Here is a 70,788-nt window from a genome sequence, read left to right on the forward strand (position 1 = left end):
GGAGAAACATATGAGAAAAGAAAAATAAGGCCACCTAGTGGCGGTCGACGGGCGAAGCTAGGATGACGAAATCGGACGTGTTGAATCCACGAGCGCATCCAGCATGGTGTCTAGACTCTCGCGGTCGTGCTGCCTAGCAAGTGGGTGCCATTACTGCAGAAAAGTAAGGAATTCAAACAAAGAGTCAGATGCCTGCCTCGGGAACACCTTCTTAATCACCATTTTATTTCTTGTCGTCCAAAGAGTCCATGACATGGCCGCAAAGATCAGCCACAATGTGCGGCGGTGTCGTCCTAGCAAGGTAGCCCTGGCCTGGAGGAAGTCCACGAGATCCAGGGCCTCCCAGTCGGGCCCTAGTGCCTCATGAACGAACTGCCAAAGGACCCGAGCCATCATGCACAAGAATATAATATGGGCCATAGTCTTCGCGACCCTGCATAAAGGGCAAAGTTCATCACCCGGCCCCTGTCGTTTGAGAACCTCGATTCCCGAAGGGAGGCAATCTCTAAGAAGCTGCCAAATGAAAATCTTTATCTTCAAGGGCATGGGGGCCTTCCACAAGTTAGATAGCCAAGGGATGACGGGGAGGCGGCCTAGAGCCTTGTATGCGGATTTGACGGGAAACTCACCCGAAGGTGAGAGCCGCCATGATATACTGTCCGGATAGTCTGACAACACTGGTGGCAGGGCTGCCAACACAAGAAGCTAATCCAGCCAGGCCATCAATGACATCTCGAACAACTGCCCAATATTACGGCATAATTGTTTAATTGGACTTTTGAACCAAAAAAACCTTTCCAACAATTGCCCTTATTAAAAAAATACAAGATGTTTTTGGGCAGCCCAAAAAGGGCAGGGCCGACTGCACACCCGGGCTGCTCCCGCAAGCCCAAAAATGAGTCGTCCGCAGGCCCAACCGTCACACCCAAAAACTTCCCGCAGCCACAAACCCTCCCATGTCGCCGCCGCTTCACCGGATCCGGCTGCCATTGCCTTCACTGCACCACCCCGCCGCTCGTATCCGTTGTTCCTCTACTCCAGTCGGCTGCACCGCCACCGCCCAGCCGCCACATCTCCCCATTTTACTGTCGTCACACCGTGCCACACCGTTGAGTCCATCTTCCACTGTCGATGATGCCACCGCAACACGCGAAGAGCCAATCCGGCTATCGCGGCGTTCGGGCAGGGAAATCTGGCCGGTTTAGCATCGAGTTTCAATGCGACGGCTGATGGTATTGGCTTGGCACCCTCGCGACGGCAGAGATCGCCGCGCGCGCCTATGGCATCTCCGTGTGGAGGCTCGATCGGCCTTGACATGAGCTCAACTTCCCGAAGATTGAGACACATGTGGATGCATATTTCATCGGCTCGATGGCAACCATTGCGTCCCGCTCGACGATGAGGGAGACCTGCAACGTCCTCGAGCATAGGGACACTCAGGAGAACGATGAGGTGGCTATGGCGAGTTCGTGAGGGAAAACCCACACCTCATGCAGGCGGATTTCTTCTAGAAGATGGACAATGAGCGCAAGAAGATGGAACGCATGACAGAGGATGACGCAGGGCCTTCATGGGTGATGAATATGCTGTCCGGCGACGAGGGTTTCGACATTGACTGAGAGGGCCTTGCGCATGAGAGTGATGAGTAGTTGTCTACTGTTTGTAGTGTCGGTAGTGTACTATGTTTAAAAGTTCGAATGTTTGCATCTTTGCATATTTCAAACTATTTGGAAGTTTGCAAGTCTGAATGTTTTGATGTTTGAATGTGTGAACATTTGAAGTTTTATTCACAACAATGTGAACATTTGAAGATTGCCATGATGTGCATGCAATATGCTCAAGTAGTTTGGATGTTTTAGCATGTTTTGAGTGCCCTAAAATAGGGCAACATGTTTCTGCAAAGAAAGAATGAATAAGAACAATTTTGAGTGCTATAAAATTACTTTTTAGTATCCTAAATTAGACTCCAATAGTTTTTTCCTCCTTAAATATGACAGTTCTTGAAGATTAGACATGGTTCTGTGTAACAAGAGCGAAATAGAAAATTGAGAATGGGCTGACAGTGAGAGGTAAGAGCATCTCTACTCTAGCCGATCCCCTAAATCCGGTTAGAGGAGTAAAACAAATTTCGGTTTTACTTCTCTGACCGGCACCTAGCTGATCCCCTGAAGTCTATAGTGGAGTAAAAAATTACTCCTCGGCTCCGCCGACGCCTAATTATACTCGGCCTCAACCCGGCCGGGTAAAATTTGTGGCCTATTTTCCGTGCCCCTCCCCCCTCTGCATCGTCGCGGCGCACCTGTCGGCGACTAACCACCACCTCTGCCGCTACCTCGCTGCCTCCCTTGGCCCTCGCCGTCATTCTGTTGTTGTCCGAGCCATTCGATGGCCATCGCCAATGCTGGAGTCGAGCGAAAACGCCGCAGCCGCGTCCACCATTTCGCTAGGAACCACCTCGGATCCTCTTTCTCGTTGGTTGGACGACATCTCACCGGCATTGCGAACCTTTGCCGATCTTTCCCACTCCTCAGCGCATGCTCATTTGAGCTCCATGTTGCAGGTCGGCCGATACTTCTCCACCGCCTTGCAAAAGTTCGACGATTTGCCTAGGTGTTTTTTTTGTTATTTTGTCTCATTTTTTTTGGCCGAGTTGAACTTACTGAGTCGTTTGAATTGAAGATGAAGAGGCTCGGAGATATGATCTTCGAGGACTCATCGTCATCGGAGGAGGAAGAAGATGGCGATGGCTATGAAATTGTCCTCCACATGATTTTCAATGATGATATTCGGCGGTCGAAAAGAGAATCGCAGTTTGGCCGGATACAACTCAACCGTGATCGAGCGGAGGTCCGGGCCAACATTATGAGAGTTTATTTTGACCCTAATCCGACCTATCCGAGGAAGTATTTTGCCGCCACTTTCAGATGCAAACAAGTCTTTTTCTCACCATTTCACAAGCCGTGGAGAAGTATGACGGTTGGTTCAAGCTTTGAAGGAATGCATGCGGAGAGATAAGCGAGAGCCCTTTGATAAAGTGCATTGCGGTTGTTCGAGTTCTTTGCATATGGGTGTTCGGCCGATGCAATTGACGACTATGCCTGCATTGGGAAACACACAATCTTGAAGGCCATTCGAAGGTACACGAAAGCAGTGATTGATGTCTTTGTGCTGGAGTACTTGAGGGCACCCAACGAGGAAGAAACCCAGAGGCTTATGATAGAGAGTGGAGCAAGAGGATTGCCTGGGATGCGTGGATTAGTAGACTGTATGCGCTGGACCTGGAAAAATTGTCCTATAGGATGAAAAGGTCAGTATAAATGCCACTGCAACAATCCCACGATCATTCTTGAGGCTATTGCATCAGAGGATCTATGGATTTGTTATTCATTCTTTGGATTGCCTAGCTCACACAATGAACTGAATGTGCTTTTAAGATCACCACTGTTTGCTAGGCTTGTTGCGGGACATGCTCCTCCTTGCAACTCTACGTCAATGGTCATGAGTACACGATAGACTACTACCTTGCGGATGTCATCTATCCTTCATGGGCCACATTTGTCAAAACAATTCCGCACCAAAAGGTAACAAAAGTTCTTACTTTGCAACACATCAAAAATCTACTACTCCCCCCGTTTCTAAATATAAACCTTTTTAAATATTTCAATGTGGACAACATATGGATGTATATAGACATATTTTATAGTGTAGGTTCACTCATTTTGCTTCGTATGTAGTCCGTATTGGAATCTCTAAAAAAGCTTATATTTAGGAACGGAGGGAGTAGAAAGGATGTGGAGAGAGCTTTTGTGTGCTTCAGGAAGCGCTTTCCAATCGTTCGTGTCCCTACCAAGTATTAGAACTCCAAGGTTCTATGGCAAATCTGACTTGTTGTACCATTTTACATAACATGATCATTGAAGATGAGAGAGGAATGCCCATCACTATTGAGAATCCTGTTAAGCAGAACACGATCGAAAAAAAAAAGGCGTTACTTGAAGCGCAACGGAGGATTGAGAACCTAGAAGTTAATAACCAGCTCGACCATGATCTTGTTGAGCATCGGTGTCATCTCCATAGCACTTCGTAGTCGTGCTATCATGCTATGTACTTTATTTGGACCATTCGGTGTGTTTGAATTTGAATAATTTGATTTCTAAACTATGAATGTGTAATATTTATGAATTGTGTGAAACTTATTTATTATCTTTAGTTTTTATATGTGTGCTAATATGTAGTCAAGTTTATTTCGATGGCTGAAAATGAAAAGAATTTGACAAACATAGAAATTTACTCCACTAATTTTAGAATTTCGGTTAGGTCTGACAAAAAATTAGTGGATCAAATTTGCTCCACTGTAGCTAACTCGACGTTTATTCCTCTATTATTTTTTAGGGATCTGACCGGAGATAGTATAAGAGCACGGAATGAGAGGAGAAGCTTCTCCAAATTTATAGCCACCAATCGACGATAGAAACCGGTGGCCGGCGTGGTATTGCAGTGTCAGTACGGGTTGACATCCTCTGCAGTATTGTACGGTAATGTAGTGCGGATGACACGTAGGACCGGGCCCACATGTTAGTGAATGTACTGTACCGTACAGTACTGCAGAGGATCCCAACCATGTCGGTACACCGTCCAAAAACCATCCTGGCACCTGTTAATCAATTGGTAAGGCACCTGTTGAACACGCGTACCATCCAAACCCAGCTGCTGCTCCTGCTCGTCTCAAACAACGGGAGGTGTTCATGCTCTATGGGCGCCCAGTGCGCGTGGGACGAGCACGACGTCGACACTCTCGCTTGCTTTGGCAGTCAACGCAACACGGCCTTTTGCTTCGAGGTCTTTCCAGAGCGCGCGCACCGCCGTCCACGCCGTCCCCGCGTATTAAAAACTCGCCGCCGCCGTTGCTGTCAAAACCGTGGTGCGACGCGGCGAGACCAGCCAACACCACAGTTAGCATGAACCCAACATATTCCCGTGGGCAAAACAAATACGGTAGTAGAAGCTGCGCCAGATATAAATAGGTGCCAACACATCTTTACATTTCCTCAAACCAACCGAGATCACATCACACAACACACAACAGACGACACAAAAACTCCTGAAACTAGCGTCGGTACGCACCGAGAGCTTCTTCTGAAGATGAGCGTGGAGATCCTGGACGGGAAGACGGTGCAGAGCTTCGTGGAGGACGAGTGCGCCTTCAACGCCTCCGTCGACGGCCGCTTCGCGGCGCTCGATGCCAACCACGACGGTCTCCTCTCCTACACCGAGATGGCCGGGGAGATCATGAGCCTCCGGGTTCTCGAGAAGCACTTCGGTGTGGACGAGGCCGGCGCCGTTGGTCCCGACGAGCTCGCGAAGCTCTACCGCGGTCTGTTCGCGCGCTTTGACCGCGACGGAGACGGCGCGGTGGACCGCGACGAGTTCCGGGCAGAGATGAAGGAGGTCATGCTCGCCGTGGCCAACGGGCTCGGCTTCATGCCGGTGCAGATGGTGGTCGAGGAGGGGAGCTTTCTCAAGGTGGCCGTGGACCGGGAGCTGGCCAGAGCTGCCTGACCGATTTTGTTTGTACTACTACGTGTGTATGCGAGTAAGGATAATGTTTTTGTTTTATCTTCAAAACGAGAAGTGAGTACTAATGCTGAAGCCTCTATGGCATTCAGCTATATCTACGTGATTGTGTATTTCATAGACGAATTTGTCCCATTAATAAGTTAATTTGTCGATTAATCCCTACTAATAGGGCCACCGATAGCCAATAAAATAGATAAATCATCCGATTAATTGATAAATTAAAGATTAATTTATCGATTAGCTTATTAATCTTCTGCTCGCCCGCCAGCCCAGAAGCTAGCAATTAATGATTTCCTCACCAATGGGTTTATGTACTATTTTCATACGAGTTAAAGGTCGGGCATATGATAAAATAACGACTGCTCAATAATTAGTTAGAACCATGACATTTGTTCCAAAGGGCATCTCCAATGTTCATTCTCAAATCGTCTGCATTTTATTGGGACCTATTTTACCATTTAATGCGGTATTTCATCTATCTGCCAACCGGTATGTCCGCTTTTCTACAAAACGAGGATCATGAGGCTTAGTGAACATTCGGACCGTTCCCACGTCCGCGACAGACAACTCGAACCCACCCAAAACTCTCTCCCTTGCCCGCGCCCCTTCTAAAGCGAAGCAGTTGCCATGTAGCGCCGCATACATGCCGACACAGAGCGGACGCGACTTCTCACTGGTGTCGGCACTGAAGCGGTGTGTCCACCGAGAGTGCCGCCCATGCCGCATCCCGGTGCCCGCACCTATTCAATACCGAATAGATGTGACTAGACGGGATGGATATTTGCCGCATTTAAATGGGTTGCCCGCCATTCGCCGTCCGTCATTAAACATACACGCCAGCGGAGAAACCAACTTCGGCATGCGCATTGACACACCGCGCCGCTTGGCATGGTTGGCGTCCGCTATTTAAATGAGGCCTCGCCCAGCACAAAGCATACTACACCTAGTCTTGATTCACATCCTCCACTGTGCACCACTTCTGCCATGACCACATGGTCTAGCGCGTTATGGGAGAGCCTTTCCACGAAGTAGAAGCACAAGCTGGCTACCCTTGCGGGCAACTGGCAGAGCCATTGTTTGAGGCGGACAGAGGCTGGCATGTGGGCCGGCTCCCCGAAGTTCTTCGACGACGACCCGGCGATGGAAATGGCCTCCGACGATGACTCGGCGCCCCTGCGTGCGCCGTTCCACACCGACTTGACCATGGAGCAAGCGCATGCACATTTCATCGCCGCCATGGCGAAGGAGCAGCTGGAATCATAACTAGTGTCGGTGTTCCGGCCGGCGTAACCGGATCCGCTGCCTCGACAGAGAGCTCACCAAGATTGGCAAGGAATGGCGCTAAGCCACATCTCCACCAATGTTGGCTGGGCCAAGGCCGTTGCCGGCAGGGCACCACGGCCGGGGTCGGCAACGGCTCCTCCGCGAGCGCCAGGCCGCGACCGGGCAAGGCTTTCACGGCCCGCGTCCTTCCATAGCTAGAAGAACGACGATGGTAACACGAACGACGACGACGGAACGACTGCCAGGGCAGCCAAGTGTACGATGTTGTTCGCCCGCTACAAGTTAGACACCTAGGGTGTTTTTCTTTATTTTTTGTTATACGAGTTTTTATGTAAATTATTATGTCTGAACTTTGCTGAAATCCGTCATGTTTGATAAAAAAATTCAAGTTCGTGTCACCATCGTACGGAGCTGTTCAAGAGGATTCGCCCATCACGTGTTTGACGAAATGTCGGGGCGAACATGTCAAAACATGCGCCCGTTCTTGTTGGACGCATCGGTCGACCCAAATCAAAAGAAAAACACGCACAGGCGGACGAGTGATCCAAACAGATAAAAAACAAACAAAATGGGTGTCCGTTTGGTTAGAGTTGCTCTAACACTCGCAGGATCCAGATCCCACAGCTGCAGCAAGCTTGTAAACCGTGTGAGGACAAGAAACAGGGGCCTTGAGCTAGGGGACGACTCGTAGTCGGCCGTCGTTACTCTTTTGACCGATGACCGATCAGTGTCAATGTCATGGCCTTTGCTTGGAGGGCTTTTCCATGTCGTCGCACCTACGCATATTCCGCGCGTATTAAAATTCTTGGGCACGAGACGCCGGCGTTGCTGTCAAACACCCTTCTGCGACGCGGCCGACACCAGCCAACACCACACGATTCTGTGGGGAAGACAAAATAGTATACTACTTTGGAGAGACTTTGCTTACATCTGAAGCGAGTCTCGTCAACCTCGGCGCATCCCACAGCGATATTGCCGACCACCGTAAACCAAATGAAGCATCGCCAGCTATAAATACCGGCCAAGGGCCAACACCTCTTCCCCACGTCCACAAACCGGCCGAGATCACAACACACAACACGAGAAACTCCCGAAACTCCAACATCAGTTGCAGCAGAGAGATTTCTTTTCAAGATGAGCGTGGAGATCCTGGACGGGAAGACGGTGCAGAGCTTCGTGGAGGACGAGGGCGCCTTCAACGCCTCCGTCGACGGCCGCTTCGCGGCGCTCGACGCCAACCACGACGGCCTGCTCTCCTACGCCGAGATGGCCGGGGAGCTCATGAGCCTCCGGGTCCTGGAGAAGCACTTCGGCGTCGACGAGGCCGGCGCCCTGGGGCCCGACGAGCTCGCGGGGCTCTACCGCGGCCTGTTCGCGCGCTTCGACCACGACGGCAACGGCACCGTGGACCGCGACGAGTTCAGGGCTGAGATGAAGGAGGTCATGCTCGCCGTGGCCAGCGGGCTCGGGTTCGTGCCGGTGCAGATGGTGGTCGAGGAGGGAAGCTTTCTCAAGGTGGCCGTGGACAGGGAGCTGGCCAGAGCTGACTGACCGATTTTTGCTTCTGCTTGTACGAGCACGTGTATGCTGCAGAGTAGTAGTATGAACCAGGCATCGTTAAGTCAGTAATAATCGTTAAGTGAGCTAATGTTTTAAATTTTTCTTTCGAGACGAGGACTACAAATGCGGAATGCCATTAGGCTATGTATAAGTGTGCTTTCGCAAAAAAAAGAGGCTATGTATAAATGTGATTGCATATTTACAGTGGCAGTTATGATTATTACTTCTTTTTTTTTGCGAGGGTAAAAGAGATTTTATTCCATAATCACAGGGTTACAGTCAAGAGGCAAAAGTTCCTCCACGCAAGGTGGACCTCTGCCTAGCCATACAGCAGTGGTACTCTCCGTACGACTATATGAAGCCAATCGATCTGCTACCCTGTTTTGTTCACGCTTAATTTTCGACGGAATAAACTCTCTTACACCCATGTGCCTCTGAATCTCAGCTATCAAATGTCCATAAGCGGAGTATCGAAGGTTGTCCCCTTTCAACGCCATGAAAGCTTCTGACGAATCGGTTTGGACAATAATAGGCCCCTCCCCGTGCTCAATAGCAAGTGCCATCCCTTGCATTAAAGCATGTAGTTCCGCTTCTAGGGCGTCATTGTAGTTAAAGATACATCGATATGCCGCAAAGATGATGCTACCGTCGCTTCGTCTCAGCACCATCCCCGCTGCTGCTGAACCATCTGCCTCCGAGAACGCACCGTCGACCGACAGTGCGGTTTGGCCAAGGGAGGGTTTTGGCCATGGCAGCACCGGTGCATGTATTCGCGCCTTAGCTGGCGCAGCGACGAACGTAGACATCTTGCCCTTGATTATATCTTCTGTAGTATACCTTCTGGCCAGTTGAAGTGAGGACATGTAGCTCTGTAGATAATCTGCCGTCGCCGCGGTCGTTGGAATAGACTTAGCGTGGGTGAGGTCATTGCGTAGCGACCAAATCCTCCACAAGAGCATGATTGTCCAGTCCCGCATAGCATCATCGCAGTTCATCAGTATGTTCAGGAGCCAATCCTTCCCGGTGTCCTTCAACATCTGATTGTCTGGCAAAGGCCAAACCTGGCGCATATGATTCCATAGCAATTGCGTGTGATCACATGTGATGAGAGCATGGAAACTTGATTCCTTCTCTAAGCCACACAACGGACAAGTGTCCCTAGTAGCTATGTGTCTGTGTTTCTTGTATGCGTTGGTGGCTAAAGCCCCAGCCACCACTTTCCAGGCTAGAATACGCATCTTGAGGGGCAACTTGGCATGCCAAATACGTCGCCAAATCACCTGATGTCCTCCCGGAGCCGAACTAGATGACCCCAGGCCTGCTTGCCCATCGGATGTAGCGAGCCGGTAAGCGCTTCTAACCGTAAAACTGCCACTTCTTTCTGGGAACCAAGCCAGAAAATCTTGCTCTCCTCTAGGTGATGTCCGGATCTTTAGAATTTCAGCGACGTCCATATCCCAAAAGTACTGCCTTAACCTGTTTACATTCCATGCTCCAGACTCCTCCAAGAAATCAGCCACCCAGTTGTATCTGCAATTTCTTTTTGGGGTTATTGGTTTGAAGTCGTTCCTCCTGGGAATCCACGGGTCCCTCCAAGTTCTGATCATAGTGCCATTTCCAACTCTCCAAATCAAGCCTTTCTTCAACAGTTCGAGGCCATGAGTGATTCCTTTCCAAACCGTAGAAGAGCTGGACGGGAACACCGTGTCCAAAAGATTACTGTTGGGGTAGTATTTCGTCCGAAGCAGGCGAGCACATAGGCTGTCTGGGGTATGTAGTAATCTCCAAGCTTGCTTTGCAAGAAACGCTTGGTTGAAGGCGCGCATGTCCCGGAACCCCATGCCCCCCATATCCTTAGGTAAGGTCATCTTCTCCCAGCTTAGCCAGGCCATTTTCCTCTTACCATTCTCCACTCCCCACCAATACTGCCTCATCAACCTTGTTAGGTCATCACACACGGATACCGGCAGGCGGAAGATACTCATCACGTAGGTTGGAATTGCTTGTGCCACCGCCTTAATCAGTATTTCCTTATTTCCAACTGACACATACTGTTCACTCCAATCCACTAATCTTTTCCGTAGCCTATCTTGCACGGTCTCAAATTGCCCTTTATGTACTCTACCTTCCGGTATAGGTAAGCCCAAGTACTTAGGTTCAAAAACTTGTTGTGTCACTTCCAGAATACCCTTCATCTCTTCCGCCACCGCCTTGGGACAGTTGTCCGAAAAAAGGATGGAACACTTTTCAGGGTTAATAAGTTGACCCGTCGCTCTGGCATAAGTGTTCAACAAACCTTTCACAATGGTAGCTTGGGGGCTTGAAGCTTCAAACAATAGCATAGTATCATCGGCGAACAATAAATGCGAGATAACAGGAGCACCACGGCAGATCGAAACCCCCTTCAACTCTCCCTCATGCACCGACTTGGATAACAAGGAGGACAGAGCGTCAGCTATAAACAGGAATAGAAAGGGAGACAGGGGGTCACCCTGCCTTAATCCCCGAGAAGGAGAAAATGACTCCAGTAGCTTTCCATTAAATTTAACCGAGTATTTCACAGACTTCACACAGGCCATAATCCATGTTATCCACTCCATCGAGAACCCCCATTTTATTAGGGCTTGCTCCAAGAATTCCCAATCTACACGGTCATATGCTTTCGAGAGATCCAATTTGTAAGCACAAGCAGCAGGACTGTTTGGTTTCATAGTTATGATTATTACTTCAAGGTTGGGCATTTCATTTGGTGGTTTGTCGTGCTCGAAGTTTTCCTGTTTCAGTTTTGTAAAACATCAGGTAACTGAAATTTTTCATCGTGTCGGTCACTTCTCTGCTTCGCCCCAAGCGAGAAACGGGAAGGTAGTGGATGGCCACAGACTAAACGGCGAGTGTGAGCCATGAACGAGCGGGAGCCGGTGACGCCACGGCTAGTCGCATAGTCGACGGTGGAGCGAGTCCAAAACTTGACTAGTGCAGGTTAGGGGTATGAGTGTAATCCTTGTGTAACACTTCTTTCCAACCTAACGATTGAGCGCTCACACATGTTGGCTCTGGAGGAGAAAGGATGACTGCCACCAGGGCCGGGCCGGCATAATCCGGGCCCTATGCGAAACTAAAAATTGGGGCCCTATTTCACAAAAAAATGAACTAACGAGCAATTATAATATATATATATATATATATATATATATATATATATATATATAGTGTTACTATTCATCATCCAGGGTGCATAATAAGTTATTCTTCACCTGACGTAATTTTACAATCATTTCATAATTAAATTACGTTTAGAATTCAAATAGTTATATTTCTATTGATTCACTACGTAAAATTTGACATAAGAAAATAAAAATATAGATCATAAGACAAGAAAATTTGTAGTTTATGTGTATTTTAGACTATGTTTTTACGTTTGTAATTTTACATAACATAAAATATTTTTTTACGGCGATTATATATTTTCTTACGATCTCTTTTTACGTCGTAAATAAGACAAAATTTACGAAATGTAAAATTACGGTGCATTGATGATAAAATAGAGGGAGGGTGAGGAATAACTATTCCTCAACCAGGGTGACGAATAGCGCGACCATATATATAAATACTATTCTGATCACGGGATCAGAATAATATTCTGATTACAACATGAACTTTCCGAGTAACGCGCCTGACCTTTCCCGAGTATTAGGTTGAACTTCAGCTAAAAGGTGTCCAAATGGGGATTGCGATATACCGTTGGATAGCTATGGACATCAGTATCATGACCCAAGTTAAATTTTTGGCAAAATGTAAGCGGTTTAAGAGCAGTTTTGAAAACCGTTTTTTCTTCATACAAAAAACGTGAATCGTATTTTCGATCGCATTTTTAAACCGTTTATCGAAATGAGGAAAATAATATGGCGTTGAAAAGCTGCTGCAAAATCGCTCCTTCCACATGTTAAAAGTTTTCTCTAATTCCCTACGGTTAAAGAGTAATTCGGAAAATCGTAAAATTTTGTAAACCGAACACCCGAGTTCGTATTTTTGACGCTATTTCTAAACGACTAATCCAATTGAGGCAAATAATATGGCGTTGGAAAGCTTATGAAAATGCGCTACTTTTGTATGTTAAAAGTTTTTTCTAATTTTGAATGGTTTAAAACTAATTTAGAAAATGGTACAAGTTCCACCGAGTTCGTATTTTCGAGCTAATTTTTTAACCGTACGTCCAAATGCAGCAAATGAATTGGAAAGTTTGAAGAAATGCAAAACTTTTTTGTATATATTGTTTCTTCTAATTCATTACGGTTTTATGTCAGTTTTGAAAATGGTTAAAAACGTATTTTTACCGTAATTTCTACAAACTTTATCGGAATGGGGCAAATAATATACCGCTGAAAAGCTACGGGAAATGCAAAACTTTTTCATGTTGATGATTTTCTCTGAATCCTGGCCGTTTTCAAGTAATTTCGAAAATGGCGAGATCATTCGTTCTGCCTTTATCGCGAAACAGATTCTTCGAAAATGCACCGCGTGAAGAATCTGAACTTCTCGGCATGTCTACTTGAACTTCACTTTGTTTTTCACGTGTTTTTTTTGCTTGTAGCTCTCCATCCACTCACCGGAATTGAGCAAGTGATATACCAGTGAAAAGCTGCTGTAAACACGTAACTTTTCCGTGTTAATCAATTTTTCATACTCGCGACGATTTTAAAAGTTTTTCATCTGATATTAATTCAGTGTAGTAGTTGAACTTCAATGATGTTTTCACGTTGAACTTCTGTGACATATTTTCGTTTATAATTTTCTCATTCATTCGTTAGTGTTACACAAATGATACTCCTTTTGTACAAACCCCTCTCACAATAATTTTTTTTAACTTTCTTTGACCAAGGAGTTGCACTTATAACAACAAAACTTTTAGTCTTTGCTTTTTTATTACTTTTTAATACAAAATGCACACCATGTAGTACGTGAACTTCTTGCAGTTATCAATCAAACTTCTCTTGGTTACGTGAAAATATCTGAGTCTTTTATAAATATTTATCTGAATTTCTTAATCTTTTTTTATAAAATTTTGAAACACTTTATTTTTAAAAGTTGAACTTCTTGTTTTTTATTTTTGAACTTCTTGTTTCCATTCTTTAATAACGAAAAAAATCCGAGTTTTCTATAATCATCAAACTTCTCCATCTTTTTAATATGGACTTCCTGATTTTATTTCTTAATCTTCTTTCATGAAATTTTGAGGCCCTCTATTATTAAAAGTTGAACTTCATGTTATTTAATTTTTGATCTTTTTGTTTTCCATTCTTTAATACTGAGGGAAATCAGAGTTTTTTATAATCATCGAACTTCTCCATCTTTTTAATATGGACTTCCTAGGTTTTTTCCATAATCTTTTTTTATGAAATTTTGAAGTGCTCTATTTTTAAAAGTTGAACTTCTTGTTATTTAATTTTTGAACTTTGTATTTCCATTCTTTAGTAACGAGGAAAATCTGAGTTTTCTATAATCATCGAACTTCTTCATCTTTTTAAATTGGACTTCCTGGTTTATTTTTTTAGTAACGGAAAAAATCCTACTTTTTGATAGACATCGAGCCGCTGCATTTTTAAATTTTAACTTCTAGGTTTGTTTTTAGAGAGAAAATCTTTGTTATAAAATTGTTTGAGATGCTTTTTTTAAATGACCTTCTTTGGATTTGTAACAAGCATTGAACCAGTTGCGCCGCACCAATGACATTAAAACTCAGATTTTACAGACGATTTCAAAAGTTTTTCATCTGAAATTCATTCAGTGTAGTAGTTGAACTTCCTGCTGTTTTCACGTTGAACTTCTGTAACGTATTGGCTTTTGCAATTTTCTCATCCATTCGTCAGTGTTATACAAATGATATTTTTTTGTACAAACCTCTCACACAATTATTTTTTTAACTTTCTCCGATCGAGGCCTTGAACTTATAACAACAAAAAATTTGGACCTTGACTTTTAATTCATTTTTCTCATATTAAACACATACCATTTTTATAATTTGAATTTTTTTCTTTTTAAAATTAAATTGCTCCCAAATAATAACTGATCTTCTTTGTGGATTGAGAGAATTAGTTTTAAATGCAAAAAACAATTTCTTTTTTGTGTTTTCAAACATGGAAATACAAGGTAAAAACTTTCTCGCAAGAATTTTTAAACTTCCCCGGACGGAGCATTTGAACTTCTTTCAACAAACCTTTTAAGATTTTATTTTTTCTATACTTTTATATTCACCTTAAATGCATTCCTTGCAGTAATTGAACTTCTCGTTGTTTTCAATATCAACTTCTGTCACATTTTTGTGTATATGTCGAATTACACGCAGTTGAAAGTCGGACGTCATTTTTCTGCCATTCCAAAACATGTAATTGGAGGTCGGACGTCCCGCAACATAAATTCTGAATCGTGCACGGAGGTGCACGTGAACTTTTTGCAACAAATCTGAGTTTTTTATATACTTTGAACTTCTCTGTTATTTTAATTTCAACTTCCTAGTCATATTCTTATAAAGGAAATATGTTTTTAAATAAGTATCAAACGTTTTTTTTTGTAAATTGAACTTCATAGTTTTATTTTTCTTAGAAACGGTAATAATTTGAGTTTTTTCCGTATACATCAAACTACTTCTCTATTTTAATTTGAACTTCGTCATTTTTATTTTTTAGAAACGGTAAATTTTTGTGTTTATATTTTCTAGCTTTGTACAAAAGTAATATTCTTCTTTGGGGCGTAAACACGAACACTTGTGGTGCACACGAGCCGGCTAAAAACTATGAGACTGTCTTGATTTTGTGTGTGCACATCACGCATGTGCACTGGTTTATGCATGCACAACGCACACACACACCACTAGTAGAATGCATGCACTCACCACCAGCACACAAACATAAAAGAACTATTGGCAGCCACACATTTTTAAATGAAAAAATAGTACGTAATAAAAGAACTACAAGTTTCATGTACTACATGGTGTGTGTTTTTTGCGCCTGCATATACAGTTGAACTTCAGGCATCAAAATCACTTAGACAATAGGAATCGACGATTCTATCTGGATACTATACAACTACATGGAACAACATTGACCAATTCCACCAGAACACGCATGTGTAGATTTGAACACTACAAACCACTAGACTAATCCCTCCTTGCGTTGGCTACAATTGACCCGGCTTCCAACAGGGTGTTGTGCCAGCGTTGACAGCTCACTATCCTTGGCTCCTTGCCGTCGAGGTTGGCAGTCGCAGACATGGTGGCCTATGCAGTCAACCACCGCCGGACCGTGCACACAGAATTTTCTGACCTAACAACACACAACGACTTGAACTTCTATTTGTTTGGATTTGGAAAATCGTTTTTCTGAATACAATGAGGTTTGGATGAAATAGCACATGAGTTCAGTTAGTTTCTGAACTTTTCTCAAGACAACAAGCTAAGAGCAGGCCAGGGGACCTAATGATCGCTTGCTGCTGCCACAGCGGGGTTTCAACTACAGACCTTCTAGAATGTTAAATAATCCCGTACTGTAATTTCAAGCATTATAAACTCAGAAGATGCCTACAATTCTCAGTTTGTGCCGAACCTAGGAGTCGAGGAGATAACCACACAGTCGAGGAGATAACCACACAGGACTATTTAGAGGAGTGCAAGTGAAGCAACCTATTTCTTCAGAAAATCAACAAACTAAACTTCAGAAAATAAAAAAATTGAACTTCACAGGGCCCTGCAAAAAATACACGGTCATGATCAACTTTAAAAACTTCAGAGAATAGACAAACTGAACTTCTAGAGGGCCAGATGCTGACCTTTCTCTTTGTAGCGTCGTTGGTGACCTGTAATTGAAGGTCGGGGATGAAAGGTATCACCTCAACGAGTTCAGGCAGCCGGTGCAGGCCATCCATGGAGGAGGGGCAAGCTGCAGCGAGGAGGGACCGCGCCGGCCACGGAGCTGGAGGTCCGTCGGCCGCAGGGAAGGAGCGCGCCGGTCGCAGGGAGGGAGGGCGCTGGCCGCGGAGGAGGATGGGTGTCGACCACGGGCTGGGAGAGCGCCGGCCGCGGAGGAGGGGCGCCGGCGACGCGGGTCGTGGGGGTGGTGATGGCACGCTTTTGTTATCGGGGCCAGGCGGCGTTGCGGTTGGAGGTTGGGGCTCAGGCGGCGGCGCCATTGGTGGTCTGGGCTCGGCGGTGGCGCGCTTGAAGGTCGGGACTCCAGTGGCAGCGCGGTTGGTGGTCCGGGCTCCGGCGGACGCGTGGTTGGTGACTCGGCTCCGCGGCGGCGCGGTTGGAGGTTGGCGCGAGGGCGGCGGCGATGGCGGCGCGGGGCGGTGGAGTGCGGTGGGTGGGTGGCCTGGTGCGGCGGCAGAGGTGGATCGGGGTTGAGGAGAAAGATGCGGGAGGTGGGGGCAGTTTCTTTTTTTTCCACGAGGTGGGGCCAGTTTCTTGGTTTCGAAGAATCTCCGGAACAACTCGATCGGCCCTATATATATATACACGCGGTGTGATCCAAATAACTATTCTGATCCCAGGATCAGAATAGTGTCACTCCGAATTCCGACCGATCTAAGGACCAGGGACGCAGGGACCGAGGCAGAGCCATGAGGGACAAGGCGTCGGCGTGGAGGACTCGAGGTCTCCAGCCTCCAGGCGACGAGCGGACAAGAAGTTCTTTTCCTGTAGCCGCCACGATCCCGATCCCTGACTCCCTGTAGAGATCTAGTTCTTTTTTTAGATAATGCAGCGATCGACTCTGATCAAGTAGGAGGAGTCGTGCTCGATGCCTCGTCGCTCTGGCTTGATGGCCGATGGGCCTAGTCGCTCGGCCCAGTAGGCAGCAGCGCTGAATTATTACTAGACCTATATGAAAAATATGGGGCCCTCCAGAATTTTGGGCCCTGTGCGGGCCGCACTTTCTGCACCACTGGGGGCCCGGCCCTGACTGCCACTTGGGGTATGAGTGTAATCCCGTTCAACCTAACAATCGAGCGCTCACACACGAGGTCCTCAACTGCGAATGAAGCACTAGAGACTAAAACATGTTGGCTCTGGAGGAGAAAGGATGACTGCCACTGACAGGGAATGCCATCACCAGAAAACTAAGGGCCCCATCACCACACATCCATCCAAACCAACCTCTGAAGAAGGCCACAACCTCCTCGCCTGGATCGAAAGGCGTTGCACCATAAAAAGGTGGATATGCTCCCCCAAGAACAGTAATGTTTGTCGCCAAAAGATGGACACACAAAGAGGGTTAGCGCACACCCGACGATCCGACGCTGGCTTTTCTCAAGCAGAACAACGCCGCTGCCCACAGTCATCCCATTGAGAAGGGGAAGCTTCAAACTAGGATGACGAAGGACAGAACTGCCAACCCCACCCGCACCCAACAACACCCATCGACCACAAAGCACAAAGCTCCCAGTTTGGCACCTTCAAGGAGGATACAACACCAAGACCATCACCGCTGCCCAACAAATTTAGGCTTCCACAGGGATAACTAGGGGGAACCCTGGGGTGAGGCCAGTTTGCGCCTTCGTCATGGTTTGGTGGTTTCCTTCGGTGTTCGTGGAACAGTAGTTGGTGTGGTGCATGGAGTGGGGGTCTTGGGTGCCGGGGCGGCATCCCTGGGTGGCTGTCTGATACGTCCCAAATGTATCTATACTTTTGATTGTCATTCTAATGAAAGTTTATTTTAAGCTTGTCAAACCTGAGTGTAAACCAAGATATTTCATAAAAACCGAGATATTCGCTCTGATATTGCCACCAATGACTAATGAATGCAAAGGATTCCAAATATCCTATATTTAGTTTGTTTCCACAAGAAATGGACTATTTATGAACGAAATCAAGGCAATACATGGAAATGAGTAAACATGAGATAGAGGAGATCAAGTGGGAGCCAGAGCAAAAGATGATGTTCCATACGCCCGCACACACTTGTATGCACTATTGTATGGCCTGCCAGGGGCACCCTCTGATCCACCACTACAAATACCGTGAAGAGGTCAATGCCAAAAACAACATCTTTCGCCGTCGAAAGCTCCATCTTCATTATCCACAACAACCCTAGACGCCGTCATTTCATACCTACATCTCCATAGCCGCCATCATCACCACCACCGTAGTACTCAGCCAGCTAGCCATACTTTGTAATGGATATCACATCTGGCATCCATTGTAAGACATATTATGAATCAATCAATCTTCATGATGTGTTCTTTAATGATTTGTTCATGTGATCTGATCTTCATGTGTGAATAGTTCCATAAGGTCATGGGTTGTAAGACATATTATTCTCAGTGTAGATTCTCTGATGTCCAAGTAAGTGAATTTCATACCTGTGAGTGTCTGCATTCCATAACCCGACTGAAAACCGATACCAAATAGTTACAAAACATATCTTTGTGTGGATAATTGTTTACAGTTTTGATATTTCAATTTCGTGCTAACCCTGATCAGTTGGACCTGAAATACCAACCGTACATAGTACGCCATTCCCAACGTGGAGCGCCTTTATTTTCATATTGAACTCCGCTAGGAAGAAAAAGTTAGACCGTAGCCTTGTCGAAAACCTACTTTTTGAAAATATCTTCCCCTACTAACTCGCCACCTCCTCATGTTAAGCTACTCACTCGAAGTTTTGTTGGTCATTTATTATTTTTTATCCTCTTTGATCAAGTTAATAAGAAGGAAAACCTTGATCTTCAATATACTTCACACCCACACAATCTCTGTTTGAAACTAACACTCCATTTCCAGATAGCTAGCGATCGCTCAATAATGATACCCCGCCAATAGGATAGTCCCCTTGGGGTAATAAAGAAATTGACAAAAAAGGATTTTGAAGTAACTCGGTCTAATTAAAAAAATTAATCATGATTTTCTCTCGATTATGATATTACATCCAAGGCCGGCCCTGGGGAGGGGCAGGGGGGCAGCCGCCCCGGGCCCCCAAAGTTCAAGGGCCCCTCCCCAGGTATGTAGCATAGCCTTTTTTTAGCCTATATGTCCAGCGAGGTAGATATCGGGCTGGCTGTCTGGGCCTCACGCAGCATGCAGCACGCACGCAGCAGGCCAGCGAGGCACAGCGGCAACAATCGTTTCTTTCCCTTTTTTCACGTAAAAATAGGAGTGATTGATGATTGATCCCTTCCTATTTCATCTCGCATTGACGCAGCGATTTCTAGCAGACGCCGAGGCTTCGGTTGTTCGCGATTGCGTGCTCAACGCTTTTTTCTCCTTTTCTCCTAATCCTAATTTAGATCATCAGTCCCTTGCCGCCGATTTCAATTCGCCGGGGGCCCGTTGTAATCCGGCTCTGGTTTCCATCCATCGCTGATTCGGCCATCCGAGGTATAACATGTATTCTTATTATGGTTCTGTAGATGCATAGCCGGCCCAGTTGCACTGTTCAACAATTAATGAATTTTTTCAGCGTTGTGTCATCATATCATCTAGAAGAAAATATGCATCTGCTAGCGACAAAGGAAAAGAAAGAAAATACAAGGTATAACGCAATATTTTAAGATGTATATATAGAGATGAGGGGTTTTCTGCTAGTTTGATAATTGCCAAAGTTATTACAAATGAAATGAGTGTAGGTCCATTGTTTCCGGTAGGACGTCGTGTTACAAGAAGAAACAATTTGACGAAAGTGATTGTCGAGAAGAAATTCTAGAATTTGAGAAGGCTGTCCAAGTTAAATATTTTTTGTTTTGGTTGATAGCGATCACTTCTTTGAAGGGTAGATTGAAAGAACCTATGGTGTTTAAAGATATATTTGGAATTTTTTTAGCTCGGAAACTATGAAGTCATTGATGATAATGAACTTGAAGAGTGGTGCACAAAATTTGCAGAAACTTTCTCTCTTCATAGTTCATGTGATGTTGAGGTATATGATCTTATTTCTGAATTGAAAATTGCGGATTCACTTTGCCAGATGACTGTAATATATGCTATGGAGATTTCGAGAATGTCAAGAGAAGTTGGTTGTTATCCTGATATCTTCATTGCTTATCACATCTTTATTTACTATACCTGTGACTATCGTATAGGCCGGAAGAAGTTTTTTGAAGTTGAAATTATTGAGGAACTATCCGAGGTCACCAATGAGGCAATGACCCAAGAGAGGTTATATGGTTTGGCAACATAATGGAATCGAGAAGAAAATATTGGATGATATTGGCAACGACCCCATCATAAGTGATTTTGCATCAAGGAATGTTAGAATTATTATTAAAGGTAATATTTATAAAGTACTTGATATGCATACTAGTATTGGATGCACTTAAGTGCTTGATAATACATGTACCTATATTCAATGTTATTGTTAAGATGTCTATATTAAGGGCCCCGACTTTTACTCTCGCCCCGGGCCCCCAAAATCTCAGGACCGGCCCTGATTACATCCCTCTGTCACAATAGAAGTCGAAAATGGAGGCGACTTCACTATACTTGCTTAGGTAAAGCAATTCTAGATCCTCGATCAAACTAGCTTTTCCCAGCAAAAAAAACGTATCCGCAGATAGGGATGGAAATGGAGCCGAAACTTTCCGCTTTTCCAGCAAAAAATAGAAATGGAGAGGAAAAATGGAAGTGGAAATGGAAATTTGCAAAACAAAAATGGAAACACAATTTTTTATGCGAAAACAAAAATGGAGACGGAACAATGTTTTACGATGGAACAGGCGTAGAAATGGAAGTTTCCGTTTCCATTAATATGGAACTTTGCGTTTTGAATGTGAGCACATGGCTATTTTTCCGTTTCCATTAATATGGAACTTTGCGTTTTGAATGTGAGCACATGGCTATTTTATGGCCCAGCATACACACAATTAGGCCCTACACACAGATGGCCCAACGTCTGCGTTAGATTTACTCCATCAAGCATGGCAACACACGACTAGAACCCCTAATCCCAAAGCAAGCACGCCCCCATCGATGACATATCCTATTATAGAGTATAGAACCATGATATGTCATAATATTTAGTAGTCATCTTATCAACTAGACAACTTTATCGGCTTCTTGTTTTTGTCTTTGGTTCAAGGGGTCACTACTTCCGATGAACACTTCGCTCCCGTCTCCTTGTCTGTGATGTATTCGCTCCATTTTCGTTTCCGGTAATATTCGTTTCCATATTTATTTCAGCGGCTTTTGTATTTGTTTCCACCTCCACAAAGAAATATGAAAATAAATGTGGTGGCATCCAGTTCCATCCGTTTCTGCTACGTTTTCATCCATACCCGCCGCAGCTGCAACAAACCGCTCATCCCTTGCTTGTTCTTGAGTGCGCAAGGCACTCAAGACGGTGATTCTTGCTTAAAAATGAAAGGCTAAACTGCAAGCAAGCATTCTGTACTTCAATATTGCCGAGGAGGTCCCCGGTCCCACCTCCTTAAAGAAGATAGGAAAGCGGCACATACCGGGGGTAGCGACTGTCTATTAAAAACACTGGACTCTGCTGTTAAAACAGAGCAATGAACAATGTGGCAAGAATGCCAATGGGTAACTAACTCATGTTCAAGCCGATGGGCAATTCTTAAATGGGAAGGTCTCGGAGGGATCACCCGCGTGAGATTGGGAAAGTGGGTACTAGCCATATGAACCGCGAGGCGACCCAAAGTGTCGACAACTAGCAATGGCCAATCAAATTCTCTGCTTGATGAGGAAAATGCCATTTTTGTGCCGAGAATTAAGAAACACACACTATAAAAAGCCAATGGCTCACAAGGACGCCACATGGCAAAAGACATCGCATGTGGCTACAAGGCGGCTTGCATAATCTTCACAGGTCGACACAAGACGTTTAAGCCGCCTCCACCAAGTAAGAGTAAAGTCACCAAAAGAAATACCATAAACATTTCTAAACTAACCAAATTGAAGTGAAACACATAGCGAATCAACCAATGGGAATAGCCTCTGTTAGCAATAAAAATGTCTCCCAAATGACAAGTGACACACGTGTGGCACGAAGTAACACCGCCCCTGGCGTTTTTTAGAACTAAATTTGCCATTAAAAACAACTTAGAAAAACTAAAATTTGCCATCCAAACATAAAGTTGCCATCCTTGGGTAACTGAATTTGCCATCAAAAAACGTCAGGGCGAAATTGCTCCGTGCCACACGTGTGACACTTATCAGAGTCCAAAGGTTTAACTCACAATTGAAGAAAGGCGCAACAAAGTGTTAATCTCAATCCCATAAAAAAATTAAGCTAACCCCAATCCAATCGCCAGTTAGAAAATTCCTTATTTTCCGTCGAATAATGCAATGCACAAATAATAACAACATGCGTTTCAAGCACCAGACTCCAAAATTGTTTGGCAAAAGGGCATCTGGTGCTCGAAACGCGCTCGAAGCTCGAGAGATGAAAATCAAATTGAAAGTGCAAATGCTGTGGTGGGAGGGTCTGGGCGCTTATTGATGAATGGGTGGCAATCCAAACAACCAAAGATAGATCGACCTCATCATCAAGTGCTATGTCCTGGAGTCCACCGGAGGTGAATTGGCTGAAAGTGAATGTTACGGAGCTATGAAGAAGGAAGGGGCATGGGCTGGCGGGGGAGTGGTCGTTCGTGACCATCATGGCATGTTCCGTGCAGGGGCTTTGTCATTTTTTCTCTAACGTCACCGTTCCCGAGCATTTTTTCTCTTCGCGTTGCAGGTGCTACGCGCGCCTTCCCGCCAGGGCCACCAACTGCCGCAAGAAAGGTTCGCTTGTTTTTCGGCTAGCTATTTCTTTAGATTTTGTGGTCGAAGTTTATTTGTTCATGGTTTGGTCTGATTAATTTGTGCTCATTTTCAGCTGAGGCCCAAGAAGAAGTTCATGTGAATGTTCTTCGTCGGATTGGGCTACGCGCGTCGTGGGTGGACCAGTGGAATAAATCGTCTTAGCATCGATCGCGTCCGTGTTAAGAGTTTTTAACTTATTAAAAAAAGTCAGTCTAAGAGTCTAGTCTCAAGTTAGTGTATGCATGGCAATATGATGTCAATGAAGGTCCACTTGGATATTGGATCCATGTGTCATCTTGAACCTCTTTTTTTCTCAGTTAACATGCTCATCGGGTTATGTTGTGATTTTTATCCGCAACGTAGTGTCACATCCTGAATCCATAAGGATAACAATGGGTCGGACTCGTCTTGAGTTGAAACATACTGTATCCATACCAATATCCATGAAAGCCTTCTTACCTGGAAAAAACCACCTCGGTAAACAATAAAAACACATATCAATTTTTGGTCTCCCAATCTTACAAACACGATAAAAAAACCTCTGGAATTCTCCTAAAATAACATAGCACAGCACCAAATAACCATGTCGGGGTTCTGCAATTCTCTGAGAAGTGTAACCCGATGGGTCAAGGGCGAATCCATTATGAGAATGGAAGTCGTGGGCGCTGAGTAAAATTTTGTGAAGTAATTTGCTTTGCCTACGGGTAGGCATCTGAAAATATTGTCCCATGAGTATACTTGGGTGTGCCAACTAGTACGAGTCAGGTTTGGACACTGCTCATTTGGGACGGGTATCCAGGGTATGTCCTTGCATAAAATTGCCATTCTAAGAAAGTTGCCGCATAAAGCATTGTAGGGCAGGATTGATGTAGAACTTGACGCATCTTAGCAAGTGGTTGTGCTGCCCAGAATCATAAAAAGACTAATATTTAGGAACACGGGTAGTAGCTAATATATTTTTTCATGGAATACATTAAGACCAACACAATTTTTTTGGAGGTGGAAAGGCGTGTTCAGACCCCCCCCATGCCGAACACTGCCCCTCCGCCGAGGGGAATGTATCTCACCCACCCTTGTGGTGCTACCGGTGCACCGGATAGCTTAGCACAATTTAGAACATTTTTTTAAAATAATCTAGCACATCGACATAACATCAATGTATGTGTGTCACAAAAAATCTTATTAAAATTCAAAATTTTGCTTGAGATATAGAAATGTCAGTTTTGACATCAATGTGATAATGCTCTAAATCTAAAACCTAACTTATGTTATGTACTATTCTGTGTCGAAAATTTGTTATTTTTGTTCCTGTGCTGAATTTTGAATCTAAATTAGAAATTTTATGACAGCATACATTGATGTTATATGAATATATGCGGTAATTTTCCTTAGAATTTTGAAATGTGCTACGGGAGTTTGATGAGTCGATGAAACTGCAAAGTGAAATTACACCATCTGCCACCGCGAAATGAAAAATGAACGGTTCGGCTGTTCGGCCCAGCCGTTCCCTCTCCTCGCGCACGAGTCGGCCCCTTCCTCCCGTTCTCCTCCACGGCTCCACACCGTGCGTCGGGCGCCGCCGCCGCCACCCAGCGTGAGCACGCAGCGACGCCGCCATTCGCATCGCTTACCCGTGAACACGCGGCGGTCCTCTGCCACCCCCTGCTCGAGGCCGCCCGTCTCGCGCCCCCACCAGCCGCCGCCGGCCTCGCCTCACCTCTCTCGGTCCGTCGTTGCTACGAAGGAAGAATCCGCCGGAGGCAGGAACGAGGACCTCCTCGAGCAGGTCCTCCATTCGGCAACTTCCGAACTGGACCTTAGTTTTTGGCCAGGGGCGTTAACCAATCTGGCAGCCGTTGCTCGCAGCGGTTGCAGGTGATTCGATCCGGGTCCATGGCGGCGGCGGCGGCGCTCGCGGTCACGGACGAGCTGGCCCTGCCGCTTCGCGCGGTGGGGTGCCTGGCGGCGGCCGCCGGGGTCTCGCGGGAGGAGGTCGTCGTCATCACACAGTGCGCCTCGCCCGGTAAAAGCTCCTCGCCCCTTTCCCCTGTTACCCGAACCCCAAGCCGCGATTTCGCTCGCGCGTATGCCTAAGCTAAGCTAGGGTTAGGACCTCTGCATGTTTACATAATTACATACAATCTGAGAGGATAATATTTCTCGACCGGTAGCTTGGAATCAAATTCGAGATCGGATCGCCCGGAGCTCATTAACATATTGCTTGCTTGCTGGTTCAGATTTAGACCTTGATGCGTTCAAGCGTATTCTACATATGTATGATAATTGCTATCTGCACAAGTGTTACTCTATACATGTAAAGAATACACGAAAGAAACACACACTAACCGGTTGAGAAAGTAAAAAGGAGATGTCTATATTCTTGCTTCGATCGTGAGAAAAATATACTATCTCATCGAACTATTGGCCTATCAGGCTACCACTCATAGACTGATATATGAATGAGCTGTTACAGAACCCATGTTATTTCAGCCAAGTCTTTCTTATGGTCAGACAAGTCTTTCTTAACAATCCAATTGTCGTGCATTTCACTAATCTGAGAGTAGACATTTCATTGTGTTAGCTTTCGATGACTCTTACATAGGCTTCAATTTTAATATGTCACATCCTTGTATTAAAACTTAAGTATGCCATGAACCTGTTATAAACCTTTGTTGTGAACATGGGTCAGGTGGGAAGTTTCCTTTTGATGATGCATCCGTTGGTGCTGTCCTGTCTGTCATTAAAAATGTGGAGAGCTTCGGGGAGCAGTTGGTTGCTGAAATTAGCCGAGTGCTGAAAGCTGGTGGAATTGTGCTGGTACAGAGCTTCACACCCTCCTCTGATCAGAAGGTAATCCATGGAACAGTTTTTGCTTACATCCATTGTCTTGTGATTTTAATTTGGCACAACCTGATTTTCTAATTTTCTCTGCATTAGCTAAACAATTATATCGAGCGCCAACTACTCATGGGCGGTTTTGTTGAAGTGAACGCTTCTGCTACAAGCTCACAGGATGGCGTGCAGTCTGTTACTGTGAGTAGGACATATTGTGTTAAGGCTGATGTACATGCTTTTCCTCTATTGATGAGTGCTAACTCAAATCACTTGCAGATCAAGGCAAAGAAGCCATCTTGGAGTATGGGTTCTTCCTTCCCCCTGAGAAAAGCAATAAAGGCTCTTCCAAAGATTGAAATCGATGACGACGATGAACTGATTGATGAAGACAGCCTCTTGACCGAGGAAGACTTGAAGAAACCACAGCTTCCAGTTGGTATAGCCAACAAACCCTCTGACCTTGTTTAATTCTTGTGAAGATGTTTAATTCAGGCAGGGCTGAGGCTGAGCAGAAGATGGAGAAGCTGGGGCTGACTGCAGAACAGATCGATAACCCCGTGTCAGCTTGTGGCAGTGTAAGTCAATTTAAAGCTTGTAGACATGCAACGCCACTGGTGATTCTCACTAGCCAACTGACTCTAAGTCACCGACTGATTATATCTTACATTCCTCTGCGAAACATCAATTTCAGTGTGGGTTGGGCGATGCGTTCCGTTGCAGCACTTGCCCATACAGAGGCCTGGCACCGTTTAAGTTGGGAGAGAAGGTAACCAATCTCTATTCCTCATTATAACTTGACTAGATTCATTCACGAAGACAGCTTTGGGGTATGACCTGAGCTTATTTTGATGAATTATATGCTGACTCCTCGTTTCTTCATCTCCAGGTCACCTTGTCTGACAACTTCCTTTTGGTCGACATATGATGGCGGAGAGCAGCCGCGGATGCGAAATGGCTTGTTCAGTTTGTTGGTTCGTTAGAAAGGAATCTACGTTTTTCATGGTAAAGCATGGACGATGGTGGTTACAGCAAAAGAAGATAACGCGCTTGGAATGGGGTAGCTTGTGTTAGCCTATCGTGCCCTGCAGTCAGTTCCCAGGTTGAGGTGAGAGCGGATCGTGAGTGCGTTTTCTATTTGGGACGAGTACTATACATGTCAAGTATGCTGCAATGACGATGTTTGCATATACTAGTAATCTTGCACACGCAATTCTATTAAAAGAGAAGTTACGTAACATCGACTTTTTTTTGTCAAGCTCATGCCTCAAATATGAGTCAGTGAGATCACCACAAGCCCACTACATCTTTGATCCCAAATAATTCACAAATAGCATTACATTGAAATGTTTGAATAAGTTAAGTTGTGAGTACTTTTCACAATTATCATAATTCTAGAATTCATAACATTGTGGGTTGTGAGGAAAAGGAAACAAAGCAGAGCTTAGTCACTTGAAATGGACCAGCACCAGGATCAAAGTGCAAGTGTTATTGAGAGGCACTAAAAGGTGTTGTCCAGTTCGAAGGAAACGAAACAAAACAGAGTTCAGTTAACTGAGTTGTACATGAACATTGCGGGGCAAGAGGTGTTAAACCAGCGCCATGATACCAAAGTGCCCCTGGAGTTGTATCATACTGTATTTCACATACAAGTACTTTTCACCTGAGTTTTTGAGGGACTGCCAACCAGAAATGATTAGCAAATCAACTGGTCTTGGATTTCATATACGAAATTGCTCTGCATATGACTTTAAATATACGATCCACGTCCGACCTAGTGATCCCACCATTGCCATTGATGCAGAGATTTGATCAGAGGGTGACTGAGCAGTGTCGTACAAGAATTCATCGTACGCTAGCACTGCTCTTTCATATAAAACGACAGAAATATTATTACATACTATAACTTCACTCAACTGATCATGTAAGAATCCATTTTAATGTATTGGTTGCAACGGTATCTTGAATTTAGTGCCCGTCGGCATGCTCAGCTAGGTGCTATGCCTAAGGTCCTTAATCAAACACAAACTATACTTTGGTTCTCTCACATGATTTCCATCGTCGTCGCTGCCTTAACTTCACCGGCGATGAAGAACTCAAAGACCACACGGGACACGGACTGGACACACGGATCCGGGGTGTGACGCCCCCGATTCAATCGTACATTAATCATGCACGCAAATGTGTACGATCAAGATCAGGGACTCATGGGAAGATATCACAACACAACTCTAAAACATAAATAAGTCATACAAGCATCATAATACAAGCCAGGGGCCTCGAGGGCTCGAATACAAGTGCTCGATCATAGACGAGTCAGCGGAAGCAACAATATCTGAGTATAGACATAAGTTAAACAAGTTTGCCTTAAGAAGGCTAGCACAAACTGGGATACAGATCGAAAGAGGCGCAGGCCTCCTGCCTGGGATCCTCCTAAACTACTCCTGGTCATCGCCAGCGGGCTGCACGTAGTAGTAGGCACCTCCAGAGTAGTAGTCGTCGTAGCCGAAGGTGGCATCTGGATCCTGGGCTCCAACGTCTGGTTGCGGCATCCGAGAAGAAGAGGAAAACGAGGGAAAAGAGGGAGCAAAGCAACCGTGAGTACTCATCCAAAGTACTCGCAAGCAAGGAGCTATACTACATATGCATGGGTATATGTGTAAGGAGGCAATATGAGTGGACTGAACTGCAGAATGCCAGAATAAGAGGGGGATAGCTAGTCCTATCGAAGACTACGCTTCTGGCAGCCTCCGTCTTGCAGCATGTAGAAGAGAGTAGATTGAAGTCCTCCAAGTAGCATCTCCAAGTAGCATCTCCAGTAGCATCGCATAGCATAATCCTACCCGGCGATCCCCTCCTCGTCGCCCTGTAGAAAAGCGATCACCGGGTTGTCTGTGGAACTTGGATGGGTGTGTTTTATTAAGTATCTGATTCTAGTTGTCATAAGGTCAAGGTACAACTCCAAGTCGTCTTGTTACCGAAGATCACGGCTATTCGAATAGATTAACTTCCCTGCAGGGGTGCACCAACTTACCCAACACGCTTGATCCCATTTGGCCGGACACACTTTCCTGGGTCATGCCCGGCCTCCGAAGATCAACACGTCGCAGCCCCACCTAGGCAAAACAGAGAGGCCAGCACGCCGGTCTAAACCTAAGCGCACAGGGGTCTGGGCCCATCGCCCATAGCACACCTGCACGTTGTGAGGGCGGCCGGAAGCAGAACTAGCCCCCTTAATACAAGAGCAGGCTTACGTTCCAATCCGGCGTGCGCCGCTCCGTCGCTGACGTCTGAAGTGCTTCGGCTCATACCACGACGTCGGGATACCCATAACTACTACCACGTAGGTGGTTAGTGCGTATAGGCTCGTAGCCAACTCAGATCAAATACCAAGATCTCGTTAAGCGTGTTAAATATCCGCGAACGCCGAACAGGGCCAGGCCCACCTCTCTCCTAGGTGGTCTCAACCTGCCCTGTCGCTCCGCCACAAAGATCCACACAGAGGGCCGTCGGGACAAAGGTCCTTTCAGCCCCCAATCCGTGAATCACTCACGGGTACTCTTCGAGCTGACCCGACTTTAGTCACCATCTATATAGTATGTATGTATAGTATAGTATATACCCGTGATCACCTCCCGAGTGATCACGGCCCAATAGTATAACAAGGCAGACCGACAAGAATGTAGGGCCAATAATGATAAACTAGCATCCTATACTAAGTATTTAGGATTGCAGGTAAGGTATCAACAGATGTAGCAACAATGTCAGGCTATGCATCAGAATAGGATTAACGGAAAGCAGTAACATGCTACACTACTCTAATGCAAGCAGTATAGAGAAGAGTAGGCGATATCTGGTGATCAAGGGGGGGGGGCTTGCCTGGTTGCTCTGGCAAGAGAGAGGGGTCGTCAACTCCGTAGTCGAACTGGGCAGCAGCAGCGTCGGACTCGGTGTCTAGCGGAAGAAGAGGGGGAAGAAACAATGAATACAATGCAAACAGATGCATGACGATGCATGACATGACAAGTATCGATGCTAGGTGTGCCCAATCGCGGTAGTAGGTGATACCGACGAAGGGGGAAAACATCCGGGAAAGTATTCCCGGTGTTTTACGTTTTCGGATAGATGAACCGGAGGGGGAAAGTTGCGATTCCGATAGGTTAGGGATGTGTGGCAGATGAACGGGCTGCGTATCCGGGTTCGTCTCGTCGTTCTGAGCAACTTTCATGTAGAAAGTATTTTCATCCGAGTTACGGATTAAAAGATATGATTTTCTAAAGATTTAATTATTTTCTAGAATTTATTTAATTAATTTAAACCAACATTATCCATAATAGTATGAGATGACGTCATCATGACGTATGTGTGATGTCAGCAGTCAACAGTGCGGTTGACTAGAGTCAAAAATGACTGTGGGTCTAGTGGGACCCACCTGTCATTGAGAAAGAGGTGAAATGGGATTTGTTTTAAACTAATTTAGAATTAACTAAGTGTGGGCCCCATTAGTCAGTGACTAATTAGCCCAGATTAATTAGATTAACTAATTTAATTAGCTTAAAGATGGGGGGGCCACTGGTCAGCTGCTGGGACCAGCCCAGTCAGCAAGTTGACTCAGTCAACTGATCAACAAGGGGCCTTGGGCCCACCAGTCAGTGGCCCAGGCGGTGCCACGCGGGTGCCACGTCGGTGACGTCGCCGGAATCACGCCGGCGACCATTTCCGCGGCGGAAGTTCGCCGGAGTTGCACGGATTTCCAGCACAGTGCACCAGTCCGCGCATTTTCGGTGGCGTTCGAACGAGTAGATCGTCCCGCGTCGATCTAGGGTGATCCCAGGTGCGGGGGTGGCCGGAGTGGAGCTCAACGACGACCGCGGGCGGCGCCGGAATACGGGCATCTCCGAAAACCATGCTACGGGCTGCGTTCTAGTTGACAAACGGCGCTAGCGGGCTCTACGGACCTCCGGCAACTCGACGGAGGCCACGGCTTGGCTCGGAGATGGACGGGGTGAGCGCAATGAGCTCGCGGACGAGGCCGCATGCGGCAATGGCGACGGCAGCACCGCGAGCCATCTACGGTGCATGAGGAGGAACCAGAGGAAGGAGGAGGGTGCGGAGGCTTACGTCGCGGCACACGGAGGCCCTCGAGTGAACGGAAGCGCAGAGGGATGTCGCCGGAGTTGGTGAAGAACGCGGCAGCCGAAGATGTGGACGAAGGGGATCCGGTGATTCATGGCTCCCCCGCTCCAGCTGAGGCCTCCGGTGGACGAGGAAGACGATGGAGGCGTCGACGGACACGCAGGCGCGGCGAGGCGGTGACTGTGGCCACGCGGTTCACGGCGGCGAGGCCATGGCAGCGCTCGGTTGCAGTGGGGAACGAGGGGGAGATGGATCTGGAGGGGAGAGGGAGAGGCGCGGGGGCCGAGGGCGAGCGTGGGGGCGAGCGGGAGGTGGGATCGAGGAGGCGAGGGGGGGTGCTGGCGATCTTATCCCCCCATCGTCGCCGGCGAGAGGGTGCGGCGGGGACGCGCCCCTGTTCCGACCCGGGTCGGGGGAACAGAGAAAGGAGGCGGCAGGGGGAGGCGGGCCGGTTCGGCCGGATGGGCCAGGAGGCAGGGGCTGTGGCTAGCTGGGCCTTTCGGCCCAGGGGGGAAGGGGGAGGGGTTTCTTCTTTTTCCCTTTTGTATTTTCTTTATTATTTCTTTTCTGTTTAAATTCATTTAAAAGTATTTAGGCATTTTATAAAAATGTGTTTACTTCACCATAATTACCGATGCAATATTTGGCAACCCCCGAACATTTTTGTGTTGACTTTTGAAAACTTTGGGTGTTTGTCGCTAATTCATTTTTTTTAAATTGCTATGTTTTTGAACTACCACTTAATTAGCAACAGTAACATAGATGACATGGCATCATCAAGAGAGTTTTACTGTAGCCTAATTATCCGGGCGTTACAAATCTCCTCCACTACAAGAAATCTCGTCCCGAGATTTAGGAGGTAGAAGGAAACAGTGCGGGGTATTCTTCACGCAGGCGATCCTCTTGTTCCCAAGTGGCTTCATCTTCAGAATGGTGCGACCACTGAACTTTGAGGAACTTGATCGCCTTCTGGCGTGTGCGGCGTTCAGCTTGGTCGAGAATGCGGACCGGATGCTCTTTATAGGAGAGGTCCTGTTGCAATTCAAGCACTTCATGGTCCACTGCTCGGATTGGGTCCTTGATGCAGCGACGGAGCTGCGACACGTGGAACACATCGTGAACCTGAGAAAGGTTCGACGGAAGCTCCAGTTGATATGCCACTTTTCCACGCCTTTCCAGAATAGTGAATGGGCCAATATAGCGAGGAGCTAGCTTGCCCTTGATCCCGAAGCGGTGAGCACCCTTCATTGGTGTAACTCGAAGATAGGCCTTTTCGCCAGGTAGATAGACCATGTCTTTATGATGACGGTCATACTGACTCTTCTGACGTGACTGAGCAGTCTTGAGATGCTCGCGAATAATGCGGACTTGTTCTTCAGCATGTTGGATAATATCCGGACCGAAGAGTGGACGTTCCCCAGTTTCTGACCAGTTCAGAGGGGTTCGGCACTTTCGTCCATATAACACTTTGAAGGGGGCCATCTTCAGACTAGCTTGATAGCTATTATTATAAGAGAACTCAGCATACGGGAGAGATTCCTCCCATTTCTTGCCGAAGGAAATAACACAAGCTCGAAGCATGTCTTCGAGAATTTGGTTTACACGTTCAACTTGCCCTTGCGACTGCGGATGAAACGCAGTACTGAGTGACAGGTGAGTTCCCATAGCTTCTTGGAAACTTGCCCAGAATCTTGAAGTGAATAAACTGCCACGGTCTGAACTGATAACCAGTGGAATACCGTGAAGCGAAACAATTCTGGACATGTAGAGAGTTGCAAGCTGACTAGCAGTGATCGTTTCTTTGACCGCCAGAAAATGTGCAACCTTAGAAAGTCGGTCAATGACGACAAGAATAGCATCATTACCCTTTTGTGATTTGGGAAATCCAGTAACGAAGTCCATCTCGACATGGTCCCATTTCCATTCAGGAATAGATATAGGTTGCAGAGTTCCAGCAGGCCTTTGATGTTCTGCTTTGATACGACGGCAAACGTCACATTCAGCAACATAACGAGCAATGTCTTGCTTCATGTTAGACCACCAGAATCTCTGGCGGATGTCTTGGTACATCTTTGTACTACCAGGATGGATACATAGAGGCGTATCATGAGCTTCTTTCATAACCTCCTGAGTCATATTCAGGTTTTCCTTCTTACACGGCACCACTAGGCGGCCTTTGAAGTACAAGGCGCCATCATCAGCAATAGTGAAGAATGATGGCTTTCCTTCTTTGAGGTCGCGCTTAATCTTGTGGACTTCAGAGTCATATCCCTGTAATGTCTTGATGGAGCTCACGAGATCGGGTTCGACAGCCAGGGTATAGAGGGAACCCTTGGAAACAACACGGAGATTCATCTTGTGAGACTCCTCAGGAGGGGGAGCGAGTGCACCCGGAGGAACAATATGGAGGTTCAGCTTTCTGAATTCTTCAACAAGTGAGGGCTGAACTTTGTGAATCTGGAGGTGGTTGCAGTAAGACTTGCGGCTTAAAGCATCAGCCATTACATTAGCCTTGCCTGGGGTATAGGAAATACCCAAATCAAAGTCTACAACAGTCTCCATCCATCTCTGCTAACGGAGATTCAGGTCTGGCTGAGTAAACCGATACTTCAGACTTTGGTGGTCAGTGAAGATCTCACAACGATTACCGAGTAGGTAATGTCGCCACTGTTTTAGCGCATGAATGACAGCAGCAAGTTTGAGGTCGTGAACTGGATAGTTCTCTTCGTGAGGGCGCAATTGCCGAGAGGCATAAGCAACCACTTTGCGCTCTTGCATTAGGACACAGCCTAATCCTTGACGGGAAGCGTCGCAGTAAATGACGAAGTCCTTCTTAGTATCAGGAGGAGCTAGTACTGGGGCAGAAGTCAACTTGTCTTTGAGTGCCTGGAAACTTTCCTGACATTTATCTGTCCATTGGAACTTGACGCCCTTATGCAACAGGTTAGTCAGAGGCCTGGCAATCTTGGAGAAGTTCTCGACGAATCGACGGCAATAGCTGGCGAGACCGAGAAAACTTCTGACTTGCTTGACATTCTTCGGAGGAGTCCAATCGAGAATAGCCTGAACTCGTTCAGGGTTGACGGCAATACCATCCTTAGAGATGACATGCCCGAGATAGGTTACTTCGGGAAGCCAGAATTCACACTTGGAGAACTTGGCATATAGCTGATGCTCTCGCAGCTTTTCCAGCACAAGACGAAGATGTTCAGCATGTTCTTCTTCATTCTTGGAAAATATCAGGATATCATCCAGATAAACCACGACGAACTTGTCGAGGTAATCCATGAATATATAGTTCATCAGGCGAGAGAAGGTGGCTGGAGCATTGGTTAAGCCGAAAGACATGACTGTGTACTCGTATGAACCATAACGAGTCACAAAGGCGATCTTGGGGATATCCTCCTCACGAACACGGATCTGGTGGTAACCCAATCTCAAGTCGAGTTTAGAGAACACTGATGAACCAGCCAGTTGATCATACAGATCATTGATCCGAGGAAGAGGATACTTATTCTGAATGGTAGCTTGATTTATAGGACAGTAGTCTTGGACCAATCGGTTTGTCCCATCCTTCTTCTTGACAAAGAGAGAAGGTGCTCCCCAAGGAGAGCAACTTGGGAGAATGAAACCACTGCGAAGAGACTTGTCGATTTCCTCCTTAAGCTCAAGGAGTTCATGCGGCGGCATCTTGTAGGGTCACTTGGCTATAGGAGTGGTGCCTGGTTTCAAATCGATGATGAATTCGACAGCCCTAGCAGGGGGAATCCCTGGAAGTTCTTCAGGAAAGACGTCGAGGAATTCACGCACGACAGGAATGTTTTCAATACCCTCGAGTGATGCAGCGTTCAATGCATTCAATGCATAGAGCCTTGCCTCGGCATTTTGCACCAGATGAGCTCGGTAAGTGACTATTTCATCGGAAGGGTGTAGCAGATGAACGGTCTTAGTGGCGCAAACTATAGAGGCAGTATGCGCATTTAACCAATTCATTCCCAGAATGAGGTCAATGCTACAAGACTTCAGTACGATGGGTGAGACAAGGAATTCCAGTCCTTCGATTTCAACGGGGACGTCGTTGCAAATCATGGAGGTTCGACATTGGCCCGCAGGGGTGTGTACTAATAGTGAAGCATTCATGTCTTCACTTTTAATGCCATGCATGAATGCGAAATCTTCAGACATGAATGAATGTGATGCACCAGTATCAAATAAAACGGATGCTGGTACTGAATTTACGAGGAGTGTACCCATCACAGTAGCAGGCTGGTCTTGAGCTTCATTTAGATCAACATGGTTGGCATGAACACGGCCATAAGACTTGGCATTGTTATTGCGGGTCTGGTTGTTTCCACGGCCAGCGGCTGGAAGGGCCAGTTGATTCTGATTCTGAATGCAATCCCTAGCACGGTGACCTGGTTGACCACACTTGTAGCACAGGCCATTATTGGGAGTGGGAACATGAGCTTGGGGTGGCGGAGCTGGAAGCCTTGGCTGCCTAGTTGGAGCAGTAGGCAGACGAGGTGCAGCGTAGGACTGCCTTGGGGCTGGTGCATTTGGACGGTACATGCTGTTCGGGATCCATATCTTACGCTTCTGCGAGGGCGGGCCCGAAGATGAGCCCGTGTCACGATTGCGCCTTTGAGAGCTCTGGTGTTCCTGCAGACCAGTCTCGACATTGATGGCCTTATTCACCAAGGTGGCGAAATCGGTAAATTCATGCACCAGAAGTGCGAGCTTGATGTCAGCTTGAAGGCCGTCACGGAACTTCTCCTGTCTACGTGCATCAGTTGCAATGTCTTCTTCGGCATAGCGGGATAAGTCCAGAAATTCCCGCTGATAAGCTTCCACAGTTTTGTTGCCCTGGGTGAGGTTGCGGAACTCACGCTTCTTCCTGTCCATGATCCCCTGAGGAATGAAGCGGGCACGGAAGGCAGCCTGAAAGTCTGGCCAGGTGATGATTGTCCCAACTGGCAGAGTACGCCTGTGGCTGTCCCATCATTGAGCTGTGGGTCCCTTCAGAAAGAAGGAAGCAAAGGTGACATAGCGGGCCGGGGCTACTTCAGCAGACTCCATCTCATAGGTGATGTCACGGAGCCAGTCATCAGCATCCAGCGGCTGAGTTGAGCTGCGGTACACGGTTGGGTTGAGGCGCATGAAATCCTGCAGAGTTACGTGGGCTGGCTGCTCATTCATATTGGGACGAGGGAACTGAGCCATCACATTCTCCATGAACTGGCGATTCATCTCGAGCTGTTGGACCATACCAGCCATGTACTCAGGTGGTGGTGGGGCGTTGCCGCCACGACCACGACCAGCTGGTCTAACCATCCTGTTAATATATAACAGGGGTAGTTCAGTATTGAGAAATTTGCATAGACAAGAGTCATTCATGATGAAACATGCATAATGAAAAGAGCACGACAGATACCACATAGCTAGTCGGCATAACTTACAAAAGGGGTCGGACATAGAGTTCAGTACACAGAGTTCAGTACACAGAGTTTAGTACATAGACTAAGTCATCATAGGCGGCACGCAGGCTTGCGAATGCATCTAATACTAATGAGCAAGACTACATCAGCCCCAGGAGGTACTGTGAAGGTAGCTGTAGCCTGACAGCTGGTAGTGAGGCAACGGATAGTCCTCCACGTTAGTGGCCTGGGGGCCGCGGATACTCTGGTGTAGAACCCGACGCTCAGGTGGCAGAAGAGGACCAAGTGCGGGAGAGTAACCTCCCACCTCTGGCCATCCGACACCATGGGGCATCACGGTCCTGGCTGGGTAGATCGCAGAACGCGGCAGCTGTCCAGACCGCACAAAGGGGTGCAGCAGCGTCAGAGCCCTGTAAAGGTGCTGACGAGTGGTGTACAACTCGTGGCGAAGAGCTCTGTTAGCTCGGTCCAGCCCATCAGCATGCAGAACCAGGCGCTGATGGTGGAAGGGCTCTCGGGTGACGGTGGAGTAGGCGGCAGTGTAGTATCCCTCCGCACCAACGTCAGATGCGATAGGAATGTGTCTGAAAGGGGAAGTGTCCAACGCCTGATACTCTCCACGAAGACGTGTTAGAGCAGCATGAGCAGCATCGTGTACTGCCATCTCGATGGTCACTCCAACACCATGAGCGGTGTGTAGCACGGTAGTGGACTCATACTCCCGAGAGTAGAGGTGGACGATGGCACGATACTGCTCCTGATTAAAGTCCTGGTACTCCTCGTAGACGGTGTACTCAGGGTGCCAGCGATAACCCAGATAGGTCATCATATCAGCTAGCACAGCAGGTGATCCTGAGGCACCAATGGCCACAGTGTGGCGCACGACCTGCCTCGTGGGTTCCATCTGAAAACAAAGATGTTTCAATGGAGTCAAATGACAGTGTGGAAATCGTCCAAAATACTATTCCAAAGAATACTATGGATTTATCCAACTTTGGGTGAATGGGGTCACGGGATCCTAGTGATAGTTAGTAAATTCGTTTGACCCGAGTAGAAAAGAGTTCAGAGTCCCAGAGTAAAGGTCGAGGAGTAAAAGATCCTAGTACCACCCGATGGTGACGTGGGCCCATAAGGCACACAGCCAAGTTAGTAAAAGTTTTTGTAATGTCTAGACTCGACTTCGGCCAAGGAGTGTGGAAGGGGGATTCCTACAGGCAGTCGGCTCTGATACCAACTTGTGACGCCCCCGATTCAATCGTACACTAATCATGCACGCAAACGTGTATGATCAAGATCAGGGACTCACGGGAAGATATCACAACACAACTCTAAAACATAAATAAGTCATACAAGCATCATAATACAAGCCAGGGGCCTCGAGGGCTCGAATACAAGTGCTCGATCATAGATGAGTCAGCGGAAGCAACAATATCTGAGTACAGACATAAGTTAAACAAGTTTGCCTTAAGAAGGCTAGCACAAACTGGGATACAGATCGAAAGAGGCGCAGGCCTCCTGCCTGGGATCCTCCTAAACTACTCCTGGTCGTCGCCAGCGGGCTGCACGTAGTAGTAGGCACCTCCAGAGTAGTAGTCGTCGTAGCCGAAGGTGGCATCTGGATCCTGGGCTCCAACGTCTGGTTGCGGCATCCGAGAAGAAGAGGAAAACAAGGGAAAAGAGGGAGCAAAGCAACCGTGAGTACTCATCCAAAGTACTCGCAAGCAAGGAGCTACACTATATATGCATGGGTATATGTGTAAGGAGGCAATATGAGTGGACTGAACTGCAGAATGCCAGAATAAGAGGGGGATAGCTAGTCCTATCGAAGACTACGCTTCTGGCAGCCTCCGTCTTGCAGCATGTAGAAGAGAGTAGATTGAAGTCCTCTAAGTAGCATCTCCAAGTAGCATCTCCAGTAGCATCACATAGCATAATCCTACCCGGCGATCCCCTCCTCGTCGACCTGTAGAAAAGCGATCACCGGGTTGTCTGTGGAACTTGGAAGGGTGTGTTTTATTAAGTATCCGGTTCTAGTTGTCATAAGGTCAAGGTACAACTCCAAGTCGTCCTGTTACCGAAGATCACGGCTATTCGAATAGATTAACTTCCCTGCAGGGGTGCACCAACTTACCCAACATGCTTGATCCCATTTGGCCGGACACACTTTCCTGGGTCATGCCCGGCCTCGGAAGATCAACACGTCGCAGCCCCACCTACGCAAAACAGAGAGGCCAGCACGCCGGTCTAAACCTAAGCGCACATGGGTCTGGGCCCATCGCCCATAGCACACCTGCACGTTGCGAGGGCGGCCGGAAGCAGAACTAGCCCCCTTAATACAAGAGCAGGCTTACGTTCCAATCCGGCGCGCGCCGCTCCGTCGCTGACGTCTGAAGTGCTTCGGCTGATACCACGACGCCGGGATACCCATAACTACTCCCACGTAGATGGTTAGTGCGTATAGGCTCGTAGCCAACTCAGATCAAATACTAAGATCTCGTTAAGCGTGTTAAATATCCGCGAACGCCGAACAGGGCCAGGCCCACCTCTCTCCTAGGTGGTCTCAACCTGCCCTGTCGCTCCGCCACAAAGATCCACACAGAGGGCCGTCGGGACAAAGGTCCTTTCAGCCCCCAATCCGTGAATCACTCGCGGGTACTCTTCGAGCTAACCCGACTTTAGTCACCATCTGTATAGTATGTATGTATGTATAGTATATACCCGTGATCACCTCCCGAGTGATCACGGCCCAATAGTATAGCAAGGCAGACCGACAAGAATGTAGGGCCAATAATGATAAACTAGCATCCTATACTAAGTATTTAGGATTGCAGGTAAGGTATCAACAGATGTAGCAACATCAGGCTATGCATCAGAATAGGATTAACGGAAAGCAGTAACATGCTACACTACTCTAATGCAAGCAGTATAGAGAAGAGTAGGCGATATCTGGTGATCAAGGGGGGGGCTTGCCTGGTTGCTCTGGCAAGAGAGAGGGGTCGTCAACTCCGTAGTCGAACTGGGCAGCAGCAACGTCGGACTCGGTGTCTAGGGGAAGAAGAGGGGGAAGAAACAATGAATACAATGCAAACAGATGCATGACGATGCATGACATGACAAGTATCGATGCTAGGTGTGCCCAATCGCGGTAGTAGGTGATACCGACGAAGGGGGAAAACATCCGGGAAAGTATTCCCGGTGTTTTACGTTTTCGGACAGATGAACCGGAGGGGGAAAGTTGCGATTCCGATAGGTTAGGGATGTGTGGCAGACGAACGGGCTGCGTATCCGGGTTCGTCTCGTCGTTCTGAGCAACTTTCATGTAGAAAGTATTTTCATCCGAGTTACGGATTAAAAGATATGATTTTCTAAAGATTTAATCATTTTCTTTATTATTTCCCTTTTGTATTTTCTTTATTATTTCTTTTCTGTTTAAATTCATTTAAAAGTATTTAGGCATTTTATAAAAATGTGTTTACTTCACCATAATTACCGATGCAATATTTGGCAACCCCCGAACATTTTTGTGTTGACTTTTGAAAACTTTGGGTGTTTGTCGCTAATTCATTTTTTTTAAATTGCTATGTTTTTGAACTACCACTTAATTAGCAACAGTAACATAGATGACATGGCATCATCAAGAGAGTTTTACTGTAGCCTAATTATCCGGGCGTTACACGGGGTTCCCGAAGATCGATCTTTTGTATTTTTGCCAATTTCATGCTATAGCTGAGCTTGTGAACCCAAGCAAATTTCTCTCCAAAATGCAGCATTTCTAACATTGTCTATGCTACTCTTTTCTGCGGATAGTTGTCTATACTACTGACTCAAATTGGCTAATTTTGACTGATCAGTTGCAAAATCCTTTGAGTTTGTTTGATTCATCTCTGAAATAAGTTATACATATCATTTCAACTCAATTCACTTATATTCCTTATTTTGTTCCAACTACACTTGTGTTTACAAAATGACTGAACTATTTACAAGAAAAAGGGGCACCTTGCCTATATCCGTGAATCTAACAAGATATTCTTGGAACCAACAGGCATATCAAGATCAATGTTACTGAATTCAAGCAAGTAAATTAAACTACACTTAAGTAAGAATGGAGGTGGAAGAATGAAACTTCCACTAAAAATCTTCATAATGTGTTACTATGCTTTGAAAACTCACTCAAACCTAAGTAGACCGTCTGTTGGAACTTTCCTTCTGTATACAAATCCTTTTTCAAACAAGGATCACTGCATAAAAGTAGAGCGGGGCAAGCTATGAATTTTCAGTATTGGATTCCATAATGATTTAGCAAGATTCCGTAACATGCACCACCAGGATAAATAGTTAGAGCGGGTGCATTTTTGTATATGCCTTAATTCGTACTTTGTGGTTCAAATAATATAATTGGGACAAAATAAGTTGCTCCATTGCCAAAGCTGGGTGGACCAGAGACTTTTCTTCTAAGATTTCGCAAATGGCGGCTTGAAACAAATTAAATATCACAACAGCTAGCATATGCAAAAGTATTCATGCCCATAGCATACAACATACTAAAAACCACAGGCCGCTTCTCACCGCCAAAGCTAGTGATAGCAGTTGGCAACATGCCAATATAGTATAGCACTGAAATGCCCCAAAACCACAGGCTACTTCTGACCATGACGAAACCAGTTAGCAGTTGGCAACATGGCACTGAAATATCCATGAAAAACCATCTGCTAAGTAGCCTATTTAAACAGCACACACCTGCTCCACATTCCCTCAGAGCCATACCAGAACACAACTTTGCCACATCCACATCCTGAGAAACAACATGAGTGTAGAAATCCTTGATGGCAAGACCGTCCAGAGCTTCGTCGAGGACGAAGGCGCCTTCAACTCATCGGTGGATGGGCGGTTTGCGGCCCTCGACACCAACCATGATGGCCTGCTGTCATACTCCGAGATGGCCCAGGAGCTGATGAGCCTCAGGGTTCTTGAGAAGCACTTTGGCGTTGACGAGTCCGCCATGAGCCATGGTGAGCTTGTCGAGCTTTACCGTGGTCTGTTTGCGAGGTTCGACCGAGACGGCAATGGCACGGTGGACCTTGAGGAGTTCCGGGCTGAGATGAAGGAGGTGATGCTCGCTGTGGCTAACGGGCTCGGCTTCCTGCCGGTGCAGATGGTGGTCGAGGAAGGAAGCTTTCTGAAGGTGGCTGTGGACCGGGAGCTGGCCAAAGCAACTTGAAGAAACTGCTTGGAACGACTTTTCAGAATCAGGAGGCTGCATGTTCACGAATTGTAACTTTTATACTGCCAATTTTGTTGTGTTACAACTATACCGGTGCTAGTTATTTGTACTTAATAAGTGAAACAGAAGCCACAGCATCAGTTTAATTGACAAAATGACAAGCTAGTTATGTAAAGGGAAATGTTGTGAATCTATGTTTGTGGATGCCTACATGAGAAATATCAAACTAGCAGTTTTAGAATTTGGGTGTTTTGTTCTCACACCAGAATCTGATTATGTTATGACGACTGAAAATTCAGAAATAATATGTTCAGAACAGTCACCAAGAAGAATCAGATTAACACAAACTGAATCAACCGCGTATATCGAAATTCAAGAAAGTACATTTCAATTCAACACCTCATGTTAGTACAAAGAGAAGTTCACAGAGTTTTGTTACAAAGAAATTAACTGAAGAAAAGTATGTATCGGTTGCAGAATTGGTAGCAACTTTACATTACCAGCACCAGAGCTAACACTGTCAGAATAGCTCATCAACTGATATTGTGTTGTCTTCCGTCTGATTCATCTGCTACTCACATGCCTCATGCATATTTTACACAAGATGCCGTTTCTAGACCTGCAGAATGTAAGCCATTGGACGAAAGAAGAACCCATGCTGCCCTTTCTGAATGAAGTTTAACACCTCCCAAAATGTTCTTTTGCTAATAGAGCAATCCTGATGTCCAATTTGGCACCTGCAAATTTAGGTATAACATACACCGCCAGCAATCCAGATTCTGGATAACTACTTCGAAAACTTGAAGAACTGTTAGATAATGGCAACGAAAACCCGAGCCATATACTGCTAATACTGCTGTTGCGGCATTGTCCGAAACGCCAATACGATCGCAACCCATGAGCTCAATCCTTCTTCTCCTCGAGCTCACCTTCGAAAGCATCATCATTGTTCTCCAATGGAGAATCTTTGATCTCCAGTGACCTCACGAAGTTAAAGTAGGCGTACTTGATGTCAAACTGCATGTCATACCAGTAGTTGACGGCAATGTTGAGCTCGTTAGGCCCGGGGCTCTGGCTGACATGGTGAAACCACATGCTCGGCAAGTAGAGCATCTCGCCGGCGCGGACGGTGCAACGAATCGGCCTGGGACCCTTGAAGTAGAGCGGGCAGGCTGAGACCTGCGCCGCCATCTCCTCCGGCGACGCCGGGTACGGGTCCGCTGCTCCACGGCACGACCCTCTCGGGCTCTTCCATCTCCAGCTTGAGCTCCGGCACCTCCTCCCCTTCCTCCACCGGGACGTAGCCGGCGGCGGGGTAGTCGCGGACGTGGAGGCGGTGGTGCTCGGTGGGGGGCAGGAGGAGGAAATGCTTCTCGCCGGAGAGGACGACGTAGATGTTGTCGTAGTGGTCCTTGTGGAAGGAGGTGACGGAGCAGGCGTTGCCGATCCAGAGGTTGACGGCCTCGGGGAGGCAGCCGAGCGCCTCGCTGGCCCAGGGCACGTGCGCGTCCACGTCGCCGGCCACCGCCGCGTACTCCCCGCGCAGGCAGTCGTCCTGCTGCTGCGCGTACGCCACCAGGCCGGCGGCCGGGTCGGAGTCCCTGATGAGTCGCACGGCGGCGGGGAAGTCGACCCGGCGGACGTGCGCCGACGCGAAGCACCTGGCGCCGGGACGGCGCGGGTGCGCGGCGAGGGCGTCAGCGCGGCCGTCGGGGGTGAGGTGGACGGAGACGTCGGTGGAGCGGAGCGCGTCCGGGAGGTAGGATTCGGTGGGCCAGAGCGAGGCGGCGGGCCAGTGGCGGGTGGCGGCGGCGGAGACGAGGAGCGGGCGGCCCGGGGAGACGTGGTCGCGGAGGAAGGCGAGCGGGGTCGGGGGCAGGTCGGCGCGCGCCACGGCGTCCGGGGAGTGGAGGCCCAGCAGCTCGCGCGACTCCGCCCACAGCTCCCGCACGCCGCGCTCCATCTCTCAGGCTGCGCCGCTGGTTTCGCGAATTCTGGCGGCGGCGGCGGCGGCGGCACGGCGGCTCAACGCGCGCCGAACCAAGGGACTGGCAGGCGAGCTGGCCCACTGGGGATACGGGCCAGACCTATGGCTATGGGCTACGGCCCTGGTTTCGTAACTTCTTTATGGGCTGTAATCATGTGGACGTAAAGTTGCAAGGCCTTCGACCCCGTTGCATCCTTGTGAACGCAGGTGATTAATAGCAACGCGAACCCTTTTAGAACCAGTATATAGCCGCGTCGCAAAGGCTTTTGAGTTATTTGAAAATAATTTGGGAATACTTGATTTTTATTTGAAAAAAGATTCACCAATTTTGGAAGAAAGTTCATCCATTTGGGAAAAAAGTTCGTCAAATGTGAAAAAAGTTCACTGAATTTGAAAAAAACTTCACTGGGTTTGAAAAATACTTCATCGGATTTGAAAAAACTTCACTGATTCCGAAAAAAAGTTCATCCATTTAGGGAAAAAAGTTTGTTGGATTTGAAAAAAGTTCAGCAATTTTGAAAAAAGTTCACCGGTTTTGAAAAAAAGTCCATCTCTATGGGAAAAAAGTTCATCGGATTAGAAAAAAGTTCACGAGTTTGGAGAAAAAAACTCGTTGACGTTCAAATAAATCTCGATTTTGAATAAAAATTTCATCAAATTTGAGAAAAAGTTCATCAAAGTTAAAAATGTTCATCCAATTTGAATTAGTTTGTGCATAAAAGTTAAAGAAAAAGGAAAAGAAAATATGAAAGAAAAGAAACGGAAAAAACAGGAACAAAAAACAGTCCGAAAAAACACACAACAAGAAAGAAAGTAAAAAAGGCTGGCAAAGTATAAAAGATGAAAAGGAAGGGAATTGCCCATGAGGTGTTGTCTTTCCCGGTTCGCTGATGCGAGTGGAACTTACACTATAGGTCACGGGTTTGAATCTCTCCAGCACTCATTTTTTGCGCATTAAGCCAGAATAAAAAGGTGTGAGATGGGCAGTCGTCCATTAACAAAAATGCCCTATAACTGGCGCTACAGGCGCCAGATAGGGTTTGCCTTCGCCCCCTTATTTCGAAAAAGGAAAAGCTATAAGGCCCTTCAAGGACGTACATCCTCACTGTGCATTTTTTTTCCCAAAAGGAAACTCACTGTTCTTTTTTTTTTCAGAAAAGAATACACGGTACAGCAGCTACATACGCCAACGCAAGCACTAGCTAGCTCAAATGGATCGCGCATGACGGCCTACCATTTTTTTTTACGACGATGATGTACCGTTTTGACTTTAGAAACGATGGATCAGATTAATAACCGCTCGATCGACGCGGACCATCTATGTATGCTTCTTCTTCTTTTTTCGAACAGATATGCTTCATGATTTGTACGTACATCTGTTTCGTCCTTGCATGGCAAACACAAACATGGTTATCCTAAGTACCTAACCATGCATGCGTCGTCGAACGTCTCACCCGTCCGTATGAGCCCATACGCGCATGCATGCCAGCAGGCCGCTTGTGGACAGTGAAATACGGTAATGAACTGCGTGTTTTATCGTCCATTTGCTTGGGAAAACCTGCAGGAAATCTGGTAGTTATTGGGGGTTGACCTACTCACGGTGAGCTCATCAGATAAGGAGCAGTTGCCACAGAGTGCCTATTTTGAGGACGTGTCGGTGCTCCGTTTGCCAATGGCACACATTGCTGCAAATGCTTGCATTTCAACATGGTTCTTATCTTTGTTGACATATAAAGTATTAGTCTGCATATAAGATTTGGTCAAAGTCAAGCTTCGTAAAATTTGACTAACTTTATATTAAAAAATATAAACATTGACAATATGAAATCTATATTATCAGATGCATCACAAAATGTATTTTCATACTATGTAGTTTTAATATTGTAGATGTTCATACTTCTTTATATAAATTTGGTCAAACTTTGTGTAGTTTGACTTTGACCAAATCTTATATACGGAATAAAAAGAAACGGAGAGAGTAGTATATAAGTAAAAGAATGGTCACTACCATGTACTCCCTGCGTGACTTATTAGTCTCTCCGTTTCTAAATATTTGTTTTTCTAGAGATTTCAACAAGTGACTACATACGGAGCAAAATGGGTAAATCTACAATTTAAAATATGTCTATATACATCCGCATGTGATAGTCAATTTAAAATCTCTAAAAAGACAAATATTTTAAAAAACTGAGAGAGGATAAGATATGCATGACCAATCGTTGCGCCATTCGTTCTCCAACTTACCAAAGCTCTTGATAATTCATGTGTTTGTACCACAATGATGGAGCAGCCATTTTTTTTTTTTTGAAACCAGAGTGACGCCAAATGCATCCGAATAAATAAATAAACAATCTAAGCCGCAAGACTAACTTTGCTTATCTTTCAATCAAGCAACCCAACCTGCTTTCGCATAAATCTCGGCCTGTCGTTTGGCCGGACGGACAAAACGCTGAGGTGGATCAGCTCGTCGTACACGTACCAGTATTAAATTGCATGTGGCCGCAGTCCGACATGGGGGCACATCGCTGTCCGAGGCCGGTCATGGGCACTGTTGGGCGGGCCCCTCCCCACCGCCCCTAGCCGTGGCGCCACCTCACCCATCGCTTCCCGGTCATGGGCTCCAATCATCCCACTCCGGTCTCTGCGGCCAGCAACTCCGTGGCTCCAGTTGTGGCTGCATGGGTAACACATGGCACGGTGGTGCTGGGTCGAACTGGCGTGCGTGATGGCGACAACACACGGCACGGCCGCCGAAAGTGAGCAGCTACCTGGCCGGCGCGGTGCCACGGGAGATCACGGCGGTGGGTATGCAGACGGGGCCCGGGGTGACAGCCGGCCATGTCGACTACTATTTCTTCTGGGTGATATGGCACCCATCAGCCCGGCGGACCATCCTACTGGGCACTCGCCGGCGCATGTTGGATGCCCGGTGTGGACTCTCTCTCCGGTCGACGTCGAAAGCTCCTTGCCAGGTCATCTGATCATCTGAATGGCCGGTTTAAAGCGACGATAACGACGGGGGCCAGAATTTCTCGGAAAGATTTGCTGGGGCCAAAACCATACGGAAACAATTTGTTTAGAGGTGGAAGGAAGGTTACATGGGAAACCATGGTTGTTTAGCCATTTGCAAGAGCTCGGTTACCTTGTGCTTGTCAGTCTCCTGATCCTGATCCTGACCTTTCGGCGGCGGCCAGGGAAAAGATCAACGCGATTAATTAGTGGTGTGCTACTGCATATGAGTGTAATCTCGCTGTCTTGCTGATGAGTTCAGATCACTTTGCTTTTGCAAATTACCTTGTTTTGTAGGATGAGGTAGATCCATGGACGACAACTACCCCTGCGGCGCGGTGGTAATCGGCTTACGTATCATCTGTGCCACCTTTTGGTAAAGGTGGTAGAGGCCAGAGCAAGTAGACGAACCACAAAGGTGATATATCGCTCTCGACCGAGGCCATTCATTTGCTATAGTCATAATTGTTGTTGATGAACTCTGAAGCATGACACATGCAAGCTACTGCTACTACAGTAGCACTAGAACAGGGACGGCCGGACAGGATTCTGGCGGTGATTGCTTGGGGATCTGGAGTTGCTCTAACAAGAAACTTTGATCCATTTGACACCGTCTTATTATAAACTCAAAAAAAAATTAAAATACTTAGAGCATCTACAGCCGTGGCCTGCAAATCCGGGCCATCGATCGCCCACGGACGCACAAGGGCGCGCCCGCGTGGCTCTAACCGAGTACTGCTCAAATCATGTTGTCCATATCCGTGTTTCTCATATCCGGTCTCTCATATTCATACCAGCATTCAACGTAGATAAAAACAACGTAGATCATCACACAAACATAGACCGTAGAATTGGACAGATAAATGCACATTCCGATCATCAAAAAATTACCGACGGATGTCCAAAACATCACCAAAATTCACATAAATGACGGACACGTTCGAACTAGATTAGTAAAACCTTGAAATTAAAGACGAAGATGGCAGAGATTCACCACTTCTTCGCCGGCCCTTTGCCCTTCCGGTAGCCGGCGCAACTGTAGGCATTGGCGACTGCTGGCGGATCGTCCGAGTTGTCGGATGAGGAGTTGTGGTCCTTGTCATCGTCGGAGGTGTCGGAGAGGATGATGAACCCATTTGAGGAGCCGCGCGTCCTTGTCGGGCTTCGCCTGCATCCCAGGCAACAGCGCCCGGACTGCTCCGCCTTCCTTCTCTCCCTTTCCCGCATCTGATTCCGACATGCGCGTTCGTGCCAGCGGGGCGGGCACAAGCACCGACCGCTGCCCACGTGGGGGAGCAGCAGCTGGCGGGGGCAGGGGACGACGTAGGGGAGGCACGGATTGCGCAGGTCACCTGTTGGAGCTGCGCACAGGCCAGAAGGGGCCAGCGCCGACATGTGAGCTGCGCTGACGGGCATGTTGCGTCTGCAGCGAGGCTGCAGATCCAGAGCTGCCCCTAGTCTCCACCTTGGACCGCTCCAAGGCGATGCGGCGGGCAAACTCACAGTCTGGATTCAGCTCGAAGTCAGAGCAGCTGCCGAAGCTCGACATTGCGCCGGATTCGATCGGAATCGGCACGGGGAGAGAAGAGGACAGAGCGCGAGAGGAAATTTGCGGTTTGCCACCAGAGACGCCCTTAGAAAATTATTAACACTACTTACGAATATGCATGTACTCCCTCCGTCCGGAAATATTTGTCATCAAAATGGATAAAAAAGGATGTATCTAGAACTAAAATACACCTCCTTTTATTCATCTTGATGACAAGTATTTTCGGACGAAGGGAGTAGCAAACATATAGACCATAATAAGATACAGACTCGCATCACATCATATCTAAAAATACGAAAACTCATACCTACTGCCGAAAAAGAAAGTCTATACATGTTCCCTCAAAAGAAAAGGTCTATACATCTAAACTAGCATAGGCCGGGTGGGCACGTACCCTGAGATGGAGAGCTAACCTAAGGGCATCTCCAACAGTTGTAATGCTCCTGTTTGGTTTCAAATAAGTCACCAAATTATAAGTCGAAAAGTGTAAAAAGTGACTTATTTTGCCAAACGGACTCAATTTATAAGTCACCTTAACTTATAAGTCATAAGTTGCTCCACCCCAACTTAAAACTTATAAGTCACTCCTTTTGCATGGGTCCCATCACCTTTACATAAAAAAACAAGGTAGAAAGGTATGCTCAGGTGACTTAGGGCATCTCCAGCCGTTCGGCCCCCCAGGGCGCCTAAATAGAGCGGCCTGGGGCGTGCCGGCGCTAGTTCGGCCCCTGGGAGCGACCTAACTCCCAGTCACGCCCCCAAGCGCCGGTCCCAGGATGCGGGAAATTTAAAACTTGGTCGTACCTGCCCTCAAAAGACGCCACAAATCTGGCGATCGGACGTAGTCTGGTGTTACAAAAAACAGAGCGTCGCACGCCGCAAGTTCGTGTGCATGATTCATTCGGCGGGGTCGGCTCCAGGCGTTGGCGGAGTCGGCGTGCTCGGGCTCGGCGGTGTCGGAGCTGCTTCGGTGTTGGGCTGTGTCGGTGCGGCTTCGGCACTGCTGGGCGGCGACGTAGATGCGTCGTTCGGGCTTGGCGTCCGTGTGGTCGTGGGCGCGGGAGCTTGCGCTGTCGGCGTCGTCGGCGTTGCCGTCCGCATATGATTCAGGATGAGGCCGCGCTCCGCCATGTACCACGCCCTGAGCTCCTCGTCGTCGCTCTGGAGCATGTCTGCCCCGCCCATCAGAAAAGCCATGTCGGTGTTCCTCTTCTTCGCGACGACGTTCGTCCGGAGCAGGTCGAGCTTGATGGCGCTGTTCTTCATTAGCGACGACCACCGCGCCTCGGTCTTCTCTTCACGTAGGACGGCCCGGGCCTGGGCGTCAGCGAGGCAATGCTCGATGGACTCCTGTACTCGCGCGGTTGCCGCGTCGGCGTTTTTCCCCTTCTTTGCCAATTTGTGGCCGTCCGGCCGCCCCTCACTCGCGCCCGGAGTCGTCGCGTCCGGCTTGTATGTCTCCTTGGCCTTGTCGAGGGCACGTCGGACTTCCGCCCACTTCTCGCACTTGTCAATGCGCTTGTAGACGTGGAGGTGCTTGAAGTCGGCGTCTTGGTTGTCTCCCCGATACATGGCGAACATACGCAGCAGCTGCGCGGAGGAACAAACAGTTGGCGGGCGGCGGGCGTAGCCGACGAAGATATGCGGGCGAACGGTGTGCGTACCTGATCCTCAACGCTGGCGCCGCTCTCCGGGCGAGCCGCGACCTCCTCGACGATTCCATGCCATTTGTTGCACGCCAACTAGATACGCCCCCAATGGTTCGCCATCGCCATGGAGCCGCGCTGCATGTAGACGCCTTTGAAGTACGGGTCGACGAGCTTCCGCTCGTCGAACTCGGCCTTGATGCGGTCCCAGTACGTCTCCAAGCTCTGGTTCGCGCCGGTGGTCGGGTCGAGGCAGACGATTTTTCATGCTTCGGCGAGGCATTCCACCTCCTTGGACGTCCACTTGATGCGCGGTTCGCCTGACCTAGCCGCCCGCTTCTTCTTCTTCTGGCGCCCCTTCATCGGAACAGGAGCCGGCTCCTCCTCCTCCTCCTCCTCCTCCTCGTCCTCCTCCTCCCCGGGTTCCTGCGCTTCGTGCGCGTCCTCGCCATAGACGTAGCCGAGCTCGGCCTCCATGTCGCCATTGAGATCCACTACCTCGTCCTGGGTGGCGAACCCGGGAGACGCGGCGGTCGCGGTCGATCCTGTCGCGATGATGTCGTCCATGTCGGCTCCTGTGTCGTCGGCATCGCCGAGGTGCGAGAAGGGCAGCGGACCACGTCGGAGATGGGGCGTCGGTGTGGACGCGTAGGTGACGGGCGGCGAGTAGTTGTATGGAGGGTACTGCACGCCAACGAATGCGGGCGAGGGTGTGCGCGTCGCGGGGTGGCCATGGGGGAAGGTCACGTTTGGGTTGAACCCCCTGTGCGCGTCGCCGTCGGCGTAGCCGGGCGACGACGATCCCCATGGAGAGCCGATGCCTTGATGTCCCCAGGGCGCGTACTGGGCGTGGCTGATGGCGGGTGGATTCATCATCCCCGCGTGGTCGACCAATGAGGAAGACGCCGCCGCACGCGCCGCGTTGTCGCGGGCCTTCTTGGCAATGGCCCTGTTCCGCCAGTCGGTGGTGACTGTGTCGCGTCGCTGGACTTCCACCCTCCACTCGGCGCTCGACATGCCCGGTGGCTTCGATAGCGGCGCCCTCGGCTTCCTCTGCTTCGGCTGGGCCACGGTGCCAGACGTGGTTGCCGCCGTGCGCGGCATGGCATACTTCTTCGGCGGCATGGCGGCGACTGGAAGGCGAGCTGGAGGGGGTTTGGCGGGAGAAAGGGAGAGAATGGCGGGAGGAAGGCGAGCGAGCGGGAGAGATGCGAGGGAAAACGTCAAGAAACGGCGGGAAAAGGCCCTCGGGTCGCCGCCAGGGCGGGCCCACGCGCCTTTTTCGCTTGCGCCGGCTCCCCAAGCGCCCCTCAGGGCGCCGGGTTCGGCCTGGGTCCGCCGGCACCAGTTTTTGCCCGAGCCGGCGAAAAACGGGCTTCTGGGGGCGCGACTGGGCCGTTTTTCTGGCGCCGGCGCGGCAAAATCTCCTGGGGAGGGCCTGTTGGGGGCGCGACTGGAGATGCCCTTATAAGTCAGGTGGTAACCAAACAGACGTGACTTATAAGTCACTGATTTTAAGCCACCTGACTTATAAGTCAGGTGACTTATTGGAACCAAACAGGCCCTAAGATAGATGTTGATAAATTTGCCATCTAGGACATAGTGATGATGTGGCATGTAATAAATGCGGAGAGAGGGAGAGAGAGCAAGGTTGTATGTAGATTAACCAACAACGTTTACACAAGCTCCAAGGTGAAATAGAGAGCAAGCACATTTATTTTCTTATCATCTATTGGATAACTTAGATACACTCCATTGGAATAGTTGTATGATAGTTTGTTGGTTGATGACATGGACATTTTATCAATAAAACTAACATACAACCTATTGAAGATGCCCTAAATAAATTCCAAAATCAAAAGCACAACTATTCAAGAGCCCACGTTCATTGGTTAACTGCATTATCTTGACGCCAACCCCGACAGCCGCCCCTGTTCGCGCCATCATAATCTCGTACGAAGCAAACACTAATCAAACCCGTTTTGATCCAGATATCACAGATCGGTCGAATCTCTCTCCCCGAGAATTACTAGAGCTAAATCGGCGAGAGCATAATTTAATCTGACTGGGACCGACGATCCGATGGAAAGGACGGCGCGGACCGTGCCGGAACGATGAGATGCGCACACCTCAAGGCTAGCTAGACCTACAACGCAAAAGAGAGCTCCACTTGCCCCTCGCCACTGCCACGAGGGATCAGATTTGGCCAGCACACGACACGCCTCAACGTACACTGGAATTTATGGGAAAATGAACTCTAGAACCTCTCGCTGCCTTTGATCGAATGCATATGTGTGTGTGACACGATCCGTCCCGATCGCGCACCATGTGGAGCGAGATGAACTAGACGCCGGCCGTGCATCGAGGCACTGTTGCATGGTGCACACCCTGGTCTGTTCTTCGGACCCTTTTCCCTAGTGTCATGACTCACGGGCCACCTTTAGTTGGATGGCATGACACGTCGTCCGGACGTGCTCATTTGCATATACAGCTCCCGAGATTCCCGATCATCATGAGATGGACTCGACTTGTTTATTTTCTTTGGCGTCTGAATTTCGTTTGTGTTGTCCCCGTTTTGGCCTCCGGAGGCCGCTATATATAGCCCCTCCACCCCGACCCATTCCTCCACACACACACACGCGAGCCTCACACTCTCTGATCACAGTAGGACTAGCTTCAGCTAGCCTGCAGCGTCTGCCACTCCGGGCATTTTCTTGCATCAACCACGGCAATGGCCACCGCTGATGTACGTATAGCTTGCCTCGATCGTCGTCTATTCTCTTTTCGTATGCTCCGATCGATGATCGTTTCGATTGTTTCTTTACCCTTTGATCTGTTTATTATATGTGTGATCTGACGAACGGCCGGGTGATCATGATTGTTTCTTTACCTCGAGATCGGTTTGTGTATGTGTTATACATGTGCGTGCTGCTAATGAACGAAACTGTGCGTCGTGCAGGTCCAGAACCCGACGGCCGCGCTGACGGAGGAGGCGCCCGCGGTGGAGACGCCCGTCGCCGCCGAGGAGGTTGCTAAGACAGAGGAGGTCCCCGCGCCGGTGGAGGCCGAAGTCGAGGCGCCTGCCCCCGTCGAGGTTGAGGCGACCAAGGAGGACGCACCGGCCGCCGCCGAGACGAAGGAGACCAAGGAGCCCGAGCCAGCAGCTGCTGCCGAGCCGGAGGCCGAGGCGCCGAAAGAGCCAGCCGTGGTCGAGACAGAGACCAAGGAGGCGGTGGCAGAGGCCGAGCCGGCGGTGGCAGAGGAGGTGAAGGAGGAGGCGGCGCCTGCTGCCGAGCCGGAGGTGGCGGCCGTCGCCGAGGAAGCACCTGCTGCTGCGGAGGAGGAGCCGGCCGCCGCGGTGGCCAGCGTCAGCGTGTGAGGCGCGCGGTGGAGGGCAACTGGCTGGGTCAGCGTCCACGACGGCGGCCGTGTGCTCCTACGTGGCAACGGCGTGATGCTGAGTCAGCCAGTGGAGTGGACTGGAGTGCTACTTTTTACTACGAGTACTAGGTGTGGAGTGGAGTGGAGTGCTATGCGCGGGGTCGCGTGACGTGGCCTAAATAAAAGTGTTGTCGGTCAGCATCGAGCGAGCGACGCAGTGCCACTCTAGATAATGTATGCTTTTTATTTTGTCGACAAGACATGATTCATTATTTCTACGGACATCTGTTTTCTCTTTGCATGGCAAACATAAACCTTGTTTATCTTAATTTAGATTTCTATAACCGTGCGCCGTTGGTATGAGCTACACACGCATGCATGCCCGGTCAGCATGCATATAGTAGCCGCATTTGTTAGAAATAATGGCTCAACCTGTGAATAATTTCTGAAATCACAAATTGGCCCATGTGTAAATTGGCAAGTGGTGGTTCTAATTCTAAAGTTTATTAAAACATCGAAAGTTGAAAAGATGTGATAACTCGTTATATAGTGGACTCTCTCCATCACATTAAGTCATGTGGCATGGAGAGAAAGAGAGAACCCCACGCGCACGCTCGCATCGTCGCCTCACCAGGCTCGGGTTGGGCTCGGACTGGGGTGGCACAGGCATGCGACATGCGTGTGAATTGTCCGCCGCACGTTTACCTTGCCGGCTCAACCCAGGGCCGGGGCGGCGCGGGCGTGTGACATGCGCATGAATGGTTCGGCGAAATCCTCCATGCAGCAGGTCTCCGAACCCTTCGTCCTTACGAACCCGCATTGGTAGAGGACGAATTAGGTTTTTGTAAAGTGCTTCACATGACTGCTCAATCTCGCCATCGCTGGTTGTCTTCGACCAAGGTAAGGCGCTACCGCGCGGCATCTTACTAACTCTGCTTCGACCGGTCTTCACCAAGGTCATCGTCCATAACATCGCCGCCCCTGCAATAGCCACGGCTACGTCATCGGTGAACGATCAGTACGAGCACCATGATATGATCATGTCTCTAGTTATGTAATTTTAGTAATGAATTATTTTCTGAAATTAATCACAAAATTGTCTAATTTTCCAACAGCCTTCTGTATGGCCAATCAATGCATCATTTTCTTTTTAACTTACCAAAGCTCAGTTCACTCATTTGCTTGACAATGATGGAGCAGACAAAAGAAATATATATTTTTACTTTATTTCGAAACTGAAGTTAGCAGATGGCAAATGCAGCCAAAGAAATACCAAAGGCACGTACGAGCTGGAGTTTTTTAATCTTACATGTTGAAAAAGAAAACTTATCGTTCAATCAGGCAGCCTGCTTTGCACAAAATTTCGGCTTGTCGTACCCGACGATAGACAGCCCGCTGAGGTGGATCACAGGTGGCCGCAGGCCGGCGCTGGAGGCACATCACACGTCGATCATTCACAGGTGGAAATGGAACCCAGTGCACACCGCTGGGCACTGTGCGGCGGGCCCCGCTCCACCGTCCCTAGCCGTGGAGCCACCTCAGCATGGCTTCCGGGTCATGGGCTCCAATCATCCCGTTGCCGCTCACTGCGCCCGACGATTCCGTGGCCCGAAATGTGGTGGCTCTACGGCTATCACCTTCAGCTTCACAAAGGATCAGACCCATCTCGATCGCCAGCACGCAAGTTTTGGGCGGTGCGCCTCGATCGAACTGGCGTACGCGATGGCGACCACACATGCCACGGCCGCCGAAAGTGAGCAGCTACCTGGCCGGCTGGCCGTGCGGTGCCACGGGAGATCACGGCGGTGGGTATGTAGGCGGGGCCCGGGGTGACAGACTACTATGGGCCAGTTCTTTTCGGCGATTCTTTCAGAATTGCCCCCCTCTGCAGCTTCTTCTAGAATCGAAACTTCATTTTTTTTACAATCGAACTGGCCTTATATCTTCTAGTGCTAATTAGCTAGGGTTGTAAAAAACATATGGAATGGTGATTCTGGGAGAAGCTGGGGAGGGAGGCGATTCTGGTAGAATCGGCCAAAAGAACTGGCCCTATATCTTCTGGGTGATATGTCACCAATCAGCCCAGCGGACCATCCTACTGGACACTCGCCGGCGCATGTTGGATGCCCGGTGTGGACTCTCCCTCCGGTCGACGTCGAAAGCTCCTTGCTCACCGCTTTCCATGTCATCAGAAGATCTGAACGAAATGGCCGGTTTAAAGCAGTGACAACGACGGCGGCGAGAATTTCTCGAAAAGATAGCTGCCCAACCCCATCATCTTCCTCCTCCGCTGGGGCCAAAACCATCTGGAAACAAATAGTTTAGACGAGGAAGGAAGATTACATAGGAAACCTCATTTGTAAGAGCTCAGCTACCTCGTGCACATCTGCCTTTCAGCGGCAGTGACTGACCGGCGAGGAAAACGATCAGGTGGCGAGGCGCCACCAGCGCGATTAATTAGTGGCGTGCTACTGCGTGATGGGGGATGGAGTTGATCGATCATCGATGGACAACCACCCCTGCGGCGCGGTAGTAATCGGCTTGCATATATCTACGCTAGCTTTTGGGCAAAGGTGGCGGACGCCGGAGCAAGTAGACGAGCCACAAAGCCAAAGGTGACGGGGGACAACCGTTCATTTGCTGTCATAATTGTTGCCGATCAACTCTGAAGCATGACACATGCAAGCTACTACTCCCTTCGTTCCTAAATATAAGTCTTTTTAAACATTTCAAATGAAACACAACATACGTATGTATGTAAACATATTTTAGAGTGTAGATTCATTCATTTTGTTTCGTATGTAGTCATTTGGTGGAATCTCTAGAAAGACTTATATTTAGGAACGGAGGGAGTACTACAGTAGCACTATAGCAGGGACATGATTCCAGCGGTGATTGCTTGGGGATTTGGATGTTGCCCTCACAAGAAACGTTGATCCATTTGGCACAATTTGATAGTACATAAGAAAACTTTAACCCATTCTTTTTCTAGAAAGGAAAAGTAGTGTTCGAATAGAAGAGGGTGTGCCTTAAGCAAATACTCCATACACCGTTTAACTAGGACCTTAAGTAGATCATATCATACGTCAGTCGACCAAAACCACACATACACTGCTGGCGAAGAAAGTCTATATAGTATCTAGCGTAGCAAAGGCCGGGTGGCCACGTACCCTGAGATGGAGAGCTAACCTAAATTCCAAAACCAAATCGAGACTATTCAGGCGCGCACATTGATTGGTTGCAAGTGCATTGTCTTGACGCCAACCCCGACAGCCGCCCCTGTTCAGCTATCATAATCTCGTACGAAAACAGACGCTAATCAAATACGCCTCGTACGTTTTGATCCAAATCACAGATCGAATCGCCCTCCCTCCCTCCCTCAGAATTACAGCTGAATCGATGAGAGCATATTTTAATCGGCTGGGGATCCATGATCCGATGAAAAGGACGGCGCAGAACGTGCAAGAAACGACGAGATGTGTTGTGTACACCTGAAAGGTGCGCTTGCCTGTTGCCACTGCCACCAGGGATCAGATTTGGCCATCGCCCATCACACTACACACACATCAATGGGACAGGGTTGATCATACACGAAAACTTATGGGAAATGGAAAATAAATTCAAGAATTTCGCTGCTTTTCTAGAGAGAGAGAGAGAGTGTGTGTGTGTGTGTGTGTGTGTGTGTGTGTGTGTGTGTGTGTGTGTGTGTGTGTGTGTGTGTGTGTGTGTGTGTGTGACACGATCCGTCCCGATCGCGCACCATGTGGAGCGAGATGAACTAGACGCCGGCCGTGCATCGAGGCACTGTTGCATGGTGCACACCCTGGTCTGTTCTTCGGACCCTTTTCCCTAGTGTCATGACTCACGGGCCACCTTTAGTTGGATGGCATGACACGTCGTCCGGACGTGCTCATTTGCATATACAGCTCCCGAGATTCCCGATCATCATGAGATGGACTCGACTTGTTTATTTTCTTTGGCGTCTGAATTTCGTTTGTGTTGTCCCCGTTTTGGCCTCCGGAGGCCGCTATATATAGCCCCTCCACCCCGACCCATTGCTCCACACATACACACGCGAGCCTCACACTCTCTGATCAGAGTAGCACTAGCTTCAGCTAGCCAGCCTCTGCCACTCCGGTCATTTTCTTGCATCCACGACGGCAATGGCCACCGCTGATGTACGTAGCTTGCCTCGATCGTCGTCTATTCTCTTTTCGTATGCTCCGATCGATGATCGTTTTGATTGTTTCTTTACCCTTTGATCTGTTTATTATATGTGTGATCTGACGAACGGCCGGGTGATCATAATCATGATGGAGCTAGATCGGTTTGTGTATGTATGTCTTGACATGTGCGTGGTGGTAATGAAAGTACGTGTGCAAACTTGCAGGTCCAGAACCCATCGGCCGCGCTGACGGAGGAGGCGCCCGCGGTGGAGAAGCCGGTCGCCGCCGAGGAGGTCGCGAAGACGGAGGAAGCCCCCGCGCCGGTGGAGGCCGAAGTCGAGGCGCCTGCCCCCGTCGAGGTTGAGGAGACCAAGGAGGAGGCGCCGGCAGCAGTTGAGGCAGAGGAGACGAAGGAGCCCGAGCCAGCAGCTGCGGCCGAACCGGAGGCCGAGGCGCCCGCCGTGGTCGAGACAGAGACCAAGGAGGCCGTGGCTGAGGCAGAGCCGGCGGCGGCCGAGGAGGTGAAGGAAGAGGCGGCGCCTGCTGCCGAGGCCGAGCCGGCCGCTCCCGCTGCTGCTGAGGAAGCACCGGTGGAGGCAGCCGCGGCCGCGGTGGCCAGCGTCAGCGTGTGAGGCGCCAGCGCGCGCGGAGGAGGAGCTGGCTGGGTCAGCGTCGACGGCGGCGGCCGTGTGCTCCTACGTGGCACGGCGTGATGCTGAGTCAGCCAGTGGAGTGGTGCTACTTTTTACTAGGTGTGGAGTGGGAGTGCTATGCGCGGGGTCGCGTGACGTGGGCTAAATAAAAGTGTTGTCGGGGCCAGTCGACGCCCAGTGTCGGGTCAGCAGCGAGCGAGCGAGCGACGCAGCGCCACTCGCCGGCACCCGTGTGCCTGCGTCTGCTCAGCTGGAGCTTTGTTGCGGTGTGTGTCACAGTGTCAGTTCCACCTATGATCGATCGGTATCCTATCCGGTTTGTGTACGTCTCTGGAGGATGATCTCCAGCTAACTTACCACTTTACCGATCCATCTAGACGAATAACGTAGGCGTATATATAGATCCGGCGATCGCCGGCGCCGGTGGCTTCTTCCTTGGTTTATTCAGATTCAGACCCGCGCAGTTCCGGTCGGTAAGCAAACAGTGCTGCATTTTTTTGAGCCAAAACACGAAACGTCGACATACGAAGATCGACGATGCGCCGCATCCGCATCTGCCATGCGAGATCCGGCCAAGGTGGACGGTGCTTCGGTGCCTTAAGGCACCCACCTTTATGTCTATAACATGTGGGCCCAACAGGTAGCTGATCCACATGTTAGTGACCCAAATGCAGGTGTCTTTAAGGCACCGAAGCTGCGTCCGGCCAAGGTCCGGGGTAGAAAGATGGGATTCTGATTTCTGAACCGGGAAGGGACGGCTAAGTGGTGGCTGTTTCACTTTCACCGAGGACAGCAAGCACGGCATGGTCGACGGCAGACGCATCTCCTCATGTCTTTCGTCGTCCACCAGAGAACCTCTCTCTGAAAAATGTATATGCACCCCCATTGGTTATTGATGGTCACCGCGGCCGGGGCACTGCTTCAGGCATAGACCCAGACTAGGGGGAGGAAATGCAGGGCAGTCAAGGAGATGTTCACAGTAGAGCGCGCGCAGCGGAAATTCGTTCAACAACTTAGTCTGAAGTTCCTCGCTCTTGGTGGAATACGCAAAGCAGTAGTATGTAGGAGTATGTCCACCGGTGTAGAATATGTACTCGTACTTGTGGTTCCAGAACACATATAGGCCCTGGAACTTTCAGGGCATGTACAATGATTCTATCTTAAAAATGCCACCTAGAATAAATAAGAGGTACTGCCTTGAACTAAAACCACGACAAGTAATATGAAACAGAGGGAGTAATATCATCGGAGGTCATAGAACTTGTACTCGATGATTCAGTTTGGCGCTACAACTTTGAAAATACAGATTTTCAGATACTTAATTTGACTCAAGCGTGCACGTACGGTCACAGAATATGTATGTGGAGGTATTAATGTGTATGACCCCACCTGTCAGTGAGTAATAGTGCCCGGCCGATGTCATATTTGCAGAAAACACCCTTGTATTTTTTATTCTCGGGAAAAGACAACCACCATGGCGCATTTACACAAAATCCTCTCGCATATTCTTTCCAGAAAAGCCAACACTGTGAAAAATAACACAAAAAATGGCGTTGCCATATATCGAACTCACAACCAAAGTTTCCAAAACAACAGGGTCTAGCCACTCCACAATTCGTTTTCACATGTCCACTACAGATTACGTGTTTATATGTATTAAACGATATGCTATCTGTTATTACAGAATGAAAATCAACACAAAAAAGGAGTGGCCTCCCGTTGTCGAAGTAATGACCACCAGATTGCAAAGAAGACACGCTTGCCACTATAACCTACCCATGTACATATTTAATCTGAATAAGTGTTTTCTTAGCAGTGAATAAGCGTTGTTAATGTACAAGAATAAAGACGCTCCTATAGCTGAAATGACCTATGGCCAGTACAGCCTGTTTTGCACCAGTTTGTTTTTTTAGAAATTTATAGATAGTATGTAAATTATAATTTCAGTAATAAAAATAATGTTTGCAGATGAAATAACCTACATTTAAAATTGTTCATGTGTTACTTAAAAAAATTCATATATAAAATTCTTTAAAAATTATTAAAAAGTTTGTATAATTAAAAAAATAATATTTTAAATTTTAAACTTTTATATGAAAATTTTCTCGTGTATAATATTTTGAATATAAGTGTTGAGTAAAAATTATACACAGTTGAAATTTATTAAATTTTTGTGTTCATCATTTTATATAAATTCAATATAAGCCATGAGTGTATAATTTTTTATGGATTCATTAAACATATTGTTTGATAAATAAGTTCAATGTCCGTATCAACTAAATATTAGGGACAAGTCATGGAACAATAATGTTTTTATGGACTAATACACATGTTTATATTTAAATAGTTTTATTTATGATGATTGGTTCTATGTATAACAGTTTTAACATACAAACATTTCGACATAATTTTATTACTTATGTTTTATAATATCTTAAATGTTTTTATTACTTATTTACTAAATATTTTTATAGAATACACAGGTTTATATTTACAATATTTTATTTACTAATCATCATCTGTATGTACAATATTTTCAACAAACAAATATTTGAACAAAACATTTTTACTTGTTGTATGTACTCCCTCCTGTCCTTTTTACTCTGCATATTAGATTTGTGTCAAGTCAAACTTTGCAAAGTTTGACCAAATTTATACGAAAAAATACCAACATTTACAATACCAAATATATATACTATGAAACTATATTTCATAATGAATCTAACAATGTTGATTTGGCATTGTAAATGTTAATAACTTTTTTATAAGTTTGGTCAAAGTTGAGATACTTTGACTTCGGACAAAACTTATATGCGGACTAAAAAGGACCGGAGGGAGTATCACCGGACCGGGGGCTAGGCGGGGAAACCATTATTCCATCTTCAAGGAGCCACCGCCATCTCGCCCTCTTGAGCAGGACACAAACCCTAACAAAACTCAAATGAACGACTAACAACGGAGCCTTCCAACCAGGCCTTTCCAGGATCCATTGCGCCCCCATAGCCCCTAGGGCCACCGGAGACAAGGCGTGCCTGCGCCGGCGCCGACGAGAGGTCTATTTTTATGAGGAGAAGGAGGCCTACGTACTTATTTTTCTTGCGGATACTTTTTCGTCTTCTTTTTTGAGGGTATCTTCAACGTTGTGCTGCAAAACATGCACAAATGTCCGGACTTTTTTCTGCCGTCCAATGCGATGCTGCATACGTCATTGGACAAGTCCACGCGTTCGAATTCCCCCAAACACCAAGTCCAATGAAGGTTTGCCGGCGTCCGGAACTCCTTGTACGCGTCTGACTACACGGCCCCATCCAAAACCTCTTCCAACCATACCTCCGGAAAGAGGTGTTGTGCTTAAGGGGATCGATTTTTTCCAATGATACTTTAGTGATCATTGATGACGCAAGCTTAGATAAGCATAGCTCCCTTTCCCTTGATGCGGTGTTGTATGAGCTCGATACGAGGATTGAATGAAATTCCCTTTGTCAAAAAGAAAAGGTGTGGATGCGTTTGGTAGCCTCCCTTAGGCTTAGTCAGGCCGTTGGATATAATTTTTGTCCATTTGATTGATCAAGTTACACCGTAATTTCTGTCCACACGAAACTTAAAGCACTTGTTGGCTTGGTTCTGAAGAAATGCTTGAATCAGCCGTTTTCAGCAAGGCATGCCCGAGTGATGCAATCGAGTGCACTTGAGTGGGTCTGGCGATGCTAGCTGAGTGTAGCCCATGGGTTTGCAGGTGTTATGCTCTACTCATCTCCTTTAATCTTTTTAACATAATCCCTTCTAATCTACACAATGGTGTTTGGATTCGAAATGACCTCTACCTGGAAAGGAGGCACATCGGCATTGTGGTTCCGTTCAGACGACTGGTTCTTAATTTTGCGGACTGTAAATCTTCAATTTTGTGTTTATGTTTAGAGCTTTTTTAGATGTCTTTTGTCAAATTCTTCACACACATTCAACTGTTTAAAATTTCCTTTCACCACTAGCTTCACCACGCTGTTTCACACGACTTTTGTATTGTACGTTTTTTGTTTTGATGGTCGTAGACAAGTATATTTACATCTCCTACTGGACTGCACTAACGTGTTAATGTGTACATGTTATGAACCAAAGAATTTTGGCAAAATCTTCGCACATGGTCGTCTATTTGAAGTTTCCTTTCACCACTAGCTTCATCTCATTATTTTACACGACTTCTGTGTTGTCGTTTTTTTTGTTTCGATGGTCATAGATGAGTAGAACTACATCTTCTACTGGACTGCACTAATGTGTTCATGTGTGCATGTTATGAACCCATGAATTTTGATTATTCTCCATACACGGTTGATCATTTGAAAATTCCTTTCCCCACTAGCTTCATCTTGCTATCTCATACGACTTTTGTGTTGTACGTTTTTTGTTTATGCGGTCGTAGATAAGTAAAACTGTGTCTTCCCTACTCTCTTTTTTAGAAAAACTTTTTATCTATTCATCATCAGTCATGACAGTACAACGAACATCATAAATAATAATAATAATACATACAGATCCGTAGACTAACTAGCGAAGAATGAAAGGACTGAAGCGAGCCGTCGTTATCATCCCTCCCTCGCCGGAGCTAGGCAAAATTTGTTGTAGTAGACAATAAAGAAGTCATTGTACTAAGGCCTCACTAGACCAGCGCACCAGAACAACAATCGCTACCAATGAAAAAAAACATAGATTGAGGCAGATCGATGATGCAGACGACAGGAGGCGGCTTGTTCGGTTAAGACAAAGGAGGTGTTTGTTTCGTCAGTTTTTGGCCGGGACCTGATTACAGCGATATCCATTACCGTTACGTGTGTTTGGTTTAAGTCGGGCTGGAATCACAAACCGCGTAATCGGTTACGACGCTATACAAAAACGATTACGCCCACACCTGGCCGTTAAGCGATCCCATTCACGATCCACCTTTCTCGCCCACGTCTATTTCCTCTTCTTCCTCAAACATCTTTTGCGTCTGCCTCGCACGAGCCACCATGGACACCGCCGCCGGAGCACTGCCGCCGCCGTTGTCGCCGTACCACCAGGGCTGTCGTCCACCGCAGCGGCCGCGTCCGCTGCAGCCGTAACACCATGGCTGCCGTCCACTACCGCGGCTGCCTCCGTTGCCGCCGTACCACCACGGCCGTCTCCATTGCCGTTGTGCCACCGGCCGCCGCAACAAATCTGTCCTCAAACCACACGTGCAACGTCCTCAGGTCTTGGTCGTGGAGCGGGAGAATCACGGAGGGGCAACCCTAATCGCAGTTTTCTTTTCTCATCTCTTTGTTACCGTTACCTGAGTGAGTGAACCAAACAAACCAGCGATAGTCCCATTACAGCCGCAAATGCGGGGTAACCTCATTACGTTACCATTTACGTTAACGGAGCCCCAACCAAACACCTCCAAAGACAAAGGGTTACGGGTCCTGTAAAATTTCAGTCGCTCGACTGAACTGTGCTGCATTTTGCACGGACATACTACGTATTTGTCATGCGAATTTCGAGCAAGGATAGGTCAGGGAAGCTGCAGCGGCTACACACGAACATGTGATTCTGAATCAGCCGAGGACGGCCAGTACGTACGTAGTTTCTCGACCGACAAAACCAAATCTCCTGACGTCTTCCATGTTTATTCACTGCCCAATGGATCTCTGCGACGCCATGGCCATTTCTCGGTGCTGAAAGATTCGTCCAAGCCAGCTTCAGGCGGTAATGCAAGTGTCCACAAATCTACTGCCAATGTTTCAATCCCCGAGCTGCCATGGGATTACTGGAGGCACTCCACTTGTTAACCGGCAAGTTTTGACCAGGTTCACAAAACTGGGGGCAGATCGACAAAGGCAGAAACCAACAATGTACTCCAATCCCACGCAAAAAAAAAAAAAAAAAAAAAAAAAAAACAATGTACTCCAACAACAGCTTCCAAACCGCAGATCTGCAACCGGTTGCCATAGCCTGTATGTCACACCTTCATCCATCCATCCACTGGCAGCCAGAACTAACTTGAAAGATGTTGCAGTTAGTACCATCTGCTGTTGGGATGACTGGTACTAGCTATACATACAGGGTCGCAATGTGCGCGCATTTCACTCCTTCAGGCCCTGTTTGGATTTCCAATGAACGCCAGGATCACACGAATTTTGCGCTTCGATCCAAACAGGGCCTTGGGAAGAAACAGAACATTAACAAACAACGGCAAGTTAACAGGATGGGCGAAGAAAATGAACCTTGCACTCTTCTGATTCCACCTACATCAAGGTTAAACGACCGGGGACGCTAACTTTCCATACATACAAATCAAACCACGGCAGCCTAATTTTTAAGCTCTCTACTGGCAATAGATTTAAATGGGATAGATAAGGGTTGTTGCTAACTCGATATGTACAAAATGTACCACTTTGGGTTTCCCACAGCCAAGCATCCTACCACGTACCGAAGCTGCAGCTCACATGCTCCTGTGTGATCTTCTGCAGCTGGCTCTGCATCACCTTGAGGGACGGGTATGGGGGGAGGCAGAGGCGGTAGAAGCATGTGTGCGAAGACGGGAGATGGTCGGCTGACTCCGTTGTCTTGTATATGTACAGCTTTGAGCTCAGCCCACCAAAGCCTTCTGAGGGCAAATATTTCACTGACGTCCAGAAGAAGAGGAGCTGCCTCTGTTGCTCAACTGTCATGCTCTCGACGGCCTGCCATGTGAATAAACAAGTACACACAACTGATTAGAGATGCATAAATTGATAATGGTACAAAAGAAAGATACACAAATTTCAACTGAAACTTTTCACACATACACATGAGATATAACAGTGAGCACAGATAGGGACAATGTGCTGGCTCTTTGCCATTAAATTTGCACAATTCACTATATTTAAAACAATGGTTGATATCAGCACCACACCAACTCTGCTCGAGTGTTGGGAAAAGCTGTTTGGTTGTACTCATCTCATTACACAAAGGACGAGCATGGTTTTCTTTTTAGAATGAGTACGGTAAGTGTTACATAACTCCGATAAGCTAGAAAAAATGATGCAATCATAGTTGGGATTTTAACATATGCAGGATCACATGTTAACAGTCTTGTCAGTGAACACAACATACGATTTCCCAGTTCTTTGCACCAACCAGCAAGAATACTGGCCAGGCTTTGTTTGCTTACTTGCCTCGGTCACAAACTCACACTAGAACCAAAAGAAGAACCACTATTTTTTTTTCTGCAATGATAGAAGCAGTTCAATCATTTTTGTTGGGAAAATAATATACAGGATGGCACATACAAAATACTGGGTATCAAGTGAATAGATCTTAATGGATACATGGATGTCAGGATTGTGATCTAAATATCTCTTGCACATTCCACCACACGTATATACCTCACCCATTTATCTATGGTTGATATCAATATTTTCTCCTAAATCTACATGGAGTCAAAGTAAGAGATGGTATGAATCACAAAAAAAAGTGAGATGGTATGTTGACCATGAGAAATTGGGAACATGGGATGAGCAGGTGATTAAAGCATATCATGGCATGGAATAAAATAAATGAAAATCCATGGCTAAGTAATACACGGCATACCTTCCAGAACCAGTTAACATGGCGATCTTTTTCTTTGTAGCCATTATATTGAGTATGTGATCTCCAATCTTTCAGATTTATAGTATTGTTGCTTCCCCCTAACATTCGGTCAAAGTCTTCTAGATCCAAACACCCGAAAAATACCTCCCGGAGTTTCGGATTAGCTAATATGTCACCAAATCCTTTTGCAAAATTGGCCAGCTGCTCAGAAATAGAGTCGACAAAGATATTCTTAATAAGAAGATCAATGTAGTGCTCTCTGTTACTGATGTTCACAGAGATATCCTGCCCTCCTTTGCAAAGCTCAATAGTCTTTCGAGACCCTAAGGTATGAACATCTCGGGAAAATGTTAAAGTTAAATCATCAATCTCGGCAGCACCCATCTCTAGAATTCTTTTACAGCTTGCATACGTGAAAGGGTCTGCAGCAGAAATGTCTTCCAATGTAATACTTCTCCCGGCAAGATACAAAAATAAGGTGCGGTCCAAAACTATCCCTACTTGCACTTTATGCATCAATGCTAATCCAATTACTCGTCCTGAGAAAACAAAGTATTTCAGGTGCAGTGGATCAACAACAGATGCTGCAAAGCACAGAGAAGTACCAAAAGTTAGAAGATATTCAATCAGCACCGACTTGGTTTGCGGACATAACGTGTCTCATCAATATTGAATGCATAAGAACCACAATTAAGTAGAAGAAAGCCGAAAGATTGCTCATTTGCTCGAATAACTAGAATTAAGTACAGTTTGATGTGAAGTTTATTTCAGAAAGGAAAATTGCCCCAACAAGCCTGACAAAACTATTTCAGCTTGTCAATCAAGCCTCCTCCAACTTCCAATTTGTTGATTTGAGCCATGAACTATCTGGTATTTGCAATTAAGCCCGACAAAACTGGTTGGTAATTAGAGCATCCACTGTTTGTTTTTGCTCTAATTATGCCACTGCTAAAGAACATCTAGTTAGAACCTTACAACTAATATGTCTTCTATATGGGCGTTATTTGAGCAAATGAGTATTCATACTGAAATTTCAGAAGGTTTATTGGGGCTTGTGAGTGTTCTTAACTAAGTTTAAGCAATAGTTAAAAGTTTGAACAATAGTTAGCAAAAGGGTCAAGACAGCTAAAACTAAAAGGGGTAGTTGATGGGTGAAAAGAACAAAACTGCACTTAAAGGCTTGATTGCACAAAAAACTGAAGTGTTGAGGCCTGAGGGGGCTCAAATCGGCAGCATTAACTCCTTGATCACCTAGATGGAAATAGGTTGAAGGCTTACAGTCCTATTTTGCCTTTCTGAAAATATATGTGCCACTATATGTCTACAGGGTAGACAGGTTGGTTGCTATTAGGCTAACCAGATGATCATTTTATATTTCCTTGAATCCAATAAGAAATTACCCCTGTATTTAGGCAAAAGGGTAATTAACTCACTACAAACGGTTTAGCATTCCCCTATATAAGAAGTTTGCATATCTTATGCAAAAAGTAGTTTTTAGTGACTTGGGACAGATCTGTACTTATTGATATGGTTAGTGTTATTTCACACACTTTCAAATGAATATCGAGATGTATCAGAATATTCCTAACAGGACCACTGGGAGCCACTGTGCAAGGTTCAAGCTGGACAGCAGAATGGATAATCTGCCTCTTAATAGGAATTTTAACTGCAAGCTATTGATCAAAGGAAATAGGGTATGAGAAAGAAAAAGGATTATAGATTTTATCTCAAGTTTTAAACATGCGCAGATAAAAATAAGCTTTTAGACCAAGTATCTCTTCATCGCATATTAAGAAAGGCTACTTGTGAGATATGAACAAGCCATTGTTTCGTTAGCAAATAGAAACAACGAGTAGCCACAACAAATTTACAAAAAAAATTGCCTACACCCTCACCCCTGTATGGACATCCTCACACCCAACATGCGTGACAAAAAGGCGTATTTGGAGTAACTTGTACCAGCACATACATATGGTAACCAGAGTGTGTAACAGGCACAAACACGCAAAAGTTAGTGAGACATCTCCTCAGGCTTAATAAGCTCACCAAGCAGACAAGTAATGGCGTCAGGTACACCTGTCACAGTTTTGACTGCCCAATAGCCAATTTGATCCCAAGGCAAAGAATAACCAGTTACACCAAATGATGCAGTCAAAACAGCCAAAAGGCAAGACTACAATGTCCCAGCTTTGGTTTTGTATGCTAGATCGGTAGCATGGTGCATGCCAACTAGTACTAGAAGTACATATTGTAACTAATAAAACAACCATCCTTTATTTGTGTGAAAATGAAAATGTAGCCCCATAAGCAGCCATATGATTTGCAGACCTTCTACAGTTAAATTCATTTCAAAATACTAAGTGGATGTTTCAACAGATTGGTCAAAAGAAACACATTTTGCAATCATTAGTTCTTTTAGATTGAGAAGAATGTCCTTTCCAGGACATCCGGCAATAGAGCAAACTACCTTTTCTCTTTCGTTAGCTTATACTACTGGGTATTGACCTACATTCATCGAAACCAGTTGCAGAGCCTGTATGTAGTGGCATTCATATGTATGAGACTTTCAAGAAAAAACATGCACTGCGCGATAGAAAATTCAGATGAACAAATCATATTCATCCCACTAAGCTAAGATATGCAGTTATTTATTATACCACACATGTAAAAAGACCTGGGTCAACAAGCGAGCTACACTCATCAGCTTATTCAATTCAGATTTCCGAGTTGTTCAGTCAAAGTGCCGTACCAAATTACCAATAGAAGTATAGAACTGGATATAAAGTGGCAAGTTAATACCAAGAGAACTTACTTCCATTCAAGTAGAACCTCCGTTGATCATTAGGACAAGGCAAGAAGAGTACTTGCTGTGGGCTGAACAGAGCTTGAGACACCATGCAGAACCACTCCCTCAGAACACCAGGGCCAGTAGCCTCCTCATTCTTAAACTCCATAAACAGACCACTGTGAAGCTCACTGGGTTTGGCCTGTGTGATGTACTCGAAGGACTCATCCAGTAAACGTGACCGGTCGATCAACATCTCATGCAGCTCCCCATAGTCATCCTTCCCCTCAGAAAACAACATTAAGACCAAGTTCCTTCTTGCTTCGAAGCAGAGCAGATCCTTATGCTTCATGAGCCAGTGGAGATGCTCGTTCCTCTTGGAACAGCGCACGAGCGCATTGAGAGGTGCTTTGTGTGCCAGCAACACGAACCGCAGGTTGTGTGCCACATCCTCGAATATCCCTGAGATGAAATCCAGTTCTGTCAATATGGCAAGGATATGTAACCGGGTGACCCAGATAGGTTGATTTTCTATGACCCCCCTAGTGTCAGATGACAGAGACGAAAGATCCATTTCCAACCTCTTGAGACACTCATCCACCCTTTTGAGCAGGTTCATCGACATTTCGTGCAACTCCCATACCCATGTGTCAGTACGCTTACACTCCCTGCTGTACATATTCTTTGGCATTGAGCCGTCAGGCATCCAAAGGAGTACCTGCTGGCGCAGGACTTTAAAGAAGTTTGAGAGCTCTTCAAGGTCTGTCCTTGGCACCAGCATGGTCTCTGATCCAAGTCCATTCAGGACCAGTTCAACAATCTCTCTGGCAAACGGGAGGACCTGCTCGATCACCTTGGTGGGCGATTTGGAGGCACCGAGCACCGAGAGCGGCAAGCAGAGCACCGATGCAAGTGTGTAGCGGCATGACTTGTAGAGAGAATCCTTATTGCCCGCGGTCAGAGCAAGCAGGCGGCAGAACTCGAGCAGCACAGGCGCCGTGACGAGCATGACATTAGGCGGCAAGGTGGCAGGGTCGGTGCTGAGGAAGCATCTGATGGCGCGCTCGGCGTAGGAGCGCGAGAAGGAGAAATCGGAGAGGTAGAGGCGAACCAGCGCGATGGCGGCGCCGGACTGGAGGAAGATGTCGAGGTAGTCCTCGGCGTGGCGGTCGGTGCTGCCGGTGTCCCCCTTGGCCCTGCGATCGTTCCGGTTGTGCTGGCTGCCCGGGTCGCAGCAGGCTATGTACTCCTTGACGAGGTCGTCGAGGGTGTGGGCGGAGTCGGTGCCGGCGTCCCTGGAGGCGGCGGTGGCGGCGATGTGCGAGGCGAGCTGCCAGGCCTTGGGGTGCGGGGTGGAGCGGAGGCGGGCGGCGAGCTGGAGGGTGGAGTCGGGCGCGAGGCCGAGCGACGCGACGGTGGCCTCCGGCTGGAGCTGGCGGCCGGCGTAGAGGAGGCGCAGGTCGCGGCCGTAGCCGCAGTCGGCGAGGTGGGCGAGCACGGCGGCGACGGTGTCGTCGGCCGCCGCGTGTATCGCGATGGTCTTGGAGTCGGTGGCGCGGACGAAGAAGTGGAGGCGGCGGGGCGGGGGCGCGTAGAAGGCGGCGGCGGCGGAGGAGGAGGAGGCGCCGCCGGAGTGGGTGGTGGTCATGACGGGCGCCTTGGAGGAGGCCGGGAGGGCATGATCGGGGGCTTCGCGGCGGCGCTTGGCGTGGCGGCGGTACATGCTTAGATCAGGACCATCGGAGGGCGGGGGGGAATCGGGGAGGGTTTTGGAGCGGAAATTGGGGGCACGGAGGAGGACGACGCGGAGAGGTGGGGAGGGGAGGAGGGGAATGGTGGGGGTGTGTATGTGTGTATGAGTAAACAACCCTCCTCCTCTTCTGCTTTGTTCGGGTCAGACCTCCTCCTCCCCCCTCTCTCTCTGACCCCGTTCTGCTTTGATGATCGCGTTCGGCGTTTTCCCTTGGCCTTTTCCTGCCCCTTTTACTCTTTCGTCCATTCATCGCAGTTTATTTAGGCTGCATTTCCCCCTCCTATTTTGTCTCTCTAATGACTTGCGTAAACCTACAACAAGCCTACCCATCATTCGCCGCTAAAATGTTACTCCCTCGGTTCACAAATATAAATATAAGATGTTCTAACTTTTAAATGAGATGTATGTAGGCATGTTTTAGTATGTTTATCCACTCGTTTTGGTCTCTTTTTTCTTTTTCTTTTTTGAACTTTTCACTCATTTC

The 70,788-nt window shown here is 47.5% G+C and overlaps 6 protein-coding genes and 2 pseudogenes across 8 annotated transcripts; 5 read left to right on the forward strand and 3 right to left on the reverse strand.

Moving 5' to 3' along the window:
• The first annotated feature begins 5,029 nt into the window (after window positions 1–5,029).
• On the forward strand, window positions 5,030–5,787 carry LOC123107238 (uncharacterized). Its single transcript, XM_044529234.1, has one exon. The coding sequence runs from the start codon at window positions 5,143–5,145 to the stop codon at window positions 5,557–5,559; it is 417 nt and encodes a 138-aa protein (XP_044385169.1). The 5' UTR covers window positions 5,030–5,142; the 3' UTR covers window positions 5,560–5,787.
• A 2,107-nt stretch (window positions 5,788–7,894) lies between these two features.
• On the forward strand, window positions 7,895–8,648 carry LOC123107239 (uncharacterized). The gene has a single exon (XM_044529235.1). It carries the CDS (start codon window positions 7,996–7,998, stop codon window positions 8,410–8,412), a length of 417 nt encoding a protein of 138 aa, XP_044385170.1. The 5' UTR covers window positions 7,895–7,995; the 3' UTR covers window positions 8,413–8,648.
• A 6,709-nt stretch (window positions 8,649–15,357) lies between these two features.
• On the reverse strand, window positions 15,358–16,838 carry LOC123107240 (vegetative cell wall protein gp1). The gene is made up of 2 exons (XM_044529236.1): window positions 16,243–16,838; window positions 15,358–16,160 (listed from the first exon to the last, which is right to left on the reverse strand). Exons 1-2 carry the CDS (start codon window positions 16,600–16,602, stop codon window positions 16,128–16,130), a joined length of 393 nt encoding a protein of 130 aa, XP_044385171.1. The 5' UTR covers window positions 16,603–16,838; the 3' UTR covers window positions 15,358–16,127.
• Window positions 16,839–24,643: 7,805 nt separating this feature from the next.
• LOC123104146 (anamorsin homolog) lies at window positions 24,644–27,239 on the forward strand (annotated as a pseudogene).
• Window positions 27,240–41,220: 13,981 nt separating this feature from the next.
• On the forward strand, window positions 41,221–41,966 carry LOC123104147 (uncharacterized). Its single transcript, XM_044525900.1, has one exon. It carries the CDS (start codon window positions 41,375–41,377, stop codon window positions 41,786–41,788), a length of 414 nt encoding a protein of 137 aa, XP_044381835.1. The 5' UTR covers window positions 41,221–41,374; the 3' UTR covers window positions 41,789–41,966.
• A 188-nt stretch (window positions 41,967–42,154) lies between these two features.
• Window positions 42,155–43,959, reverse strand: LOC123104145 (bifunctional peptidase and (3S)-lysyl hydroxylase JMJD7-like; annotated as a pseudogene).
• Window positions 43,960–52,486: 8,527 nt separating this feature from the next.
• On the forward strand, window positions 52,487–58,507 carry LOC123104148 (induced stolen tip protein TUB8). 3 transcript variants are annotated; one of them, XM_044525901.1, is made up of 2 exons: window positions 52,487–52,728; window positions 52,942–53,645. In XM_044525901.1, exons 1-2 carry the CDS (start codon window positions 52,714–52,716, stop codon window positions 53,359–53,361), a joined length of 435 nt encoding a protein of 144 aa, XP_044381836.1. In that variant the 5' UTR covers window positions 52,487–52,713; the 3' UTR covers window positions 53,362–53,645. The 3 variants fall into 3 exon arrangements, with proteins under 3 accessions (XP_044381836.1, XP_044381838.1, XP_044381839.1); XM_044525903.1 differs by lacking the exon at window positions 52,942–53,645 and adding an exon at window positions 57,754–58,507 and having other exon boundaries at window positions 52,578–52,728; XM_044525904.1 differs by lacking the exons at window positions 52,487–52,728; window positions 52,942–53,645 and adding exons at window positions 57,327–57,541; window positions 57,754–58,507.
• A 5,884-nt stretch (window positions 58,508–64,391) lies between these two features.
• Window positions 64,392–70,403, reverse strand: LOC123104149 (E3 ubiquitin-protein ligase UPL5). The gene is made up of 3 exons (XM_044525905.1): window positions 68,579–70,403; window positions 65,767–66,350; window positions 64,392–64,877 (listed from the first exon to the last, which is right to left on the reverse strand). The coding sequence occupies exons 1-3, from the start codon at window positions 70,272–70,274 to the stop codon at window positions 64,614–64,616; spliced, it is 2,544 nt and encodes an 847-aa protein (XP_044381840.1). The 5' UTR covers window positions 70,275–70,403; the 3' UTR covers window positions 64,392–64,613.
• Between the last annotated feature and the right edge of the window lie 385 nt (window positions 70,404–70,788).

This window comes from Triticum aestivum, chromosome 5A (genome assembly GCF_018294505.1).
Source record: "Triticum aestivum cultivar Chinese Spring chromosome 5A, IWGSC CS RefSeq v2.1, whole genome shotgun sequence".
NCBI classification, from domain to species: domain Eukaryota; kingdom Viridiplantae; phylum Streptophyta; class Magnoliopsida; order Poales; family Poaceae; genus Triticum; species Triticum aestivum.

Excerpts from the sequence above, each read along its gene's own strand:
- LOC123107238 (XM_044529234.1), top strand. The coding sequence starts at position 5,143 with ATGAGCGTGGAGATCCTGGACGGGAAGACGGTGCAGAGCTTCGTGGAG.
- LOC123107239 (XM_044529235.1), top strand. The coding sequence starts at position 7,996 with ATGAGCGTGGAGATCCTGGACGGGAAGACGGTGCAGAGCTTCGTGGAG.
- LOC123107240 (XM_044529236.1), bottom strand. The coding sequence starts at position 16,602 with ATGGCGCCGCCGCCTGAGCCCCAACCTCCAACCGCAACGCCGCCTGGC. Across the intron at positions 16,161-16,242 it reads ACGACGCTACAAAGAGAAAG|GGCCCTGTGAAGTTCAATTT; the intron begins GTCAGCATCTGG and ends TATTTTTTGCAG.
- LOC123104147 (XM_044525900.1), top strand. The coding sequence starts at position 41,375 with ATGAGTGTAGAAATCCTTGATGGCAAGACCGTCCAGAGCTTCGTCGAG.
- LOC123104149 (XM_044525905.1), bottom strand. The coding sequence starts at position 70,274 with ATGTACCGCCGCCACGCCAAGCGCCGCCGCGAAGCCCCCGATCATGCC. Across the intron at positions 66,351-68,578 it reads GAGGTTCTACTTGAATGGAA|CATCTGTTGTTGATCCACTG; the intron begins GTAAGTTCTCTT and ends TGTGCTTTGCAG. Across the intron at positions 64,878-65,766 it reads ATGTTAACTGGTTCTGGAAG|GCCGTCGAGAGCATGACAGT; the intron begins GTATGCCGTGTA and ends TTCACATGGCAG.